Source organism: Triturus cristatus, chromosome 2_2 (genome assembly GCF_964204655.1).
Source record: "Triturus cristatus chromosome 2_2, aTriCri1.1, whole genome shotgun sequence".
NCBI lineage: Eukaryota > Metazoa > Chordata > Amphibia > Caudata > Salamandridae > Triturus > Triturus cristatus.
Genome location: NC_140582.1, coordinates 1,208,472,656 through 1,208,544,744, shown reverse-complemented (window position 1 = coordinate 1,208,544,744; position 72,089 = coordinate 1,208,472,656). Strand labels below are relative to the sequence as shown.

The 72,089-nt window shown below is 47.3% G+C and overlaps 1 pseudogene across 1 annotated transcript; it reads right to left on the bottom strand.

The window, feature by feature from the left end:
• Positions 1-37,736: 37,736 nt before the first annotated feature.
• LOC146863407 (N-acetyltransferase 8F1-like) lies at positions 37,737-62,911 on the bottom strand (annotated as a pseudogene). Its single transcript, XR_014978254.1, has 2 exons — positions 62,866-62,911; positions 37,737-38,491 (listed from the first exon to the last, which is right to left on the bottom strand). The product of XR_014978254.1 is annotated as an N-acetyltransferase 8F1-like (transcript).
• Between the last annotated feature and the right edge of the window lie 9,178 nt (positions 62,912-72,089).

Genomic DNA, 72,089 nt, shown 5'->3' with positions numbered 1-72,089 from the left:
GGGTCAAGTGGTGTCGGAAATGCTTGTTGATTTCAATGGCGTGATGCGAAGAAGTGCTGCTGCCGGGAAGATGAGAAGTGTCCGGTGTGATCCAAGCCTGGATCAGAGCTCAGAAGAACCTGAAAGCAGAGGGGATAGAGTCTGGGTCACTTGCCAATGACCAGGGGCTCGGTAGACAAATGCCCACCGATGTCGGGTGCTTCAGGTGCGAAGAGGTGAAGCTTGACTCTGCAGCCACGGGGACCAGGAGACATCAAAAACAACCAAAGTCCACAGGCAAGCTGTCTCACGAAGGATGTCGAGTGCTGGGGGGGTCAGTGTACAGATTGGAGACCAACAAGCCTTGGCAACTGCAACCCATGCGGTAAGAGAAAATATGCTTTGGTGTGGACCAGCAAGGTCCTGTGGACTCCCCAAGCAATGGAGAGTCATGGCATATCTGGAGCAACCTGGAAAGTCCACTGAAAGTTAAAGTACCCTTCTCAGGGACCCACAAGTTGACGGACCAGGGATTGCAAAGGGGCCTCAAGAGAAATCACAAAATACCAGCACACGGAGCACTCGTGGAGTATAGGCCAGTAATCTTTGATGGAATCACTGCTCGGGGTCTGGACTATAGGTAGCCCAAAGCACTGCCTCAGGGATCACCAAAAAGCATATGCTGCGGCAAATGTGTACGGTGTCCAGGGGTTCGGGTTGCACGGTCCCCATGAGGGCTGCGGGTCTCAGGTTTGCCTAGAGCACTGGTTGCCTTGGGGAAGCTTTGGAACCCACCTCCTGTATTGCAAAATCTTAGGAGTCCTTCAGGAGCTGCGTAGATGCAAACCGGTCAGATGCGTCATTGGTGCCTGCCTTGCAGGGGAGTAACTCCTTTACTCCAAGGGAGATTGTTCGGTCATCCAACGTATTGTAGATAGTTGAAATACTTGGTTTCTGTAGCAGAGTTTCATCCAGGTAAATCTAAATTCCTGTAGCCAGGGGTTCCTACTTTATTCCCAAGGAAGGGGTAGGACAAACTCTGGGGACCCACCTATGGGAGGGTCAGGACAGAGGGGTGGCTACACCCATGTCCTTTGTCCAGTTTTGCGCCAGAGGAGGGGCTGAGATCCCCTGCAACTGGTTTGAGCTAGACTATGCACAGGGACACCAAATGTGCCCCCAGTGCAGTCATTAAAGGACTCTGAGTGCATAAACCCAGTCCCAATACACTAAAGCCTGTCTGGGAGGTGGTCACACCTCCCTATGACAGTTAACCTATTGTCCAGCCATCCCCTGCCCGAGTTTCGTCCAGCAGCAGGAGGGCAGACTCGTGTCTGTGGCTGGCAACATCCATTTTGTGATGCCAGGGTCTGTAAAGCTGGTACCGGGTGCACCGGTGCTGTCATATTTCTCCCTCTAGTAGGGTGGCATCATACCTCCCACACCAGTTACTGGTGTGGAGGTATGATTCAAGGTGTTTGACACCAAACACGACATGTTTCCATGCAGCCGTTTTAAATTTAGCATTTACCGCGAGGTTATAATGCACTTAAGAGTATATGGTTGGCTGCATCACAAACAACCCTGGAATATAGGTTCCGAAAGCTGCAGAGGTGCTCTGCTCATGCATGGGCACCCTCTCACATAAAACCCAGCACCCTGCCTTCAGGATTGATAAGGCCTGCAATAGGGGTGACTGATAGGTTTATATGTGCAGTGATTAGGATAGATATAGTGAACCTATATCTAAGTAGGGGGTGCATACACAACCTTACACAGGCTGCTGTAGCTGACCTGTTGTGTCATTTTGAATGATCTCCCAGGGGTGGCATAATACATGCTGCCGCCCCTGAGAGGCATCTGGGGTACCTATGCCCTAGGTACATAGTATACCATATACTAGGGACTTATAAGGGTACCCCAGAATCCAACCTGAATTGTACCTAAAGTACATGCAATCAATTTAGAGAGAAAGCAGCTAGGCTGGGTTCCTGGATAGCAGGATCCCAGCCAGACTAAGTCGAAAACAGTGAAACATCAGCAAAAAGTGGGGGTAACTATAAGAAGCCGATCCTACTCTCCTACAGTTGTGTCCTGGGTGGAGAGGATTTTCCAGGTGATCAGTGTGTGGTTCGTGTCAGTTACGGTGGTGGCATATCTGTCGGTGAAGTCTGTCAGCGGCGATGTCCTTTGTAATATTAGTTACCTCCTTCAACCTAGATAAGTAGTTCTTATTTGCTGTATGTTTGTCAGGCGAGGGGTTTAGGGAGAGAAATTGGCCTACCCACAAAATAGTAAGCCTATTGCTATTAACAAACTTCACTGTTATGGTTACTACAGTCAAAAAGGGACACAAAACAGTAGTAAGTTTCTCCAGTTTAGAGCTGGAGTAAGTCCAGCACCACACATGGCTAACAATTGATACTGCAACCCCCTACCATATAAAATAATGGAGTTAAGGGCTTAAAATAGAACCCCATAGAAATTATGGTAATTAAATGTTATTATTTAAAAAAGTTACAAAATTAACTTAAATTAAGGAAAAGGATAATTTATAAAAAATAGTATATATTTGTATTTAATTATAAAAATTGTTAACAACTTTCTGCATTTAAAAATTAATGTATCATTACATTAGTTAAAATATGATTGAATTACTTTTAATAAATACTATGCATGTATTTTAATAAGTATTACTGCATAATAAAAAATAATTTTTTACTTTAGATGGGAATGTATTTTTTTATATAAAATTCATTTAAACAATAACCAATCTCTGCCGGGCTGACGATATAAGACAGGGACGACACACCAAAACTCTTTTCCTGCCTTGATTATGTCAGTAAACATTTTTTGAGGAGAAACTATTTGAGGAGGAGGAGGAGAGATGGGGGTTAGAGGCAAGGGACCCACATCTTTGGGATGTTTAGGGAAGTTGTTGTTGCCAAATATCGCTCCTCACCGTATGTTATGCTGGATATGGTTGCTGACCGTGAACAGAAACTTGATTCACCTACAACCCACTCCCAAGCTGTCCCAGTCTATGTCTAAATACTAGCTGCACTCCATTTCATGGCCACTGGTTATCTCCGGAGGGTCTCTTCCAAGAACGTTGAGATCGCACAGGCAAGTCAGTCTTGATGCTTTCATTAGGTATTAAGATAAATCAACGAAGAGTTCAATAGTTGTTTGCCATGCCACAGTCCTTGTTGGAAAGGCCAAGGGGACAAGAGAGTTTTATGCCTTTGCCTAATTCCCATGTGTGGAAAATGCCATTGACTGCACTCAAGTGATAATTCAGCCACCTCACCACAACTTTTACACAAAAGACACAGTTGGAACTCGATCAACATCTGAGCTGTCGGCAATGCCAGAGGCTGCCTCACAGATGTTTACGCTGCGTTTCCTGGAAGCACATACAACAGCTGCATTCTCCAATAGTCGCCTCTTTCACATACATTGGTTGCTGAGGATTTAGGTGAAATGCAGATTATGGGTAAGTAACAACCCCTGACACTGGGCCTACAAGTGTATTTTGGGGTGGCACATCAAACATAATAATCACTACAACACAGTACACACACATGACCCTGATCTGCACTGCATGTAGGTAAGCAGGATGTGTTAAAATTAGAAAATACATCCCTTAGTTAATAAAAGTGTGATTCTTTTTTTCCTGGTTATACCAGGTATGCTCTCATCTCCTTACACCCTACAGATGTCCAAATGCAAGTTCTCTGCAGAGGTACAATAGGGCACACATAATTATATGAGCCATTATTCAAAACAAATGTTGGGATTCTCAAGTCTCGACTCAGATGCCTTGGCCGTACTAGGTGGTGCTGGTGTCTGTCCCAGAAGTTGTGTGGAAGATTTATATAGTATATTGTATGTTACACAACATCACCAAATGACGGGGCTCACATATAGCTGTCAAACTTGATCTGCAACCACATCCAGGTACCCCATGTGGGATACAGAACAGAGGTCAGGATATGCTGGTATGGCTTATTTTATTTACTGCGGGCCTTATTTATGAGCCCTTTACACCGCCGTTGTGTCACTTTTAGTGACGCTGCAGCAGTGTAAAATAAGCACCACACTGCACCCTATTTGCAAAGTGCGCATCTAAGCAGATGCGTCACTTTGTAAACCCCAGCACTACATTATACCTGTGACAGGTATAATGTATGAAGGGTGAGCTTTCCTCCGCAAAAAAGCCTCGTAGTAGTGGCACAGTGAAATCTATGAGATTTCACTATCCCACTTCTAGGACGCCACTGTGTCAAATTCTTACATCTGCTCCAAGCAAGCATAAAGAGTGATGCAGGCCCTTTCACATGGGCTTGCCCCATGTGAAAGGACACATTTCTGGAGTTGCGTCTGTTTTCATTTACACTCCAACAACGCGCCAGGAGCGCTGTACAGTAAATACGGCGCATCCATGGTGTTGCAAGGATGGCGCTATGAAAAGCGTTGCATCGCTGGTTTCCCCCAGCGATTGGACACTTTTCATAAATGAGGCCCTGAATTTATGTGAATGGACAGTCTCTTACCATTGTTAATTGTGGAAAGATAATATTCTGTTTATGTATACCATCCTGAAAGAGCTCAGTATATTTTGAGTAGTCAACATAGTCAACTAACATGCTATGTTCCAGTTTAAAAAAGGTGAACTATTCAAGTACTCAGGCAATTTTTTACTTAACACTCAACCACAATATTTCATGTACTACACTCATGTTTGAGTTCATAGATTATTACAAAATAACTTTACACACATATTGTGGGTATACAAAACATCCCTGGTTGTATTTTGTTACTGTTTTAACTCTGGATCTCGTGTAGGATGTCTCTCTTCTGCAGTCAGAGCCTCTGAACCAAGTGTGGAGGTTTTCCTCCACTTGCACAGCAGAGACCCTGCACTTGAGGAAGAGACAACGCGCTTGTGCAGGAGATCTCGTCTACTACATACAGGGAATGACTTACAAAAAGAGGAAATCAGCCATTTTGTTTTTATTCTCAGCCATATTCACATGTACCATCCTCTTGGTCCTTTGCCCAATCTTGCCCTCACCATGGCTGACAGGCTTGATGAACAAGCCTTCACTTTTTCCAAAAGGAAATTGCTGAAGATCTTGGAGGTGGTCATGGAAAAGTACCCTCCACTTTCTGGAGGCCCAGAGACACAGCTGAGCAATGCAGTGTATCCCGAAGGTGTCCCGGAGCCGAAGAAGGTAACTTAGGAGTCTGTCTAAGTTATTTAAACAAATGAATTTTTAGAGCCTTCCAAAATGAATTGGCTCCATCTGTAACTCAATAGGCAGTTTATTCCCAACCTGTGCAGTAACCACTGAGAAGGTGCGGCATTCTAAATTTAACCTTCTGCAATTTAGACATAACAAGAGTGATAGAGCCTGAGATCAGGGTTCTAGTGGGGTGATGCATTTGGAAGTGGCGTCATGACAGAGAACAAAGGTCTTACATTCAAAGCTTTCCTGAACAAGAACAAAAAGTTTCTTAAGGTGCATGAAACTTTTATCTAGTTTACCAAGACTGAACATCTATCTAGCAGCTGCATTCTGAATTAATTGCAGTTTTTGAATCATATACTTTGGAAGACTGACATACAAAGCATCACAATAGTGCAGTCTGCTCAGGATCAGGGCTTGAAACAGAGGTCACCCCGCCTGGCGCGGAATAAAAGATAGAGGGGGCAGATTTACAAGCCCCTTGCAACACTTTTGCGCCGCCGTTGCGTCACTGTTTGTGAGGCAGCGGCGGCTTAAACAATGCTGAACGTTGCGGCTCATTTACAATGTGATGCATCAATCAATCAATCAATCAATCAATCAGGGGTTTGTAAAGTGCGCTACTCACCCGTGAGGGTCTCAATGAAGGCACTGGGGGGGGGGAGGGGGCGACTCCGGATCAGTCGAAGAGCCAGATCTTGAGGTCCTTCCTGAACCTGTGCATGGTTTGTAAAGCACGCTACTCACCTGTGAGGGTCTCAATGAAGGTGCTGGGGGGCGAGGGGGCGACTCCGGATCAGTCGAAGAGCCAGATCTTGAGGTCCTTCCTGAACCTGTGCAGGGTCGGGAGCGTCTAATATTAACAGGGAGCTCGTTCCAGGTTTTGGCCGCGATGTAGGAAAAAGCTCATCTAGGGAGATGCGTCACGTTGTAAAGTCCTGCACCACAATATACCTGCGTCAGGTATAATGTATGCTGGGTGGACGTTCCCACTCAAAACAGCCTTGTAGAAGTGACACAGTGAGTAGATTTCACTGCGCCACATCTAGGACGCCAATGCGTCAAAACCTTACGTCTGCTTGGAGCAGGTGTAAGGAGTGACGCAGCACAATAAGTATAGGCCTCCCCATGCATTGCTGGAGTTGTGTCGGGCTTGCAACACAGCTCCAGCAATGCGTGACTTTTGTGCCAACAGATGCGTCTGAATTTCAGACGCATCTGTCAATCCTTGCACCATGGTGCACCGTATTGTAAATATGACGCATCCATGGTGGAGCAAGGGTTTCGCACGCAGGCGCAGGGAAACTGGCGCATCTGCGCTCTAATGCAGAGATGCATTAGTTTCTTGTAAATCTGCCCCAGAATCTTTTTAGCATCGTTAAAAAGCAGGAAGTGCTGATTCTTTTCACCTGAGATTGAAAAGACAGTTTGGAATGAAATACAGCCCCTGGGCTGCGAGCAGCGGTCATCTGCTCGAGGCTGAGGCCACCAATCCAGAGACTATCAGGAACCATTACTAAACAGAAATATTTCTGTTTTATCCGAATTCAGGGGCAGATTTATAAGCCCATTTCGACACTATTGTGCCGCCATTGCATCACCTTTTGTGACGCAGCAGCGGTGTAAACAATGTGCCATGTTGCGGCCCATTTACAACGCAACGCATCACGTTGTAAAGCCCTGCGCCAAATTATACCTGCATCAGCTGGGCGTCCCCACGCAGGAAAGCCTCGTAGAAGTGACGCTGTGAAATCTACAAGATTTCACTGCGCCACTTCTAGGACGCCACTGCGTTAAAACTGTGCACAAGCTTCCTCAATAAAACATTAGTATTTACATAACTTTCCAAATCTTGGTAAAAAATGGTAAGAGTGATATGGAATAATAATTAGCAGGAGTGTCAGCGTCAAGTCCATCTTTCTTTAAAAGCGGGGGGAGTAGTACAGGTTTACAAAATGTCAGAATCTCCCCGTTGGCTAGTGATTTAAAAATCTTAGGAGGACAAGGGTCAAGAGATGATCCAGACTTAATTGTTGTCATTTTAACAAGGAAAACTTCCTCCATTCAAGGTATATAATTGAACCAGGACTTAAGTGGGAGAGAGCTACATTTACGTAAGTTTTTTCTATAGAAGTCACTGACGTAAAGGATGATAAAATTACTGCTATTTTATCATAGAAAAAGTCAGAAAGCTCTGAGCAAACGTTTTTGGTGGGTATGGATTTAAAATGTGAGATTTATAATTAATCAGGGAGTTATAAACTTGAAGGAGTTCTTTTGAAAAATTGCTAGTCAGAGTAATTTTAGCTTGGCAATTATTGCATCTGGGATTAGGTACAACCAATGTAGAGGCTTTAAGCCCAAGCTTCAGCTTCGACATGTGTGCTCCTCCAAGATCTTTCAAATTTTTTACATTTCCTTTTTGGCCAGAATGAATTCATGGGAATACTAGGGCGCTGAATGTAGTTTTTGATACGTAGCCCCTCATTTAGAGGGTAAAACCTCATCTAGGGAATTAGATATCCAACTGCTAAAATTGTTAAGAACTTGCTCATTATCATAATTATTCAATTAGATGGCAGATATTGTGGCTTCCAAATAAAATTTCACTTGTGATCAGACCAGGAGATTTCCATAATTGAATGTATTTCTATCTGATTAGCAAACATATACTCTAGTATACGCCCGGCCTGATAGGTGGAAGACTTTAGGTGCTGATGAAGATCATAGGCCGAGCCAATGTTTGATAGGTCTAGAGTATTATTATCAGTAATGTTATCAAACTATGGGGCAGATTTACAAGCCCCTTGCGACTCATTTATGCTGCCGTTCCGTCACTTTTGTGACGCAGCGGCGGCGCAAATCCTGCGCCATGGTGCGGGGTACTTACAACGTGACGTATCTGGGAGATGCGTCACATTGTAAAGCCCTGCGCCACATGTAGGCGTTCCTGCGCAGGGGGGCGTACAAGATTTCACTCAGTCACTTTTAGACCCATGCTGCGTCAAAACCCTGCGCCTGCCTGAAGCAGGCATAAGGTTTGACGCAACATTAACAAGATGGGGCCCCCCAGAGCATTGCTGGAGCTGCGTCGCGCTTGCAATGCAACTCCAGCAATGCGCCACTTTTACGGCAAAGTTGCGTCACGCATCTGTGCCGTTTTTGCCCCATGGTGCGCCGCATTGTAAGTGTGGCACATCCATGGTGGCGGAGCTGTGGCGCACAATAACTGACGCATCCCTGCTGATATGCAGGGATGCGCCAGTTATTGTAAATATGCCCCTAAATATATAAGTCGCTCAAAATAACTAGGAAATCAGATTCCAGATATGCTGCAGAGATAGAGATAACCTTATGAAATGAATCGTAAATGGTTTTTGCAGGGCCGGAGGGCTGTATATCAGCATAACTTTGCCACGTGCTGGAGTGCAGTCGGTGTCCACACCCATCGGGTGAAGCTGTGTCTCAAGCTATGGGAGGAGCTTTGTCGCTAGGCCCATAATATGGCCCAGGAGATTATGGGCTTCTCCTCCTAGCCTTATACACAGCACTCCAGCATGACACCACTGTACCGGAGGGTCCTGAAAGATGTCTGGCTGATCCTCCATGCTCAGCTGGAAGAGTTTGAGCAGCAGAGAGAGGGTAAGTAAAAATATACCATTATTTGGTACTTATGTGTACATGCATTTTGAGAGAGCTGTCCTGTCCTCCTCACTGTGAGTTTTGTCACAACCTTACATGTTGTCTTTAACATGTCTTGTATGCAAATATTGAAAGATCAGCGTTATTAATGTGCACGTTTATTGTTGGTTTTCTTTGGCTGGAATACTAATTGGTTTTTGACATTATGGAAATGCTTACAAGAAATTCCGAACTTATGGAAATTGAGAAATGTAAGCACACATATACTTTATATGTACCTCATTTCTTTTTTGCAGTTTTTAGTTTATGTAATGCCTACATTGTGTACCTTTACCTTACTTCATAATCAACATATGTTTGTTAAGTTTTACCCTCAAAGCTCACACAATTAATGAAGAATGTGTTGAACCTTTGATGCCCTCCAATATGAACCACTTCACCCTCATTAAAAATGATCTGTAGCCACAGGAAAACTGTCTCCTCTCAGACAACAAATGTGTGGAACCTGTTGCAAATCTACATTTACATCAGGTTTTAATATGTTTTCAACAAACCTGAACTATTGTCAACCCTTTACCTCCTTTGAAACTCTGATTCCACATCTATATTCTGATTTTTCCATGTTAAGGAACTCAATTTAAAAGCATTTGATTATGAAATCTATCCCATGGGGACCAACTAGAGACATCCATGGTCGACTGATATTTTCCTAGCCCCCCCGTACCCCTCCCTGTTACAGCTGATAGGGAAGAGGTCCTCAGACTGGAGAAAAAAACTGTGTTGATGATTCAAGGGTAGAGGGGTGTGTTCTGTCATGGGGGGTGACAATGGTTGCGCTCTCTCCAGAAAAGCAACTGGTTCTACCGAGTACATCTAACATCAGTAACCTATTATCATGGAATATTTTCGGGCTTGAAACCAAAGGTCAGGGACCCAGAATGGGCCCTGTTTATAGTATGTTTCAATTTTTGTTTATTCCAGAAGAACTTGTACATAAGGCTGTGTATTTAAGCTATGTATACCTGCTAGCCACTCTGGGTCTGGACATATCATGTGAGCAAGACTAGCAATGCTCACTAGTATAAGATTCCTTATTACAAACTTTCCTGGTATTTTCAGCATCTTTTTTAGGAGTAAGGATGGTCACCTAACCCATATGTATAACATCTACAACAAAGGGGTCAGGGGCGCCTATGAAAACTACCATCATGAAACAGTTTGGTTTAGGAATACGAGACACATGATTCCCTGATAATGGCAGGAGTTTTGAACACAACAATTGAGCCACTGGACGGTGATGATGAATCCACCACTGAAGCTGAGCTTGAGGAATGGGGTTTCCCTGCTCTAACTGCCTCCCCTGGAGAAGTGACAAATAGTTGCTGCTCACCAACTGATGTCCTCAGCATTGCACCTTAGTTTGAGGGCTTGTAACAGACCTGACTCCCAAAGCCTCCACGCATACAATCGTCTAGGCCATTCCAGCAGAATATATTACGTTTTTATTTCTATGCCCCTATCGAGGTGTGTTGAAGACATGAGGGTGGTCCCTAGGCATGATAGCGATCACAATGCTCTACACTGCACTCTGGGGGATTTTATAGATCAATTGGAAGATACCCCAAAATCCCTAACTAGGGACCTAAGGTCAGCTAACAACAGACATTCCCTGAACTGGGCTAGAATCTTGAGTAAGATTGAGACCATGGATTTCATAAAAGAGGCATTAACTGTAGGGTTAGAGGGATAGAAGGACTGGAGACAGTCAAGGCTAGACATCTTGCCTTTCCTGACATACTTAATGATCTTACATCCAAGGTGGGCAATCGTTTTCTCCAAAGTGATAGTAAGGCCTACGCCCACCCTAAACAGAGTATTGGTTGGTTTAACAAAGACAGTAGGGCAGCAAAAATTAACTTGCTCCATGCACTGAAAGTTAGCAGGGGTGATTTCATAAGGACCAAGAGGGACATTACAAAGAAAAACAGGTGCTAGCTCGGGCCTGGGATAATGACCTCTGGGATCAAATATCTGAAGCCAGAAAGCTCAAGGATACCAAGACATTTTGGGGAGTAGTCGTCAGTGGGGGCCAGTGTAGGACATATTATTTAGACCCATTCATTATACCCCAGGCAGGGTGGAGGAACTTCCCTGACCTATATGATGTAGCAGGAGAGCGCACCACTGACCACCTTGAAGCAGGCTGCCACCCAACTGTGTTCAAACAGGTCATAGAGCTAGAAGCTACTAGGAATGCTATTATCTTTATATTGCCAGGTAAAGCTCGAGGACCGGGCGGGATTCCAGGACACTCTATAAAGTAGGGCTTAGTAAACTAGTCTTTTTATTTCAATAAACTAGCAAATGCAATAGTAGGGGAGCACAAATTCCCCTAGCATGGAAAGCGGCTGAAATTGTGGCTATCCATAATTACAGACCAATCAGTCTAATTGATGTAGACCAAAAAAGAAAAGATCTTGAGTGCCCTTGAGTTCTGGATGGAAGATGCAGCTGCCTTATTTGAGCTGTAAGATGGTTTTAGAAAAGTGTAAGTACTACAGACCAGGTATTTAGATTTATGACCATAGTATGGAAAACAGTTGTCATCCAGAAGGCCCACTTGTATGTGATCTTCGTGGATCTCAAAACTCTTCGATTTAGTTCCCCACTGAGGCAGATGGGGATTCCATCTTCTTTACTTGATATCCGAATTAGCCTACACACTGATGCATATGCACAGGTGCAATAAAGCCAACAAGGTGACCTTGCAGACTACATCTGAGTTAAGAGAGGGGTGCAGCAGGAGTGTTTGTTAGCCCCCACCCTTTTCTCCCTGTACCTAAACGACGTAGTGCTTCAGATGGAACAGTGCAGGAATGATGCCCCAATGATTGCAGGACACAAAGTACCAATATTGGTTTTTGCGGACAATACCCTGCTGGTGTCCAAAATGCTAGTCACATGGGCATTGCCAAGACTAAGAAAAGGGTATTGGTGGCCTGAAATGGATGTAGGCTTTAAGATGATCGTAAGGAACTGTGTTGAATACTCACATAGCGATAAGGTGTTGAAGTGTAGGACGCAACCTATGGTGTTGGGGGAGCATGCGAGTGGTCCCTGGTCTGATATTACTCTGGACCTCATGGGTCCCGGGAAGATTACGTTTTATGATCTGTATGTGTTGGTGTGTGTAGACATGTTTTCGTGCTGGATTGAGTTCAAGATCATTAGTTCGGTGGAGTCTGATGTTAGTATTCAGTTTTTGGAAGACCTGTTTGAGATGGTTTTCCCTTGTCTTTGCTCTCTGAAAATGAGGTTCGGGTATTGTGGAGGAGTTTCTGGGAACATGAGGTATAAAACATAAGAAGGCGGCACTATATCGCACCGTAAGTAATAGTGTGGTGGAAAGGTTTATCAAGGTGTTCAAGGAGACTTTGCAGCAAGCCGTAATGTTGTAGAAAAATTGGGAAGCGGTGATAAAAAAAGGTGCATGAGTACCGCTTCACCCCCATTCCTCTACAGGTATTTCCCCTTTTCAGTTGTTCAAGGTTAGAGTGGTCAATAAAGAGATGATTTCCATGTGGGTTTCTGAGAAATGGATGGTGATGGATGATCATGTTGGAAATGCTGGGGGGAGAGAAAAGAAGAGGGAGAAGATGGCGAAGAGAAAAATGTGGTATGATGCAAGAAAGGCTATCAAGAACACTGCAGTGTACGGGGGGACTGGATATGGTGGCTAAGTGGACTAATGCGCCCACTGTAGGGGCCTGTGTTCGACCTAACAGGCATAGGTTTAAATCCTGGCAAGTCCACGCTGAGGTCGATAAAATAAGTACCATTTTGTTGGGTTACAATAAACATCTGTTATTCAGCACCAAGATACCTTTGGGTAAATTCACGCTTTATAAATACACGTTATGTTATGTAAAGATAAAAATTACCAAGAAGAGAAGTGGAACCTCCAAATTTAGTCAACCCTTCAAAGTGATCAAGTTGTTCAAGAATGCAATAAAAATGAGTGATCACAGAATTTGGAACTGAACAGGGTGTCTAAGTACTTTCCGAGTGTGGAAGATGTGCAGACCCTTGGAAAAGCACAACATTAACACAAATGTGTCAGTAGGCCTCAATGTGCAACAAGAATGCCTCACCGTTTACAAGATTATGTGAAGTAGATGTTTTGCTTTTCTTGTACTTTGTTTTGGGTATGAGTTTTGTTACTTAAGTTGACCATACTCACCTTGACTTGTATATTTCTATGAGCGTAATGTTCTTTTCTTTTGTTGCATTGGGGGAGGGAGGTGATGTGGTATTCTATATGTAAGGGGTGAAGTAGGGATATAGAATGTGGGGTGGTTTCTATGGTGTAATGTGTTGGGTTTCAAACTCAGTCAGTTGCTGGAACTTGAATGTGGATGAGGTCTCTGCTGATTCTGCATGTAATAATCTCTCTTGGACCAATTCCCATTTACCTAAGAATGCTTCAAAGCTTATTCCTAGGGCCTCTCTTAGATGACATCTACTAAAATTCTATTGGATCCCTTTCTTTCTACCTAAGGATGCCTCATAGCTGGGTCCTGGAGCCTCCCCTGGCTGACCTATACTGCGCCTCTCTTGGGTCCCTTCCCTTCTACTTAAGGATGCCTCAGAGCTGGACCCTGGGACCGCTTTTAGCTGCCCTCTACTGCACCTCTTTTGGACTCCTTTCCCTTTACCAAAGGATGCCTCAAAGCTCGGACCTGGGGCCTCCCCTGGCTGACCTCTACTGCACCTCTCTTGAATACCTTCCCTCTACCTAAGAATACCTCAAAGCTAGGTGATGGGCTCTCCTAAGCTGACCTCTACTGTACCTCTTTTGGACCCCTTCTCCTCTACCTAAGGATGTCTCAAGGCTCGGTCCCGGGATCTTTCCTCGCTGACTGCCACTGCACATCTCTTGGACCCCTTCCCCACTACCTAAGGATGCCTCAAAGCTGGGTCCTGGAATGAATCAGTCGGTCATATACTTTATTTCGGCCAACATGGCCATAAAAGTACAATTCATAACACTATACGTCATACATCACAGAATAGATAATAAAAGACCCTACATCTTGATATAGATGCATACCTGGGTGATGTTGCATTGGGCTGGCTAAGTGATGAGCAATGAGAGTTAATCTCAGTGGACATTGAGGAAGATGAGATCAGGGCGACCATAATGCAACTGCAATCTGGAAGTGCTTCGGGTCTGGATGCTCTCCCGACTCATTTTTATAAAAGCTAAGTCAGTCGCTTAGTACCTATTCTGAAGGCCCTATTTGTAGAGGTGAAAGAATCGGGCTTTCTACCACCTCAATGAGGGAGGCAATTTTCTATCTCTTCTTAAGCCTGGCAAACTGGCAGAAAATTGTGAATCTTCATCAATTGCAATGTTAAAATACTCGCAAAGATTCTAGCTAACTGACTGAGCCTGCTGAAGTATTTTCTGGTCTGACCTGACCGATCTAGGCTCATACCAGGGCGCACCACTTTGCATAATCTGCGTACACTCTTTTCCCTGCTCCAAGACATGTACCGAGACTTGACTGTGGCGGCTGTCTTTTTTGACGCCACCAAGGCGTTCGATTCCCTGGAATGGGACTATCTGCTTGGATGGGCTCCCCCACCCCTTCCTATCATGGATTGCACTATTATACTGTCAACTGGTGGCAAGGGTACAAATAAATGGAACTTGTTGTTCCCCGCGCTTCTCCATTTCGCAAGGCACTAGACAGGGGTTCTCATTGTCACCAGTCCTATTTACGTTAGCAGTGTAACCACTCGCGTCCAAACTAAGACAGCACCATCTTTGTATGCTATCCGCTACTCTACCAGCCATCTGCTGGTGTCAATATACACTGAGACATCACACTCAATGTCCGGAACCCTCAGGCCCATCTCAGTACCATTGTGCATGAATTCATTCTCTTCGGAGGGCAATCAGGCATTCATATTTATGGGGAAAAGTCTCAAATGTTTCCTCTTACCCCAGCCACCCAGAGATACAGTCCCAAATACTCATTAATGTGGTGTGAAGTGGAATCTAAATATTTAGGGGTGACCATCTCCAGAGACGGGAATGAGCTACTGCGGGAAAACTATGGCACAGCACTGGACATGGTGATGGACTCTATTACGAGCTGGATCTCCCTGCCTCTCTCGTTGTTGGGTCGCATCTTCCTTATGCAAATAATATTCTTACCAAAGCTTCTCTATTTACTTCTCAATATCCCACACTCATCGGGCCGTCATTTCTTTAAAGCCTTAAAAACACAGCTGTTCAGACTGGCATGGGGTGGGAAACAGCCCAGATTGAAACGGAAAGTACTTACACAGCGATTTGTGAGGGGAGGATTTGAGGCACCAGACATGGAACTCTATTTTCTGTGCCCAGGCCCATTTTGCTGCATATTGGTTGCAGCTGCCCCCCTTCATTGCACATTTGGCCATAGAACAAGGATGCACGGTCCCTATCCCTAAAACCGTACTCCTTGGGGCGTGGACCCATAGTGCGGATGAGGCATCCTCTAGAGTTGCATGCACTTCTGCTGCACGAAACAAATTGACTAAGCCTCTATTGCCCACTCCTCCCATTGCGCTATCATCCCTTGATCCCAGTGACATGAGACGGCATGCCTGAATATGCTTCAAAAGGTGGGAGTGTCTAACAGGGGGGGCCTATATGCCGACGGAGTATTCGTCGCCCGAGATTACCTATTTGCAGGGGAAACGCTCTCTCCCCTGGAGGGGTTTCTGTATATCAGGCTTCACCAAAATGTGAGGGTGGTCACTCCTGATTTCCCGCAAGAACCCCCTATGCTTAGGGCCTCATTTATGAGGCCCCTGCGGCACTTTTCGCCGCCGGAACGTCACTTTTTTGATGCTCCGATGGCACAGCGTGCCATGGCATATTTATAAGGCCAGAAAAAGCCACTTCCCATGGCTTTTCATGGCCTTGTAAATATGTGCCCCTTAATTGCAGAGCACTGCATGAAAGGGGTGTTCCATGGGTGTTGCTGTGGGTGTTCACACGCAACACCCATAGGATCTGAAGCATTCCTAGATTTACGAAAAATCGTAAACCTGGGAATGCATAAGAATCTAACGTCACCCCAGGGGTGGAGTTAGGGAGGTGCAACGAGGAGAAAAGTTTTCATTTTTACTCGTTTTTTCTGTTTTCTATGTGTAATGCATTCGGCAGCACACATAGAAAGAGGAAATCACCTGAACTGATTGATTTTGTGCAGGAAGGTGTCTCTTCTTACACAAAATCAACCAGCTCTGCAACGTAGGCAGCCTTGCTCCATGGTGCAAGGGTGACTGCATTGGCGTATGACAGCCCACTGTGCGCCAGCGCAGTGTAAAAGGGCAGGAATTCACTGTATCTTATAGATAAAGCACATTCCGGCCCTTTTCTTTTGACGAAGGGCAGTGCAGCAAGAGTCGTTGTGGCCCTGCCCTGCGCAAAAGCCTCATAGATGAGGCCCTTAATACTTTGCATGTCTTACTACAGACTATGACTCCTACACATTTAGTCTCCATTCTTTATCACAACGAACAGTTGGAATATACATAAATAAATGGAGGATCGCACTCCGGTTTAGACAACAAATTGGGGACACCACTCACTAATAAACAATGGCTTTATTGCTGCCAGCAGACTGGCCGGATAACGGCTAGTAGACGACAATGCATCATACACTTTAAATTTTTATACCGGTTATATTACACCCTTGCCACAATGCATAAATATAATTTGCGATCAGATGACAGGTGTGCCAAATGTGGGGTGCGGGAGCTAACTCTTCACCTGGCATGGGAGTGTGGGACAATTGGCAGCAACTGGAGGGAGGTTCCAGATGCTGTGACATGGACGATAGGCTATTCTGAAGATATTGAAGTATCGACCAGGTAGTTTATTTCACTTGGTCTATTACTGGCTAAGCGTAGAATTGAAGGCAAATGGGGAAGGGACAAGACTCCAAATTTAAAGTATGGTTGTGAGCCATTATGAAGTGTAAGGAATAGATGACCACGTACACCGAATTATTGCTCCGAGCTCTAGACCACGGGACATATAGGACCCTGTACATGCGTACCTGATTGAGAATGCTTCTGACTCAGCTACCAAACCAGACCCCCTGTTACCCCTGGTGACTGCTCCTTGAGGGAGATACCTGTCAGCCATGGAACACATGAAACAGAAGTACACCGGAGGAGTTGTCCTGCTCGCTTGGAGGACTGCTTCCCCCTGCCCATTGGCTACGCCACTTCATGTCTGGGGATAAGGTCAGGCAGTTGTTTTCATCCTTACTTTGGATACTTCACATTATGATAATGTATACCATTATGTTGAATCAAATGGGATTGGACAAGGATCTTATGATCATGGCCACACGGGTTATCAGATATGATGCAATGCATTCTTTGAAATCATGTGATTATCCAAACGGTGATTTTGCTTGAAAGTTAAACGATTAAACTAGTATTTGTATGGTGCGCACTGCAAAGAGCTAATAAAGAAAGAATTTTTGTTTTTTAAAGGATGCCTGAAAGCTGAGTCCTGGGACCTCTCCTAGCTGACCTCTACTGTGCCTCTCTTGGACCCCTTCTCCTGTACATAAGGATGCCTCGAGGCTGGTCCTGGGGTTTCTACTAGCTGACCTCCACTGCGCCTCTCTTTGACCCCTTCCCCTCTATTTAAGGGTACCTCAAAGCTTGGTCCAGGGACCTCTCCTAGTTGCCCTGTGCTACACCTTTCTTGTACCCCTAAACCTCTAACCCTAGGATGCCTCCTAGCTGGGTCCAAGATTGCCCCTCGCTGACCTCTACTGCACCTCTCTTCAACCCATTCCCCTCTACCTAAGAATGCCTCAAGTTACCTAAAAGGGTAAACCCAAATGACGTCACTGGGACCTGGGTATAGAGCAGAACAAACAAAGAATGGTCCCAGTATGCAAATTAGTGTGCATTAAAGAACCAAAACATTATAAACATTTAGACACAGAATCGTGGTATTCTTTGACGAGCAGTGTTGTTCAATCACACTGAACAGCCTGTATTATTATAACATTTGTTAACACAATTTTTAAAGCAGTGCCCCAGGGGGACGGGTGGGGGTATAGTGAATGAAGTGAGGATAAGGAAGTGAGTGGAACAAGGTATGATTCACAAAATCAATTGTTCCTCACGGAGGGGCTCATACAAGAGCCAGGTCAATCATTTTCAATCCAGACATTTTAGGTAGCCATAGTTGCAGACAAAGACACAGAGATGAATCGCTGTTGGTCAAACTGGCTAGTGTGGTAGATGTTGACGTTTCGACCCCTGGAGAGTAGTAGGTGAGTATATCCCTTACGTTGGGGTCTTCCTCAGGACAGGTGTGTGGGGGGGGAGAAGAAGGGGGTGAGTTACCATCAGTAGCCTAAACGATGGGCCTGAGTAGAAACAGGGCGCGTAGGCTCCAAGCCGGTATGAGCGAGCAAATCACTTCTGAAGGTGCTGATTTGTGAATGAGTAAAGAGGAAGGGTCCAGGCAGGCTGAGCCAGATCAGGTGAGCAGCAGTGGTAGAATGAAATCATTGAACACGGAGCATTTTTGCCCAATGGTGTGAATGCATTAATTCACTTTCCAGGCCCAGCAGATTAATCCTGACTCTGTGGTTTGAAAGTGCTGCGGCGCAGCTAAAAGTCTTGCCTTGCTGTGCTGTGGCACTTTCTTGTAAATGAGGCTCATAGTTTTTAGAAGAGTCTATGTTTTTCAAAGGAGTTACTCACTTCTATTGTAAATGTTTTTGTTCAAAAAGGAGACGAAGACAATTAAAATGTGGCGATATTCAGGAACTGTTCTTTGGACCTGTCCATGGTTGCCAGATGCAAACTCCTCACTTCTCCAGACAAAACTCAATAACTTCTTCCATGGTGTTTTAAACGTCCTCAGACCTTCGGACAAATCTTTTTGGACGCCGGTCGAGAGGTTCTGGGTGTGAAAAAGCCTCTCATAACTACAAGAAGCTTCATAGTTAAGTGTTCAGGTGCCAGTGGTTTGCTGGTGTACTTCCAGGTGGGCTCAGTGGCTTCTCTTATCAAGTTTCGCCTCCAGAGAGATGTTTTATACTCGGTGTGCTCCCTGTATCAAGGACCCTATGTCCATGTGACTCAATAGGTAAATACATTCCCAGGAGTAGCTTGCAGGTCCAGAGACTCTGAGTAAAGCTGGAGACCCCTGTCCACGGTACATTTCTAGGCAGACAGGAATTGTTCTGCAAACAGTGTGTCCTCTTTCTTTCCCTTCTTCCTCCCTTTCGAGCTCGCCAATAATTGCGGAAACCCCTTAGCAAATACAGCTACAATTTCCACATGGTCTGCGCCTACCCTTTTCTGCACAGTGACATATTTCCTGTCCTACAAATGTGCCTTACTGTAATAAATGTAATAACAACCCCTGTAGGCAACAGTTTTCTGGAATGCCATACCCCGAATTCTCCGTCTCACCCAAAACTGCTCCATTTGCCAATGTTCCTTCTGCTGCAAAGAAAGAAGCGACAAAGAAGCTATTTATGAGCTTGGAAGTTTGCTGCGCTGAAAGAAAGACCTGTGCAGGGAAAAGGTTTTCAAAGATGGTCAGCTGACCTCTCTACCCAGGGAAAGTTAGGTATGATACAAAGTAATAACCTTTTAAGCTACACGAGTCCCAATCGGATGAAAGAAGTGAGGCCACCTGCTTAGACTCCGGTTGAAGCTGGAAGGCGGGGTCTTCATACAAGACTCTGGTGCCGCTCAGGTAGGAGGTGCATTCTGTATTGCATGTTAGGCCCGCAGAATGCAGCAACAGCGGGCAGGTCTTGTCAGCAGGGGAGTAGCTTTAGGGGGGGGGGTGTTACACCCACCCCTAATAATTGTATTTTTTGATAAATAGTTGGGTACAGCTGCTTTCAGTCCGGTTTGGTGAGGTGTCTGATAGGTTTAACCAGGAATCTTTATACACACAGACTAAAAATGCACACACACATTGCGCCGGGACACTCTTTTGAGTAGCTGCGCGCTCTACCCTGTTAACATAACATAACCTAACACACACTCTCCCCCCTCTCTCTCTGGAAATAGAACAAAACAAATATTGGTTATTTCACAAAATAATGGGTTTTCTCTTTTAGTACCACTACCAATCAGCATTACTCTTCCTTTCTACTGCCTCTTTACCCCTCTTGTGCCCCCTGCTTGTTGTATAATTTTTTCCAACATTATAGGGTATATTTACTAAGTTTTTGTGCTGTGTTTGCATCGCAAAAGAGACACAAATTGACGCAAAATATGTTTCACTTGAAAGTGTTGAAAAGCAGGGCATAGAACATTACTTAGCGCCAAGTGGACATTCCATGGGTGGTGCATGGGAGTTTCCAAGCATCCATCCAAGATTTTTGCTGCAAAACCCTATTTACTAAAAAAAGTAGACAGAATTTTGCGTCACAAAAATAACACCCATTTCAAATAGACAGTATCAATGAGAAATGCTTTTATTTCTCACTTATTTCTGACTTTCCATGTGTGCTGCACTGTAGAGCACACATACAAAATGTGAAAAGTTTTAATGTTAGTTTAAACATTGTGGGTCTCATTTATGACAACTAACGCATCGCTGTGTGAAAACAACAATGCAGCGGTTTTCACTGCGCCCTGCTTGCAGCCGGATGGATGCGCCATATTTAATGTAAAGCACTCCATGTCGCAAGGAGTTACAGATACGTCAGTATTTCTGCCGTATCTGTAGGCGCAAAAGTGGCGCATCGCTGGGGTGTGTCTGAAAACAGATGCAACTCCAGCAATGTGTCCTTTCACAAGGGGAAGGCCCATGTGAAAGGACCCGCATCAGTCTTACGCCTGCTGTGAGGCAGGCGTAAGATATTGACGCAGTAGCGTCCTAGAAGTGGAGCACTGAAATCTTATAGATTTCAATGTGCCACTTCTACAAGGCTTTTTGCGGAGTAACTCCCAGCTTGCATACATTATTCCTGGAGCAGATATAATGTGGCGCAGGGGTTTACAAAGTGACGCATCTGCCTAGATACATGCCTTTGTAAATAGGGCGCAACATGGCGCATTTTGATACCGCCGGTGCGTCACAAAAAGTAATGCACCGACGGTGCAAAGGTGTCACTTGGCCTCATAAATAAGGCCCAGTATTTTGTACTGGGAGAGTATCCATCCAGCACTGGCGTAACGAAAAGTGAGGGGGCCTCCCTGCACAGTACGTAGAGGGGCCCCCTCCGGGCTCAATCAGGAGCTCTCCGGCCGTGTGGGCCCCTTGGAGCTTGGGGCCGCCCCGCACCGCGGGGGCTGCCGGGGCCTGTGTTACGCCCCTGCCATCCAGTACAAAACCTATGTTAGACTCAACACAGACACCCTTGCACTATGGTGTAAAAAGGTGTGCGTGATGCTCCACAGCAGAATTCTGCGCTTGCACTATGGAGAGGGGAAGAGACATATCTCTGTAGATATGGCGCTCTCCTGCTCTCTCCTTCTCACGCAGCGCATCATTTTTAGCTGCTGTGCTGCCTATGAATTTGGTAAATAGACCCCTATGTGCCGGACTGGCCAAGCTACACCCCTGCCTATCAAGACTCCAATCTTCTTCCAAGTGTCCCTATCTCCCAGTTACTATTGCACACCACACACAAACATTCCATTACATCGTTCACTCAGCATTCCAGACACCAGCTCAGACATACTTGGAAAGGGGACAATCAGGATACTTAAAAACACCCTTTCCTACAAATTAAACAAAGAACAGCCGTTCCCTTACACATACAGTACAGGCACAATCATTTTCAATCACTCAATCCCCAACATGTCTTGCTTACCATTGTTTTGTAATGGTACACATTCACCCAAGCACACTCTGTGAAACTCCTGAATACCCATGCAGACACACAAAGACAACAAAAACCAGTCACATAGACATGAAGCTCCTCATGTCAAACACGGAAATTAGACAACTAGGTTGTGATTACCATTGCACAGTGGTCCAAGACGTGAAAGTCTTATGACCTCCTCAGATATGAGGCCCTACCATCATGTGTGCACACTCACAATGGCGTCACACAACATTTGCGCATGCAGGACATGTATTCGCTGTCGCTCCATTATTTGACAGCCAGGACATGGAATCCAAAAGTTTCCTTCAACAAAGGGTTTTCCCATCGTTTCTGAGTCCACACATTCAAGAGACAAACAAAATGAAACTGTAAAGTTTAACTAGACACAATTTTAACTCAAAAAGCAACACAACATAAACTGCGGTTTCAAAACAGAAGTGGACTTGCATGGAAACGTGTTGGATATGGCACATATCAATAGGCAAGAATCCCCACCCAAATTCTTTCCCAACGAAATGAACCTCACAGTGGAAACAAAGCGCATGTCTTTACAGAAGCATATATTATAATATTGGCTCCAAGAGAACCACGTAATCCCACATAATAATTAACTGAATGTCAAATTCTAACTTTGCAACTGGACAAAAGTCAGGTAGGCAGGCATTTGACATCCACTGGCTTAAGGACACACTATACCCTATTACAACACAGTGTCATTTCTAAAACGAATGTCCTTGGGGACAGTCCTACTTTCTTTCTTTATTAACCGCTAGGCATTGGGTTATCTTGCTGTGTCTCTAGACCTGTCTCAAACAAATATCAGCTGACTACCCTCCTTCAGTATGTCAAAGACCACATAGAGGCCCCTCCTCTTTGATACCCAGGTCTTGGATCCAAGACACTGCTGATGCTCTCTCTAGAATGAGTAGGACCGCTAGGCCCCTAAGCACCACTTCCTCTTCTTCCAATGCCGACTGACTCACACGGAGAGGAAAATTCCTATTTACCTGGGGCTGCACATTGTCACAATACTTTGGCAAAAGATGCGCAGAGTTCCAGTAGCGGCACATTTTTACTGCTACGGAAAATCTGGCATAAAAATGATGCATGTCCACTGGTATAAAAGCAGATCATGCCCGAATCACTCTGGTGAGCTCAACGGCATCATGGACTTGCTCTTACTGCAGCTTGGAGCACCAAGAAGACCACCATCACCATCACCACCACCATCACCACCACCATCACTGTTGAGGCAACGCAGGAGAAGGGAGCGTACATACTTTCAGAGGTTTGCCCTCATTGACATCAGGGAGGAGGAGGTCATTGCTCACTACAGAATCAGGAGGGAGTCCATTGTCTGCCTCCTGCACCAGATTGCACCAAGGCTACAGCCAACATCGCAGCCATGCACCAACATCCCTCCGCAGGCCAAGCTACTGGCTGTTCTGCACATGCTGGCGTCAGGAATTTCCACATGTGTTGGGGGTAATGAACTGAACCTATGTGCAACTTGTGCCTCCAGCGGCTACATCAAACCTCTTCAACAATAGGAAGCACACACATTCCATGAACGTGCAGACAATTGTGGACCATCTGGGACTCTTCATCAATGCCCTCGCAAAGTACCCAGGCAGTGATCATGATTCCTTCATCTTCCGGCATTCCACCATCAATGAGCACTTCCAGAATGGGACAAATGGGAATGGTCTACTGGTTGGTAAGTACTTCTCAAGCACGATAGACCATATAACCTTCAATATGTTGGAATACATTGACACATTAGCCATGGTCTGAATGAGACACTGCATATGTAGTTGATGTGGGCGTCCATACTTGCATCATATTACATGGCATATGCGCAACACAATCCTACAAGTCAGATGTTTCGAGACTGCCTACGCCACTGTGGGCCACATGCAAAAGTGAACTGTGCTGCTGGAGCATCACTGGTCATGGTTTCTGGTGGAGCAGGACTCCGACTAATATCAATGAGGTAATGCAAAGTCTGTCTGCATGGACTTGCATAGCCTCATTGATATACAGTAAGGCAAGCCAGAGCAAAGTGCAGCATTGAAGCTCCCTATGTCAGTGTGTCCACAGGTACATCTTATGGTCATGAGACTTGAATTATCCCACACCTGTGAAACTGAAATATCTAGTCATATTGTAACCTTGCAAAATTATGTCTACCATTCTAAATGACATTACTTATCATATGCACACATCCCATCCAATGTGCACACCATTTTGGGATGCACAGCCCGCTATATCAGTCCTCCAAGACTCCAGACTGTGCAGAAAGGTGCAGCCTCATGCACAAAATACATCTCCCATGACAACACAGTTATCTTGGGAATAATGTGCTTGTCTTCGAGCAATGCTGCACATTTCCTGCCAGCGCAGGCAGCAAACCCTGGACACTGAATCATGTGGAAAATATGTCCTACACTTCCCCCAAGCAGTGTGGCACTGTAGTGGGATTAGTGTACCAGTTTCACTGTACATGGCAAAACTCCCACATAACTCACTTGTTTAATGTCGACATAGTAGCCACAGTGCATTGCTATGTGTACCCTATCCTGTCACACATTGATATCCACAGACTACCTTCCCTATGGCAGTACACATTCAACAACATTGACTCCAACTTTCACTGCCAAATATGTGTGACTTAAGTATACAACAACACCAGCTCCATCTACAGGTTGTAAAATCAGACATGTATCAGTTTAGAACTGGCAATAGTAGGCAATAACAGACACAATAGATGAGTGTCAGAGATTTGTTTACTCAATGGGTTATTGATACTTCTTATGGTTGAAATATCATCACCTTCACAGCATTGCTACTCCCAAGTATGACAAATAGTAAGTGAATCACAGAGGACAGCACACCTGTATGTGTAGTACAGTCAGTAATTTCCAATTTCTACTTATGTGTATGCCACACAATGTCATAGCAAGTGTCTTACAGTGGGAAAAGTATAAGAGTCATTCAGGACACATACCAGAATATACATAAATGTGGGGCCATCCCTTGCTATGACTCGTAACTAATTTTACCCCTCCTGCCTTTGCAGCTGACTAAGGATATGCTCTGCAGCCGTGGGTATGACTCAGAAACAGGTTCTAGCTTGTGGACTAAACAGGAGATAAAGAGAAAAATGAGCAAGCAAATGATTACACGTTTTTAAAAAAATGATTAATCGGTCTAAACACAAATTGAGGATTCAAGGACTTGATCGCTGTGCCTTTGGTTGGGGCGCACGTCGCCCTAAATCGTTTTGCATGTTATTTCAAGTGCCAATGGGCAAGGCACTTTCGCCCAAGGAGCACGCAATTTTGCTACATGAGGATTACTTAAGGATTACTGTTTGAACAGGTGTGCATTACCTTCCTTGTACCATGTATAAACCACAATTTTGCCCACCCTTGGTTTGCACCCACCTGGATTTTTACCGAAGAGTTAAGAAGGAATAGTGTGGAGGTCGTTTTTTCCACAGGTTCGGCGGAAGATCTTATCCATACAGTTTGTTTGAAGAAATGGGACAAACAAGTTTTACTTGATTTATGTTCACTCTATATTGCAACATGAACAGTGGATTCTGTAAAGCATTTTGATATTTCACTTTTCAGGAGTCCTTGCATAATCACATTAAAGTGTTTCTGTTTTTTAATCATTGGCAGAGACATGTTTCTGACGATCCAAGCGCTGAATTGTGGGAGGTGTGGTTCTCTGGTAGAAGGCAGGGTCATTTTGAAAAGAGCAATTAGCAGCAGGTGGCATTAATCAACTGACGGTTAACATGGGAGGGTTTTCAGCAACTCAGCGCAGTTTAAAAATGAAATGTGAACAACAACGTTACCAATTCCTTTGAAAAGAATAGATGAAGAGGGTTTATTTACAGCAGGTACGTGTTACAGTGAGGTTTAAATGCGGAAGGCTTCTTGTAAACTTTGTACCCATGGAAAACATTGGGGGTTTTGTTAAACGGTGTACAGTACTATCTGTGAATGTTTAAAAGCTGGGAAGGTAAAATGAGGATGAAATAATTTGGAAGAGGGTTGATTGTTTAATAAAAGAAGTGTTTTAAGGGGAGGTTCAGGGAGCAGAAAGCTGCGTTTTTGAATTCATAATGGAAAGGATTAATCTGTTTGGTGTTAAAGGCTGTGCAATGAAGGCTGGGGACCGTAGGGTTCAGCGCAGGGATAGGTAGATCAGTAAGCAGGTAGTGATCAGCGGGGGGTTTAGTGATGGGTTCAGTTTTATCAAATTAAGTTTTTCATAAATGATTTTGCAACTGACATGTTTAAAAAAATAACTGTGCAATTAAGATGTGATTTTATTGTTTACTTGCAGTGACCCCTGACGAAGGGCTTGAGCAGCCCGAAATGCATTGGGTATTTTATTAAAGCTGTCGTTGGATGAATTTAATGCGTCATTACGTGTTATTGTAAAGAGGTCCGGATGGGCACATCAATGGCATTAGAAATCTGGAAAATTGGCATGATACTGCGCTTGTGGACTAAACAGGAGATAAAGAGAAAAATGAGCAAGCAAATGATTACACGTTTTTAAAAAAATGATTAATCGGTCTAAACACAAATTGAGGATTCAAGGACTTGATCGCTGTGCCTTTGGTTGGGGCGCACGTCGCCCTAAATCGTTTTGCATGTTATTTCAAGTGCCAATGGGCAAGGCACTTTCGCCCAAGGAGCACGCAATTTTGCTACATGAGGATTACTTAAGGATTACTGTTTGAACAGGTGTGCATTACCTTCCTTGTACCATGTATGACTCAGAAAGAACCACATAATGTGGTACAAAAGACAATGGTCGTAGACCTTTTCTTTTGAACGATATATATCAAATCTACACTTATTGTTAGAAAACTATTTCTTGAGCATGCACAATGTTAGCTCGCAGTAATAAATGCAATAAATACACTGAAGTGCAACAACCAAGGGATATTTTACCAAGGATTTATTCCAAAACATAAGATGAACAGTAGATTATTAACTGAACCAAACAAGGAGAAAGGAAGGGGGAAGGTTGCTCCAATGGAATGTGCGGAAAAGAGAGAGTGCTCTAGGGTAGACGCAGTGAAAAGGAATTTCAGGTAGTATGATAGGGGAAACATAAAAACATTTATATGCTGGACTGATAGACAAATCTCAGTCTTCAATAGCCTGGCCACATTTAGACAATAAGGCTTCCTTTACATTCAATTTCAAATACACAAATGTATCCTTGTGTGGCACGTTAGATTTGAGACTTGTGATCCAGGCTGCTTATGTGGGTGTCGACGTTTCACCCGACTTGGGGCTCAGAGGGCGATTTGGGGCCTCGGCCTGCGGGTCTTCCTCAGGACTGTGTGGGGAAACCTGAGAAGGTGTGATGTCAGTGTTGCACACCTACGGCATTAAAAAAGGGGGGGGACGGGGGATCAGGGTTGTGCACAATGATACTGATTGAGGTTTTGGCCTTATGAGATAATTGCTTCGGGGCGCAGGGGATTCCTCACCGTCTAGTTAAACACGGTAGGCGTACTCATCTGCAATCAAAGGCGCTAATGAATAATTGTCAACTCATATGTTGGCAATTTTTGTAATGACCACAAAGGAGGTATAATCATGCCCTAAGATGCTGATGCTGTTTAAAGTCGACAGGATCATCCATCAACTCAAACATTGCTGGGCGGATGTGGTTGGCAGGGAACCGTCCCTCCTCAACTACGTTGGTATCGAAGTTGGTGGACCAGTTAGTAAGTACACATGATTTGTGTGCTTTCCTATGTGTCTCATGTATCCATTGATGAATAGTGGTAACATTAAGTATGGTTTACATGAGTTTCTACTCAAAATAGTCATGCCCCCATGCAAATGAGGGAAATGCTGTGGCAATAGCACTGGCACGATCTGTGCACCAGTGCTATCTTTGACACTGAGCAGGCCATACACTTGTTAGTGTCCCTGTAGGTGACACAAATGAGTCCCAGAGAAGCATTGAGCTGATGCACATGCCCATAGCCCATCCGGACAACTCATAGGACCCTAGGTAGTTCAGATCAGCTCAAGAGGTGCTTCTTTCACAACAGCCTTTGTCAGGTACAGTTGTGATGGACCTTTAAAGAGCATACGTTACACATAAAGGGGCTTATTTACAAGCCCCTTCCACTGCTGGGATGTCACGTCTTCCATTATCCAAAGTGATGCACTGGCGGCGCAAGGGCCTTGTAAATAAGTCCTATAGTGTCGTGCCGATGATCCACCTTGGCATACCTCCTCTAAGTAGTCATGCATTAATGGGGCCTGCCATGACTTATACAGCTGAGCTAACCTGTGAATGTAGCAAAACACATATCACCGGTCTTGAACAGCATTTCCTATGTAAAAAGTATGGCTTGCCTGACTCCATACCTCGGAATGCATAGCAAATCCCGCATGGTGGCTTAGCATGACCTCATGGAGGTGTTTTTGAGGCCAGAGCCACTGGAGGTTTCCTTACATATGAGACTCCCATTGTACATCGCTCTTGTATGAGAGGCTCAATGTATGTTAGAGGGGAGCCCACTCATATGGTACTGTATCCAAAGGCATGCCAGCCTGAATCTGACATATCTCAACATACCCCATACATGTTATTGTTAAATTTTCTAATAAAAAACATAGGGATGCATGCAATATGGCTGAACAATATTGGTTACTCTGCAGCACTGACAGGTACAGACACCCACACAAGCGAGGTATCATTTTTATTGGGAAAGCAAGGGGAACGCTTGGTGGTAGGACATTTGTGCCGTCACGGTGATCCCAGACAGAAATGTGAGGAAAATGTGATTGTTTTTAGCTAAATTTGAGGTTTGCAGGGTATTCTGGGTAGGAAAACACTAGGGGATCCACAAAAGCCACACACCCCTGGACTCCCCCAGGTGTCTAGTTTTCAGAAATGTCAGGGTTTGGTAGGTTTCTCTAGATGGCTTCCAAGCCCGGGACGATAAACGCATGTGCTCCCTTGCAAAACCATGTTGTTTTTTTGATAGATAACTTTGATGTCTCAAAACTACATTTTAGGCCCTTGTCTTTCACAGGGACATGGCCCACTCTCACAAGTGAGTTACCATTGTTGTTGGGAGACCTGGGGGAATGTGTGGTGGTAGGAAAGCTTGGTAATCCCACAACTTTCCAGATTCTAGGTAGTAAAACATTGGGGGATCCACGCAAGTCACTCCCCCAGGTCTTCCCCAGGTGCCTAGTTTTCAGAAATGTCTGGGATTGGTAGGCCTCCCTAGCTGGCCACCGAGCCCAAGATCAAAAACGCAGGTGAGTCCCTCGCAAAACAAGGTCTTTTTGTAATCGATAATTTTGAAGTCTCCACAGTACATTTATGGTAGTTTCCTGTCGCGGGCACTAGGCCTATCCGTACAACTGAGGTACTATTTTATTGGAAGACTTGGTGGACTGCTGGGTTGATTGAAGGTTGTGGCTCCCCTTAGCTTCCAGAACTTTCCAATCCCAGAAATGTGAGGAAAATGTGGATTTTTTTTTACAAAGCTTGAGGTTTGCAAAGAATTCTGTGTACCAGAGCCTGGTGAGGGCCACACAAGTAACCCCATCCTGGATTCCCCAGTGTCTCTAGTTTTCAAATATATACAGGTTTGCTAGTTTTCCTAGGTGCCGGCTGAGCTAGGGTCCAAAATCCACTGCTAGGCACATTGCAAAAAAAGGGTCAGTTTTCAGTAGAAAAATTTGATGTGTCCATGTTGCGTTTTGTGACGTTTCCTGTCGCGGGAATGAGGCCTACCCACACAAGTGAGGTACAATTTTTATCGGAAGACTTGGGGAAATGCTGGGTGGGTGGAAGTTTGTGGCTCCCAGCAGATCCCAGAATTTCCATCACAGAAATGTGAGGAAAATGTGTTTTTTTTACTACGTTTGAGGTTTACAAGGGATTCTAGGTAACAGAAACTGGTGAGAGGCACAAAAGTCACCCCATCCTGGATTCCCCTTGTTGTCTAGTTTTGGCAAATGTGCAGGTTTTCTAGGTTTCCCTAGGTCCTGGCTGCGCTAGGGCCCAAAATCTACAGCTAGGCAAATTACAAAAAAAGAGGTCAGTGCCTAGTGGGCTCTCTGCCGCCGGGGGGGCAGATCGGGGGCTATTTTTCTGAGGGAGATGGGGGCAGTGGTCTGCCCATTCTTGGCAGCCCAAACCGCTATATGTAAAAAAGCCAGCATAATCTCGGGCCCTAGTGGGCTCTCTGAAAAAAACCACCCCCTGGGGGGGCAGATCAGAGGCTATTGTCCCCATCTGTCTAGCGGGGGAGGCAGAAAGACTGTTGCAAATTTCTTGGGCCATGAGGTCATGGGCATGCCCATTCTGGGCAGCCCACACCCCTACGTATAATAAGATAAAATCCCTGGTGCCTAGTGAGCTTTCTGCCCCCCTCCCCCAGGGGGTAGATAAGGGGCTATTGCCCCCATCTGCCTCCTGAGAGGGGCAGAAAGTATGTATTAAAAAAAATGCCTGGTGCCTAGTGGGCTTTCTGCCACCCCGAGGGCAGATCAGGGGCTATTGCCCCATCTGCCACCTGGGAGGTCATAAAGTCTGTGGCATTTATTTTGGGGAGTAGGGTAATGGCACGCCAATTCTGGGCAATCCCACCCCTGAACATTGTAAAAAAATAATCTCTTGCGCCTAGTGGGCTTTCTGCCCCCTCTGGGGCAGGCAGAAAGGCTGTGGTAATTTTTTGAGGGGTGGAGGTATTGGCATTCTCATTCTGGACAGCCCCCACCCCTACTTATAAAATAATCCTTTCTGCCCCCCCAGGAGGCAGATCAAGGGCTATTGCTCCCATTTGTCTCCTGGGGGGGTGGAGGGGTGGGCAGTAAGCTTGTGGCATTTTTTTTGAGAGGGTGGGGGCATTGGCATGCCCATTCTAGGCAGCCTCCACCCTTACGTATAAAAGATTCTCCCCTTTCCAATGATACCTCTCACATGTGTGTCCGTGCTCGGGGGGCTGAGATAGCCACATGAGTACCGAAACAGTGTAACTGAAACTAAGTTTCAGTTTCATTTTCCATATAATGGCGTCAGCACCCCATGCCCATGATCGTCATTACATTGAAAATTTTTAAAAATGCCTACCGAGGGGAGAAACAGGAATTACCTCTGCAGTTTACAGCAGAGAGATTACATACTAGTGTGCACATGACGGAATGCTTACGTCATGAGCACACGTCATGAGAATGCTGTGGTCAAAACATTTGCCCAAATTGTAGGGTTTTGGAGTCCCACATTGATGGCTGCCCCATACACACTCACAATTGCAACGTTTAATTGTCAGTCCAGTGTTTTTTTTTTTTTTTTTTTTTTTTTTTGAAACCGTTTATTACATGTTAAAAAGGGTTACAAGTATGGGCCTACAACCATCCGGCCGGCCGCTAGAGTGGCAGAAGCATATGACATACCTACAGTAAGAGTCTCTTGGCGGCGCAGATCGGTAAAGCAGGAGATATCAATAGCGCAGGCCACATAACTCCAAGCCCACAATACGGTTTCCTTTTTTCAAAACAGAACAACACAAAAAACCACACCCGCAAGGCAACCCGCCATCCAAAGTGACGGCACGTGCTCCTTAAGTGGGGGATCCCAACCAGCAGCCAAACTCTGAAGAGGGGAATGGGAATAAATCAGGGACAGGGGAACCACATGCCCGCGGCTGGGGGAGGGGGTCGGCTAGGGGGACGGAGCTGGTGAGGCGGCCGGTAGCAGTGGCGGCTCACAAATACCCCCGCGATAGGCGTTCCAGGGGCCCCAGATTTTCACCCACGCCCCAGGCTTACCCCTCGCCACATACACTACCTTTTCACGAAACATACACCAATCCATATGTTCTTTCCAGGCCAACACCGCTGGGGGCCACCGGGATCCCCACAATTGAGCAATATCGCGCTTAGCTATCATGTATCCCAGAGTCACCCACCGCGTCTGCGGGACCGAATAGTCATTTGGTTCCCACACATTCAGCAAGCATCTCCTCGCTTCAGGCAACAGCGCGACACGCGTCACCACACGCAGGACCTCATGCACACCACGCCAGAATCGCTCCACCTGTGGGCATTCCCACAGAATATGCATGAAAGTTGCCAAGGCACCACAGCCACGCTTACACAATCCGTCACCAACAAAGCCCATACGTAGAAGCCTTGGCCCCGTCACGTAAACCCGGTGGAGGATCTTAAGCTGGACGAAGCGAAGGCGAGCCGGGATGGCCACCTCCTTCGGAGAGGCCACCGCGGAAATCCAGTCCTCATCGTCCAGTTCCAGCCCGTCGGCAACCCAGGCCTCGCGGAGACTAGTCAGCAGGCACGATCTGTCGTTGATCAGTTTTTTATATATAAGGGAGATCGTGCTGTCTGGGACATGGCCATCCAGCACTCTGTCCTCCAGGGGGGAAGACTCCGGAATGGACGCGACATCCGGGAAGACGGAGCCCAGCGCGTGGCGAACTTGTAAGTACCGAAAGTACTCACTGCCTTGCAGCCGAAACTCCGTCTGCAGCGTCTTGTCAGTCCAGTGTTGTTTGCTTGCTGGTATCCATTGGTAGACCCGGCAGATATGCCTAGCATTGTCCATGACTCCAAACAATGCATGTTCCTTTGGCAAGTAGTTGGTGTCTTTGACTCACAGAATGCCCAGTGGACAACTTGGTCCAGACTCCAACAGACAGATAATACATAGGTAGTACCAGCTACATTTATTTACATGCGCAAATGATGATGGAGCTCACAGGTACAGTTCATACGACAACAATCCCAAAAGATGTTTTGAGCCAGTGGATGTCCAGACGGAGAACATGGGGGTGTATTATGTCATGGCATATGTGAAGGAGAGGAGTGCTTTCAGTGAGTAGGATGGCCACAATGTCATTAGGAAGGATAGGCCACATTGACAGCCCACAAATTGTCAAGTTGAACAGGGCAAAATCAAAATGAGGACAGTGACAGCTGATTTCCCTGGCATATTCATAATCACAGTACAAAGGAGAAACTGGGTATGTGGCACTGAAGGGGGATGTTGTATGTGCGGCAGCCGAGGGAGGCACACACACATCAGAGGCAGAAGATGTGGATGCCGTAGCTGCAGCAGCATTCATCTGTGCAACACATGAGGCAACACAGCAGCTAGGAGGATCTGCTGTTTTTGCAACACAGCAGCAACATTGTGGTGATAGGCAGCCAAGTGGGAGGTCTGCTTCCGTTCCATTTACTCCAAGATGGTTCTTATGCCACCAGCAATTTGGCTACTTCGCTGGTGCTACTTTGTCAGGGCATTTATTCCTGCCTCTGCCTCGTGACACTAGCGATATCAGCCAGCGATTGTTGGAGGCTATGGATTGAAGAGTAGGTGCCTCTAATGGCAGAAGTGTTGTCCCTATTGGGACTGGGGCATTCACAGACTCCCTCTAGGGTGGCCACCACAGTCTCCATCTCTGCCCGCACCTGCTCTACAACTCCCGCTGGACTCCTACCATAGTATGTTGGAAAGTAATCTGTGGGTCCTTGGACTACAGGGTTCTGGGTGGGGTGGCAAGTGGTGCCTGTTGATAGGTGGGGGATGTGGAGACCCCACAATGCTGTTGACGTTCCCCATGTCCTGAGATGGTGTCCCAATAGAGTCCGGGAGTTCTTGAAGGGTGTCCTAGTCAATGGTTTGCAGGCTGCCATCCCCATCAATGCTGAAGTCTGAGACAGTGTGCTGGCCAGGAGGTGAGGGTTCCTCCTCTGCAATGAGATGGAGAAATGCTATTGCCGATCTCTAATGTTGGCATCAGTAATCCAGTTGATAAGGTGATACATTTCACTTTCATCTCCTTATTGATGTGTAGGACAGATTTTACGCAAGGATATGGATTGCAAATGGTACTGCAACTCCCTTTCAGTTGACTGGATCTCAACATTGTTCTCACTACCACTGTGTGCCTACTCTAAGTGGATTGGCCCTTTCATACTCATCAGATTAGGATCACTGAGGTTCAAACCATTTCATCATGACCAGACTTGGTTATTTGCAGGGTGTCATACGTTGTTATAATCAGACCCATGCACTTGTATGTGTACATGCCTCCTCTGGCTGTTCCCAATTTGGTCCTGGTAGCTGACTTACTGCCACACAGTGATTGGACCCTGCTCATACATTGACTCCCATGTACCTATGACACCTGCATTTTGCGTGACCATATCCAATGGCCTGACATGGCAAGCTATTATAGAGTGATGTGTGTCAGGCAGCACCCCACATGGTAATAGTACTGGTGACATGTACCTACTGAGGGGAATATCCTCATAGAAATAGTGCAGCGCAGCTCTGCAACTTATTTATCAGCACTATGCTGCGTCACTTAAAAAATGCATTGATGCACCATTTTCACAAGAATACCGAGCATCCCTGTGTTTCACCTTGAGCTAAAAAAGCTACCAGGTGTCAACGCAGACACGCTTAGACCATGGTGCAAAGGTGCCTGCATAGAGACACAGATTTTTTTGTACCGGCGAGAGGGGTGACCACATGTATTCCTGTTAATACAGCCCATCCTGCATTTGTTTTACATGATGCAGCTCAGCACAGCAGAATTGTTTGCATCGATATGCTGTGCCATTGCACTGTAAATGCCCTATGGTCCACTGGTGTACATCACGTGTATTCACCCCATACCCAGTCATATTTAGTAGATCAATCAATCAATCAGGGGTTTATAAAGGGCGCTACTCACCCGAGAGGGTCTCAGGGCATTGGGGGTGCAGCTCCGGATCAGTCAAAAAGCTAGGTCTTGAGATTCTTCCTGAAGGTGTGCAGAGAGGGGGAGCATCTGATGTTGACTGGGAGTTTGTTCCAGGTCTTTGCTGCGACGTAGGAGAAGGCTCTTCTGCCTGCTCTAGTTCTGCGGATGCGTGGGCTCTCTGCCAGGGAGAGGTCAGCGGAACGAAGGTTCCTTTTGGGTACGTGGAAGGAGATTCTTTCCTTGAGGTATTTCGGTCCAATGTTGTGGAGGGATTTGTAGGCGTGGGTGAGTAGCTTGAAGGTTACTCTCTTCTCAATGGGGAGCCAATGGAGGTCTCGTAGGTGCGGGGTCATGTGCTCGTGTTATGGGGTTCCGAGGAAGAGTCTGCCTGCGGTGTTCTGGATGGTTTGGATGTCGGCACAAAAACTGCCCGTGGGTGGTGTTCGGCGTTGATCTGTGGCAGTTGCTGTATCTTCCGGGGTTGAGTGTGAGGAGGGCAGCTGAGTCGTAGCGGTGGATGGTCGGAGAACAAGGCTCCCTGGCGCTGGCCACGGTCAGGTCACGGACGGGCGCAAACAGGCTAGCCTTTGGTGCGCCAGCGGCACAGCTGCACAGCGCCTGCCATTAAGTAGAGGAGGGTGGTCTGGCTCGCACTCCCTAGCAGCGGCCACCATTAAGTAGGGGAGGAGAGGGGGAAGCGCAGCTGGGAGGCAGGAGGAGAGAGGCAGGAAACTGGCAAGGGGGAAAGGGCCGTGTGGGTAACAGTGGCGGGAAGGGCACAGGGCAGAAAAACAGCACAAAAAAGACAGAGGGGGAGACAGAGAGGAATAAAATACGATCAGAAGAAAGAGAGGATGCAGAAAACGGGCATAAGGAGACAGACAACAGAATGGCACAAAGAGAGACACGGGCACAAGAGAGGCAGGAAACCAAAAAGGTGTCACAGACACCGACAACAGAGGCCAGCAGAAGAAGGCTCTCCCACTGGGCCACTAGGGGTGGAGGAGGGCCTCAACACCTATCTGAGCAGCAGCAGCGCCCAGAGCAAAAGAGCAACAGTGATGTCCATTGATAGCGGAGCTTGCGGGGGAAAGCAGGTCTCCGACCAGGAGTACAGGGGTCTTGCTCGCACTCCCATGCAGCGGCCGCCATTAAGTAGGGGAGGGAGGCTGGAAGCAGGAGGCGGGAAACCGGCAGGGCAGAGGGGCAGTGGGGGCAGCAGCTGTGGGAAGGGCACAGGGCAGAAAACAAAAAAAGACAGAGAGGAGACAGAGAGGAATAAAATACAATCAGAAGACAGAGAAGGTGCAGAAAATGGGCATAAGGAGACAGAAAACAGAGAATGGCACAAAGACAGACATGGGCACAAGTGAGGCAGGAAACCAGAAAGGTGGCACAGAGACAGACACAGACAACAGCGGCCAGCAGAAGTTCAAGGCTCTCCCACTGGGCCACCAGGAATGAGGCGCAGGCAGGAGCCTGTGCGTGGAGGAGGGCCTCAACACCTAACTGAGCAACAGCTGCGTCCAGAGCAACAGTGATGGCACTTGATAGCGGAGCTGCGGGGGGAGAGCACAGGAGGAGAGTTGAGAGGAGTTTAAGCTTCACATCCTATGTTGGCTGAAACCTGTGTGCTCTGACCCTGCATGGCAGGACAACTGCATGCAATTTTCAGGGATGCTCTGTTGTTACAATACAAAGCATACTTGTGCTTTCCTCTGTTCTGGTGCACAATCATCTGGCTAGCTCTGACGCAGGTACACTTGTACCATGGTGTAAGGGTGTCTGCTTTGGTGGACGTCTGCTGTTTGTGCGCCTACGCTGTCAGAAAGTACAGTAATGCACTGTATCTTGTAGGCACATTCCTGCCCCGTTCTTTTGACGTAGGTCAGCACAGCTAGAAGGCTTGCGCCACTGCCCTACACCAAAACATTGTCAAATGCCCATGAGCTTTCCATTGATATCATGTTTAACCATAGATGAGCCAGCATTCTATCCTTTGACCTGCAAACAGTGCCACAGAGTGCTGGTACATGGCTGCTTGCAGTGCACAAAATAACCTAGTTACCCACATTGCTCCTTGTTGCAACTTACCCCATTGCTGTTTTAGTTTGCCAAAGCCAGCACTGTCCTCTCCCTCTACTTCAACCACCAACTTTTTAGAGATGACAGTGGGCACCTGCTCCTTCCTGGGATCTAGCTGCTCCTGGGGCGCTGGACTACCACCTCCGGTTTGAAATGCTGCCTTGAGATTGGTTGCCAGTTTCTACTTTGTCCTGCGCTTGCAATCATGCCAGCAGGTTTTACAGTCACTCACTGTCCTCTTTACTTCAGCAATGCTGTTCACCTTGTCCACTATGGTCTGCCATATGGTCTTTTTCCTCCCCAGTGACATTTTGGAACTGACAGTAAGCTGGTGTTGGTGTTCCGTCGCTTGCGTGATCAAGATCTCATTCTCCTCCTCACTGAACTTGCACTTCCTCTTCCCCTGGGATTCTGGTTGGTACTGGGGTTGCTGGGGTTGTTCTCCTGGGCTGTGCTAACTCATGGCTGCTCCATTGCTTGCTTTCAGGTTAGTGTAACTTTTTTTTCATAGAGGGGCATTTTTCTAAGTTTTTTTCCCCCCGCTAGTTGTGCAATAGTAACGCTAGGACGACTAGCATCTATTTTCTAGACTAACTGGCCGAATGTCACTTTTGCAGCATTAGCATAAAATTTTGTAACAACACGGCGCACACAACAGAATCTGTCGTACTGCAGCAGTACTTTTTTTGGTGCACCGCTGCAGCAAACCAGCGGTGTGCCAACTCTTGTAAATATACCCCACTGTCTCCAATTCTGACACCCTCAAATCATTGATCTAGAGAAGCAAAGCAAGACTATTATACCCAAAAATGCATTAGGGTATCAAACAAACGTCCTTGGCTGGGCACCTTGTCTTCATTGACCAAGAAGGAGAAGGTGACCCTCGTGGACTTTGTGTGGGTCATCACCATCTACTTGTGGGAACATAACCTTGCCCTCAAACTTTGCTAATGAGCTTGGAAGGTCCTTAACTTTTAAAGAAGACACACCTGTTTCTTCACCTGTCTATTAAGTATCACTATAGATCTAAATTAAAGAGATGTTTGTAATATTATTGATTGCTTACCACAAACATCTAAGCTACAATTAGAAACAAGAGCGTATGAGCCATTTGCTTTAATTCAGTATGGTACCAACTGATAAATCCTGATATTTTAATAATGTGCATGAATTTTAAAGCTATAAGAAAGAATGCAAAAGTGGAGTAGCCTTTCGATAACAATTGGTTGAATAAAACAGTTTGTGAGTGTGAACCCCATGCTTTCATACAGCTTCTGTCCCGCATATCGAATCTTTGAGATATCCAAAACGACTGACTCATAGCCTTCCTGTCGGCCAAAGTTAATAACTGTTCTGCACAAAGCTTTGCTGATTCCTTGTCCCCGGTGTTCCTTGCTCACCGACAGCCGCAGTAGCTCCAGTTTGGACTCTCCATCACTAGCACTGTGTGGCCGGGCGGCCACCATGCCAACAACTTTCCCGTTGGACTCTGCCACCCAAAAACAGGCTCTTCTCTTCTGGATGTAAGATGTTTGTATGTCAAGCATGTCCTCTTTCAGGCTATATTGGATGTATAGTTTGCGCCCCACCACACAAATGACAGCGTTCCACACCAGGCTGCTGCTGCACACAATGTGGCTTGCAGAGCAGAAATGTATGAGTGCTGGAAGCCCATCAGGATCGCAAGATGGATCCCCAACAGGAAAAGCTTGATTCGTGGAAGAGTCAATACATACTTTCTGAAAGGGGTAATGTACTCTTCAAGTCCGCTTGCAAACAATTTCCGCACTGTCATGTGATCGGTGTCCTTGTATACCCGTATGTGGTAGTCAGCCATCTTGTAGTGGTATGATAGGCTTAATGAAAGAGAAAGAGATAGAACAAAATTAAATGAAGGTTAAAATCTAGCAGTTCTGAAGACCAAATAATAGCAATGACATCAAAAGGCTTTGAAAGATGGAAGCATACGTCAGTGGCGTTGTGAAACCCCCGTGCCTCCACCCCTGGTTTCACAGCTTAAGGGGGGAGGTGGGGTTATTGACAATTATAGTTATTTATGACCCTGGTCTGGCTGCAGCTCTGCAGACAAAAGCTATTACAAAATCAAAAGTAAAGGACAACGGTAAACAGTACAGTGATCAGGAGTTAACCACAGCAAAGAAATTAAAAGAAAAAGAGAGGGAATCAATCAATCAATCAATCATAGTATTTATAAAGCGCACTACATACCCGTGAGGGTCTCAAGGTGCTGGAGGGTGGGGGAACGCTGCTACTGTTCGAAGAAACAGGTCTTGAGAAGTCTCCTGAAGGTTAGGAGGTCTTCAGTCTGCCGCAAGCGGATGGGGGGGGGGTGTTCCATGTCTTGGCGGCGAGGTGGGAGAATGATCTGCCGCCGGCGGTCACTCTTCAGATGCGGGGGACGGTGGCGAGGGCGCGGTCCGTGGAGCGGAGCTGGCGGGTGGGGTTGTAGAGGCTGAGTCTGCTGTTGAGGTACGCTGGTCCGGTGTTGTGGAGTGCCTTGTGTGCGTGGTTGAGGAGCTTGAAGGTTATCCTCTTGTTGATGGGGACGAAGTGCAGGTCTCTCAGGTGGGGTGTGATGTGGCTGCGGTGGGGGATGTCGAGGATCAGGCGGGCGGAAGCGATCTGGATGCGTTGGAGCCGTTTCAGGAGTTTGGTCGGGGCTCCTGCGTAGAGTACGTTGCCGTAGTCCAGTCTACTGCTGACAAGGGCCTGGGTGACCGCCCTTCTCGTTTCGGTGGGGATCCACTTGAAGATCCTGCGAAGCATGCAGAGGGTGGTGAAGCAGGAAGAGGAGACGGCGTTGACCTGCTTCGTCATGGAGAGGGTGGAGTCGAGGATGACCCCTAGGTTGCGTGCGTGGTCGGTGGGTGTAGGGGGTGCTCCTAGTGCAGTCGGCCACTAGGAGCCGCCCCAGGCCGAGGGGGTGGGTCCGAGGATGAGGACATCCGTCTTGTCCGAGTTCAGCTTCAGTCGGCTGTTTCTCATCCAGTCGGCGATGGCCTGCATTCCTTCGTGAAGGTTAGTTTTGGTGGTGTGGGGGTCTTTGGTGAGGGAGAGGATCAGCTGGGTGAAATGAAAGAAAGAGTGGAAGAGAATTCTGGAAGGAAGAGCAAAAGTAACAATATATAAAAGAAAGGAAGGAACTCTGGATGAACTTATGAATGCAAGGAGAAAAGGACTGATGGATGGAAGGGGAACACAAGATTTACATGGGTGGGTGAAAGAAAGTGTCTGTGATGATGAAAAGCTGGATGGATGAATAGTAGGCTGCATGGAAGGATAAATTGGTGTATTGATAAAAGGAGGGTGAATTGGTGGATGGATGAAAATGAATGGATGGATGAATGGTTAAATGTATGGAGGAAGTGTGAGTAGAAGGATGAATTTGAGACTGTAATGATGAGAGGGTAGATGGATGGAATGGTGAAAGGATGGATATATGGATGGAAACATAAACATATGGCTAGATGGATGGATGCATGACAGGCTTAAAGGATGGAGAAATAGATGGACAGGAAGGCTGGATGGATTAAGGGACCTAATCTAGAGTGGGTAGAGTTTACTCGCTTTGCTCACCTGATGACACTCGAGGGATGGATCAAAGTGGGGGGTATTTACATTTTCTGGCTACTCCCTGGGTATATGTATTAAAGTGCATTTGTGTAGTATTTTTCAGGTACATTGCAGGATGGGCAGTAGGGGAAGACAGACTTGTATCTTAATTTTGAAAAAGTTGGATCTTACACTAATAAATAAACAGCCCTCCACTTGAAAATAAAATAAAGTTTCACTAACTTTCCAATCTGTACACAGTGTCTTTAAGTGTGACCACACTATCCTAATCGTTAATGTAAATGTGTTGAGGCAGAGTCTCATGCCCTGTTTAAAATGCATAACACAACAAAAAGCTAGGGATACTTTCCAAATAAATAGATACATTTATAAATGGTATAGAGATTCCCAGCCTTGACTCAACCTGTTGTATGGATGATAAAGGCTGACGATGGGAAGATTCATGTAATGACACAAACAAGGGGAGGAGAATCAGCTTTGTCGGTTGTTTCATGCAAGAAATTTAGGGGCTTATTACAAGCCCCATGTGTCTCTGGTACGTCACTTTTTCCCAATTTAAAAGTGACGCACTGGCGGCGCAAGGGGCTTGTGAATAAGCCCCTTAATTTGGCTTCAAATCCTTTGTAGAAGATGTTCAGGCGGAGGCCTTGCTGTGTACGTTTAGAATTAGTAAAATGCTGTTAAGATGCCGCTTAATTAATTCTCTGTTACAAGACTGAAATAAATGCACATGGAAATAAAAATGTGGGGGCATATGTACAAGCCCCTTGCGCCACAGTTGCATCAATTGTTGTAACGCAGCGGTGGAGCAAACCACCAAATCATGTTTATGAGACCGCATCATGCCACTTTGCGTGCCTTTGAGTGGCCTCATAGAGGTGGAGTAAGACAAGGCAGGGCAAATCACATGTTGCTTTACTCTGCGCTAGGGAGGCGTTCCATGGGCGTTGCAGTGGGTGTTCCCACATAACTCCCATGGATTTTGAAGAATCCCCAGATTTGAGAGACCATGTAAACCTGGGGATACGCTAAAACATTATGCATCCCCAGGGGAGGGGCAGCAAGGATAAATAACTTTATTTCTCCTATTTTTTTCCTCTTTCTGTGTTGAATATTTTTTAGGAGAACGATGTCCTTTCCTGCACGAAAACAATCCTGCCCGCAATGCCTGAGTTGGCGCTAGGCTGCTGAAATGGCGCCAGCGCAGGGGGAATGGACAGAAATGCACTGTATGCCATAGATGCGGCTCATTCCTGTCATTTCACTTTGACTCAGGGCAGCGCAGTAAGGTGACTTGGTGCCCTGCCCTGCAGTAAATCACCATAAATATGCCCCATGGTGCCACATCCTATTTTCCTGTCTCACTTGCGGACCAAAAAGATGAACAAAAGCATCATATGATTTACATTTGAGATTCGCAGTAAAAACAATTGCGATGAAGAAATGCTTGCAACATTAACAACATGAAATGCCAATGTGTTAAAGTAAATGTGCCCCAAGTATGAAATCAGCATAAAATGTGGACAGGTTATCATAGCTGCCAAGTGGCCTTATCGTCATGTATGATACATGGTCAGAGTTGTGTCTTCCAACAATATTTTGATTTTTGTGACTTGAAGTTTCACTGTTTCGATAGAATGGAATTAAAAACCCTAGACAGAACTGGAGTTCCCTTGACACTTGAGGAGAAACCTTTGCAAATAGGAAATCGTGAGAGGATGCTAGATCCTTCTGAGTATTAGGGGTGGGGGTAATCACGCGGAATTCTGTGAGACTATGCAGAATTATGCAAGTTGAGTGATTCTGTCCAACAGGGTATAAATGCCCACTCTTAATTATGCAAGCAGGAATAACACATTATTATCAGTATTTCCACATCAAAGGGTAATGCGGAATTACCAACAATATTCGGATTACTGCACGAGGGCAGCGGTCTTTCATTCTCAGGCATAGATCCCACCTTTTCCCATTCGTCACACATAGAGGTGGATGCAAACGTGTGTTTCGGTGCCTTGCCCTCTGTAACGTTAAGTGTTATAATGCTCATCTTGCATTACGTATATTGTGCTGAGATCCCTGGTCATTCAAACCTCCCCGCTGCGACACCCCACGCCCTGGCTGCACGTCACTGACCCCTTCAGCAGTGGAGCTGCTCTATATGTTCCACCAGCGATACTGACCCAAAAGACAAGCAAGGTTTTTGTTACCTTGAGAAGTTGATCTTAATATCCGAGTCAAGCGCAAAGGGAGACTATGTGCTTATAGTAAAGACAGTTATCTGCTGCATGGCAATAAAAATAGCCCTGTCTTCATGCCCTTAACATTAATGCCAAAAACATAGGTTTATGAACAATGAATGTTAAAAATGTTAAGGCAATGCATGCCAGTGATTTAGTTCCTCTCTTATCTCATGTTTAACAAAATTAGCTATCTTATAATGTTTTGTTCCTGTATTTTTCCTGTGCATACTTTGAGTCCTGCAAGGTGTTTATGAGGGGCTTTGATTGAGAAATCTGAGGCTGAAGTCAAGGCAAACTGTCTGTCAGGGGGTTGGACTTTCTGATGAGCACGCAGAACAATGGCCGTTTATTCCAGTTGTAACTGAAATTCTGTGGAAATGCGTATGAAGGTGTAAAATATTTACGAAGCAAAAGCAAAGAAACTGCTTAAATGTGTGTTAGTGCAGTGTATGTTTGGAAGTGGTGAAGTGAGAGAGATGCGAGAAAGTGATTTCGGAGAAGAGTGGAAAGAGGGTGCCGGAGAGGAAAGATGTGCAGATGGAAAAGATATGCAGCGAAAAAGAGCCTACATTTCTAACCTAAAGCGCACATAATTGAAGGACAAAACCCATTCCACCGCCACAAAAAGTGAATTTCCCCTGGCAATAGGGGCTTGTACATATGCCCCAAAGAGTAATATTAGATTGCTGCCTGCAAGAGAATGGCACAGCCGCAGAAAAGAGGAGAGTGTCCTGTAACCTGACTGAGGGTCAGTGTTAATGAAGAAAAGCAGGGGACCAACGATGGAGTTCCAGGTGACTCCAGGAGATCAGAAGAGGCTCAATAAGCCTGAAAGATGCACTAAGGCTGATTAGATAAGTAAGAAGGCAACCAAAGATGCAAAGAACCAGGAGGTCTGAAAGAGGCAACCGTGCTAAAGGTAATTGAACGGTCCACCCTGTTGAAAGTAGCTGACAGATCAGATGTGATCCGTTTAACATTGCGGGAAGAATGAAAGTGATTAGTAACAGTGTGCAGAGCAGATTCAGTCAAGTGAGGAGAAGAGAAACCTAAATGAATAGCAGGAATGAGTGTACCGGTGCCTCAACGATTCCTGGCAAGCCATAACAGAATTTGCTCTCAAGGACTTTGAAGAGATACAAGAATTGGGAAATTTAGTGGCGGCCGCAGGATCCAGTAAACTTTTCTCAAGTAAAGAAAGTATAAAGCTGGGGGATTAAATGCCCCAGCGAAGACACCACCGAAAAGAGAATGGTGAAAGATGACGGTGTGGCAGGTGGTAGGTAATTGAAGATTTTAGATCAGATGTTGGCTTCAGTATTGTAATGTAATGTAGCACTTATTTAGTATTTTATGCCTGACTTTACAGTGCCTAAGTGCATTTTCTGAAGGTTTGCATGCAACCCACTGTGGCAGTGCATGCTGGTTGTCATACCCTGTGGGGAAAAAAAATTGGGGTCATGGGTGAGTGACCAGAGAAGAATCTTGTCTTAAGGCAGAGTGCCTGGCAGTGTGAGGGGAGAGGACGTTTGAGAGATATGTGTGCAGATTCTAATGGTAATTAGCTGGCAGTTTTAATTTACTCTTTTTTATTTCTTTATTTACTCTTTTAAAACATGTTATGTTTCATGGTTTATATTATGGGAGAGGCGTGGAAAAGAGCCATGACTCTCGTGGGATGGTTTGTGTTATAGGTAGACTAGTGGGGGGAGGGGGTATTAAACACCTATAAGGCACATATTCGTCATAATCCTACCCAGAGGGGCCCTTGGGTGGTATGTGTGTGTAGAGCAAACAAATGGTGGAATCAGAAAAGGCTAGGTAATCCATGTGGCAACAAGCACAAGGCAGAGATGCTGTTGAATGAATAAAAAAACACATGAGGCCAGAGTCTGTATTGTGCATGGAGCCCCGGGGGCGTAAGGGATGTGTGCACCTAGGTTGCCACCCCCCCACCCGGGGCACTATGGTATTACAGAAGGGGCTGCAGATGCATGTGTTTCTAGTTTTTTATTACGGATAGCTCTGGCACATATTTAGCACCATCGCAATCTAGAGAAGCTGTCACTCATTTACATCTGGGTAAGGCCCCATGCAAATGAGAGAATCAGTTTGCCTCTGTTGTCGCCTGCACTGTGAAATATGGAGATGCTTGTAAGTAGCTGCTCTTTCTTTCACTGAATGTCCTGCCACAAGGGCAGCCGTGAGGGTTTGTGGCTGCTCTTGAGGGGTGAGCGGGCAGTGCATTCATGATAACAGGGCTCACTGTTCTGATCCGCACCAGGCACACCTTTTGAAAAGTGCGCTTGGTGCAGACCACAAGTGCATCCGTTCTACAACCCAGACCTAATTGCACATAAGTTTGGAGTTGCATTTTTCTATTTTAAGGAAGGTAGGGGCATATCAACAACAACCGGCGATAATTATCTCTAAGCGCACTTAGCGCTAGGATAATTATCGCCGGCTAGTGTGAATTTTTATCGCTGAGATAGCGTGCTATTAGCAACGCTTATCTCAATAGCGATAAAAATCCTCACGCTAACAGGCTAACGTGAGATTATCGCTGGAAACCCAGCGATAATCTCACGTTACCTTGTTGATAGGGACAGGCAAACTTAGCCATGATATCCTCCTTCCATAGGATATCATGGCTAAGTCAGAAAAATCCCAGACGTAAAAAAGCAGCGTTAACCGCGGTTAGCGCTGCTTTTTTTGCCTCTAACAGGGTTAGCGACATTCTTGATAATAGGAGAAATGTCGCTTAGCGACATTTCTTCAATTATTTTACTCTGGAACGCCCCCTTTGCATCTCATTAGAGATGCAAGGGGAAGCGTAGAGTAAAAGGGTGCTAACATGCAAATTTGCGTGTTAGCACCCTGTTGTTGATAGGGCACTAGTTTTATCTCTCCTTTTTTGGCTTTTAAAGCCAAAAAAGCAGAGATAAAGCCCTTGTTGATATGCCCCGTAATTAGCTCAGCATCAAAATATTTCAAAAGAAGAGACATCAGAAAACGGAATGTGCCACTCGGTCATGAAAAAGGCAGCACACAAAAAATGTATACTGAGGGTGAAATAATGCTGCACAATCTGAAGCAGGACACAAGGTACAAGTCGAGAGTGGCAAAATAGACAGAGTTGATGGTGGGTGAGGGCTTAGTTGTATTTAAAACATGATTTAATTGTAGGATCATTAGCAGAAAGTATGAAGTGATGAGAAAGTGGGGAGGATGTGTAAACATGAAAAGTAATATTTTTCAGTTGAATCACTTGAGAAAAACTACGGGGTATATTCAAAAGAACGTGTGATAACTACCGCTTGAGTAGCATAACGCAACTCTCAACATCGCAGCCCATCATGGGAAAATAACCCTGTGTCAACGTGGAATTCAAAACAAGGCGGTACCACGCGATAGTCTGCCTAAACCGCGGACAATGTCCGCGATACAACCACGTCGATGGAGATAAAACACAAACCACAAAACAAAAAAAACAGCGATGGGCCAAAGCGCGATGAGGAAATCAGCGATAAGCAGCGCAAGGCCTGCAACACACACCTGGCAGGCAGGAAAAATCACCATAAAAGTAGACAAAACACACAAACCGACCAATACCCAAGCACCATGGAGGCAGCCAGATCAGGCACAGAGGACGAGTGCAACCCCACAAGCACCCCCGGACGACCAGCCTGGGACCTCGGGGACAGGGAAGAGCAAGGACAAGAAGAAGAGGAAGACGAAGTTCAGTCTGCAGGCGAACAGGATCATAGTCATGAAGGTGATGGAACACCATCAACAACTGTTCGTCACCTCCAACGTGTCATTGGGCACCAAAAGTGGAATATGGCGGGACATCGTGGACGAGGAGCACAACAGGACAATGGACGAGGTCAAGAGGCGATGGAATGACATCAAGAGAAAGACCAAGGAGAAACTCGCAGCCAACCAGAAGGCAGCAATGCAGACTGGAGGTGGGGACCCAGCGCCACAGCTCATGCTGGATGACATGGAGGAGCTGGTGTCGACAGTCATCAGTGTGGATACTGTGGCCGGAGGAGTTGGGGGACCGGACACTGGTCAAAAGGACACAACACAACCGCAAGAGGGTGAGTGACCACCAGGTACTGGGGGGATGGGTGGAGATAGCCACGATGGCACACATGCACAATCAAGCAGAGCACAATGCACACCCTCAATGACTCTGGGTCATCACCCAGATCTATAGACTGTCACAATGTACAATGCATGCTGTCTGAATGTCAACATGTACCATGCGTCTACATACATCTGGACACATTGCAGTACACCATATATCCTTCACATTGCAGGGCCACCGCCAACACCCCCTGAAGAGCAGTCCCACCCACTCTTCACTGATGACGAGGAGAACAACCCCAGCATCGATGCACAAGCCCTCCTAGACATCATTGACATCATCCGCGACTCATCTCCAGGATCAGGGCTGACCAGCTGCATCGAGGAGACCCCACCCACCATCCAAACCACCAAGCAGGAGGCACCCATGGCCCCAGCAGTCTCCCAAGACCACCAGGAACAACACACGGCCTTCCAACGCCATGTGCTGTAGGCCCAGAGGGAGACGGCTGAGCAGGTGCGGGTGGGGTTCGACCTCATGGCCACCAAATTGGACTCCATCCATGGGTGTCTAGGCCTGCTCCATGGCCTCCAACGAGCCCTGACTGACATCACTGGAGTCTTGATGTGGAAAGAAGAACACCTGTCTGCTCAGAGGGGCACCAGCGATACCAGCCGTGAGCTGGCACACATGCGGAGGCTCATGGAGGACATAGTGTGGAATGGAGGCGGAAAGGATGGCAGCCACCACTGTACATCAGCGAAATGTAGCTGGGATCTACCATGCCCTGCAGATCATCATCATGGCATTGCTGCCACAAGGCGTGGTGCAGATGAATGCTGCTGCCCCCACACCATTCACATCTCCGCCCCCTGGTGTGCCATTGCCTCACAGTGCTGCAGACATATCCACTCCGGCACCTGATGTGTCAGTGGCACACAGTGCCTCAGCCGGTACTGCAACACTCACAGGTGGGGCAGAGCACACATCCGGGGACGAGGACGTGGATGGGTTTATGATCAGTAGGCACTAGCATTCATTCCCCTTGGTGCCGCACATGACCTCATGACCTTCCACTGAACCCCGATACACTCCGATGCACTCACCTTGGACAGCGACATGGACTGCCATATCCTGTTTGATGACCAATGACACGGCGACCAGGCTGCGGACTGTACCCTTCCTCTTCCGCAGTACTTGTCATCCCTGGATGAACTCTGGCTGGCCCTCCACGTGCCCATATTGTGTAGTGTGCTCGGCATTGCCCTGTACCGCTCCAGCTGCAGAACTGCATCCAGTGACGCACTGCTGTGTCATGTCTTTCATCATTCATGTATGAATGTGTGGATGAATGTAGGAACAGTGATTTCCCTTGCGTCAATGATGCTCATCCTGTGGGATGCCAGTCAGAGGGTGCTACATTGTATATTGTGTCCCGGGTGCCGTGGACACTACAACAGGGACACACGCATCAGTCACTTCCATGTCCGGACATAACTGAACCACGCCCAGAGCCCACGAGTCATTGTTGCAAGCCCTGCGCTGGTCCGGCATACAGCAGGCCAGACCACTCTGCTTATGCTCCGAGGGGGGACCTCATTGCTACCTGTCAAAGGCTTACTCGCTGGTGGTGTGCAGGTCACTGGTCTAGTTGTCAGCATGTCACAGCCACTCCCCGAGGGCAGGTTTGCACGCACACAACACCCATCTGGCACAGGCATAACAGGCCATGTGACTCCGCCAACATAAGGTGCCGACGACGTCACATTCTTCTGCCAGTGGTGAATGGATGACGGACGCTGCACGGTTCTCAATCATAAAAGGCCCATGAGTTGTTGCGCACATTGTTGGTGGCACCCGAGGCCTTGCGGCCGTCACGGGCCTACCACTATGTGGCGCTGACTGGGGTTGCACAGGGTTAGTGGCACCCGGAGCATTGCGGCTGGCACAGGCACCCCGCCAAGGGACGGTGACTTTGGGTGCACTGAGTTAGTGGCACCTTCAGCTGCTGAGTGGGTGTGCAGCCTGCGATGAAGCCCCATGCGAGCGGTCCGGATAGCTCAGGTTTTGTTTGTCCTGCTGGACCGCAGTGTAGGCCAGCGCCAGTGGGCAGCACAGGCCTACCACCATGTGGCGTCACTTTCGGGATCCCAGAGTTAGTGGCACCCATTGGGGTGAGCGGGTGTGCAGCCTGCGATGATGCCGGTTGCACTGGTATGTCCTCTGCCATGGAGTAATCAAGACCCAGCACCAAACTCGAGACCTGGTGGCCTGCAGAGTGGGGCTGCATGGTTTGGAGGGTGCCATGTCCGGGGGCCCCAGGCTTGTGGCTTGAAGTGGCATGTGGTGGGACCTCCTGTCTACACGCCAATGGCGGAAGGTGAGTAGTGAGTCCTTTGTGTGCATGGACGGGCATGCTCCGATGGGCGGCGGGAGGGGTTGGGGTGCCTCTGCCTGGGTGTGCATGGGCGGGCATGCTCCAGTGGGCGGCGGGAGGGGCTGGGGTGCCTCTGCCTGGGTGTGCATGGGCGGGCAGGCGATGCTGTCTTGTGCAAGTGAGTGTACTGTGCCAATCATGTATCTGGACTCTGTTTCAGATGACGGGTCTGTTTCAGATGTGTGACCTGGTGTACTGCTATGCATACTGGCAAGTGGTTGGAGACAAACCAGTGGCAGCAGGTGAGCAGTGTGGCCTGGGTGCACAGGGGCGGCACTCTCTCTCTCTCCCCCTCACTCCTTATCTCTCTCTCTCCCTCTCTTCCTCTCCTTCACTCTCTCTCTGTCCTTTGATGTGCGCAGGACTCACCTTCCTATCATGATTTTTGTCTTGCAGGCTGTGACCTACGGATTATCCCGATGGGAGCCGCCATGTGACTTCATTTCATTTCAGTGTTCATGTTAATAAAGTTTCATTTGTTGCTTCGAAAGTGAATGTGTGATGCTCATTTTTGTGATGATTGTGGGCTGTGCTCCCTTTTGTGGTGCAGGCTGTGGACTGACTTTGCACCAGGTCAGAGCAGGTGTTATTTTCCAGCTGCTAATGCGCCTTATAGCCTGTTTTGTGTTCTTATCGCAGTTCTGGCTGGTCGTTGAGAATGTTGTGGAGTGGTGTTGTCACGGATTTTGGCACAGGAATGCCTACTCTGCATCTCATTAGCGATAGCTGCGGGGGTCACCTGTGGCGATGTTCGTTGCAGCTGCTATCGCGGGTAAACTGGTGCTGTGGGCTGTTAACACCAGCTTGTGATTGGGGCGATAAGTTTATCGCAACTTTGGCTGCGATAATGTGCCGTTAACTCGGTGATAGATCCTTGTGAATATCCTCCTCCATGCATTAAACCAACAAACCATCCCAAAAGGCATAACTAACATTCAACTATGACAATTGTACCTACCAGTTCTCGCACTGTTTTTAATAAGACACTATAGGGGTTTGCACAGGCATCGGAATTACGAGTTGAATGGTATTTACCACATCTGGTAATTACCGGGTGCATTAAATATTTCACCTGTTGTTCAATTTAGTCAGGCTAAACGTGTTGGAACTTAACAGGGAAAAAGTGTACAGTCTCTACTGTACATTGCGGATTTTGGTGCATAATCACCTTTTTCTGAATGTTATTCTCCAGAAATCTGTATTAGGTGCTATTTATTGCACCTCTTACATAACATACCTTAATGCATTATTGTTAGAAATGGAGGTCTTTAGGGACCCTTCTTCCTAGTCAGGATAAGGGTGTTACACTCCTAAAATAACCCTTGCTCACCCCCTTGGTAGCTTGGCACAAGCAGTCAGGTTTATCTTAGAGGCAGTGTGTAAAGCATTTGCACATAACCAACAGTAATATAGTGTAAGCACCACAAAAAGGACACCACACCAGTTTATAAAACTATCCAATATTTGTATATACTTTAGACAAGACCAAAAACTACAAAAATCCACAATACAGTACTCAAAAATCTTCAATTATCAAAATATGGGGCAATCGCGACGTTGTGAGCAAACAAATCCAAACAGTTCTGGCTGACCGTGGCGTCGCGGGCCAGCTACGGTGTCGGGAAGACCCACAAACAGTACCTTTTAGAAATGCAGGGCATCGGCGACCTCTCGTAGAGCTTCCGAAAGCACGGTGTCTGCAGGTGTCGGTTCCGGTGGTCGGTGCAGGAGTCGTCGGGTCCCTCGAAGTCATGCATGTTGCAGATCGAACTCCTCTCTGTTGAAGTCAGGAGCGCTGGCGTTGGCAGGCGTCAGGTGCTGCGGTGTGAAGTGCAGCAGTGCGGCGTGCGGTGCCCTCAGGTCGCGGTGCGAGCAGCGGCACAGTGGCCGCGTCAGATGGCGTCGTCCGTGGGACCAGGGTCGCGAATGCAGTTCTCGCCGCGGTGCTGTCAGGTTGCGGTGCAAGCAGCGGCGTACTCGTTGCTGAAGCGCTGTCGTAGGCTGATGAATTGGAATCAGTGGCACTGGCGTCACTAGGCCAAGGCTGCGGTACGGGGTGAGGGTGGTGTGTTGTGTAACTTTACGAGCAGTGCCCTCGAACCATGGTGCAAGCAGCGACGTCAGTTTTGCCATAGAGCGGTGTCATCTGGGAAACCAAGGAGTTGCCGTGAAGCGAGGCGGTGCGGAGTGCGGTACCCATAGGTCACGGTGCAAGCAGGGGCTTGGGGGCGGCGTCAGCAGGTGTCGTCGGTGAGACCAGGGTCACGGTGCGGCATTGCGGCGGTGCCCTCTGTGGTGCCGACAGGACACGGAGGCCGCAGCGGCGTCGTAGACGGCATTGGGTTGCTTTTTCTTCTGTTGCAGCACAAAACACACAGTCCCCAGTGCTGAGGGCAGAAGAACTTAAAGTCTTTGCTGTTACTGAGACTTCTTTAACAGGGGGCAAGCTCTACCTCAAGCCCTTGGAGAATTCACAAAAGTAGATCGCAGAAAGTCCAGTCCAGTCCTTTCACTGCCCAAGGAAGAAGCAGCCACTGCAGGCCAACACAGCAAAACACACAGCACAGTGGTAGTTCCTCCTTTCAGCTTCTCCAGCTCTTCTTCTTGGCAGACTTCTTGATCCAAAAGAGTTCTAAAACTCAGGGGTCTGGGCTGCAATATTTACACTACAATTTCCTTTGATCTCTGATTGCAGAGAATGCCTGTGTCTGGCCAAAACCAGCTCTGCCCTCTCTGGTGTGACTTCCGGGCAGGAGGTGGAGACGGCATTGTCAGAGGCAGACTAGGCCCATTTGGGTGCAAGGAAATCTCCTCCCCTACTCTAAATGCAGCCCAGGTCTATTCAGCCCTTTCCTGACCCACCTAGACTATCCAGAGCCACTGCTGCTCCCCAGCCCTCGTCGTCCAAAACCCAGACAGTCAATCCACAAACCCAGCAGAGGCACCCTGGATGGTTAGGCAAGAAAATACCTACTTTCTAAAAGTAGTATTTTCAAACACAGAATGTAAAAATCACCTTTACTAAAAGATTCATCTTTAGATTCTAAGTCCAGGCATACTAAATGTGGTTTTCCTACCTAGTTCACAGGGCCAGTTATGTTTATAAGATGTTATAAACAACCTCCCCATTCTGCCCTATGGGGAACAGGTAGCCTTGCAATAGTGAAAAACGAAATGGACTGTAATTCACTATCAGGACATGCCACACACACACCAGGGCATGTCCTACCTTTCACATACACTACACCCTGATCACAGGGGTACCTTGGGCCTACCTTAGGGGTGACTGACATGTAAGAAAAGGAAAGGTTAGGGCCTGGCAAGTGTGTGTACTTGCTAAGTCGTCATGGCAGTCCCAGACAGCACACAGGCTCTGCAATGGCAGGCCCGAGTTACATTTACAGGCTGTTTGTGTGGGTGGCACAATCCAGTGCTGCAGCCCACTAACAGTGTTTGATTCACAGGCCCTGGCACAGTCAGTGCACTTTACTAGGCACTGACACATAAATCAACACATTTTACCATAGAGCACTAGCACTTTACCACTGGTCAGCAGTGGGAAAAGTGTGCAGAAACACCACACCAGCAAAAACAGAGTAAAATCCGGGAGGTCAAAAAGCAAAAACTCAGGGGAAACACGCCATAAAATACCAAGTCTAACAATTGTTATGTATCTTGTGCAATAAACAGCACTTTTGGTCCTGGACATAAATACCACTCAGGCGGAAGAAAATCTCCGCCTATGCTTTACAGCCACATTCAAATGGATGAAGACCAACCATCTGAAATGCAACACTGAAAAGACAGAAATACTACCACTGGGACAAGGGAACGCATTCTCTCCCAATCTATGGTGGCCAGCTGACACCCCTCCTCCCCCAAACACAGTAAAAGCAGCCAGAAATTTGTGAATCAAATTTGACGCCACACTCACCTTTAACCAACAATCATTAGCAGTTGCTGGAACCTGCTTCCACATCATAAAATCAATAAAAAAGTTCTTTAATCTGCTACCCCTAGCAGCTTGACAGGCTGTTGCGGTGGCTCTAATCACGTCTAGATTGGACTATTGCAATAGCCTCTATGCAGGGGCTAACAAGTCAGTTCTACACAAATTACAAATGGTCCAACATGCAGCAGCACGTTTAGTGCTAAAATGGCCCAGGAGATCATCTGCCTTGGCGGCCTTAGAAACACTACACTGGCTTCCTATACATAAAAGAGTTCTATTTAAGATTCTGATAATCACTTTCAGAATATTCCACTCCTCAGGACCTCAATATCTTAGGACCAGATGTAAGAAACTGGCTCTATATATACAGCACCAAAGTGAGGTACAGTGTGTATAGAGTCCAAGAGTCCCCAAAGGTAGGCAGAGGTTAAAGTTAGATAGAACCCTGGGGCCCGATTCACAGAACAAACTTAAGACTAAATCCTAAACTTAGTACCATTCTGGTATTCACAGAATGCACCTAGTACTTCTGGTATTCACAGAATGAATTTACTACTTTTGCTATTCACAGAATGAACTTAGTACTTTTGCTATTCACAGAATGGATTTACGACTCCTAAACTTACGTCCGCACTCGGGCCGGAAATTCCGGCCCGGAGGCGGAGCTTCCGTCCCGGAGGCGGGGCTTCCGGGCCAGAGGCGGAGCTTCCGGCCCGGGGGTTGGAGCTTCCGGCCCGGAGGTGGAGATTTCGGCCATAGCTAAATCGGCCGGAATCCCCACCTCCGGGCCGGAAGCTCCGCCTCCGGGCCGGAATTTCCGGCCCGAGTGCGGACGTAAGTTTAGGAGTCGTAAATCCATTCTGGAATGAATAGGCTTTTTCAATAAATTGCAGGTAAGTTACTTTTCGGATTACTTTTTCTAACACAGGGCTGGATCCTAGATTGAGCACTAGGACATTTCCTGAAAACAGTTGAGAAAATGTGTTTTAGTTACATGTATGATTTTTTTTTTTTTTTTTTTAAACCGTTTATTACAGAATCCAAAAAATATACAAAGATGGGCCTACAACCTTTAGGCCGGCCGCTAGCAAACAGAAGGAGCATGTAATACAGACAATAGAACGCACGCTGCGGCACAAGGGAATTCACAGGAGTTGAAAGAAGCGTTGGCAGCCACACCTTCCGGACCCCACATGACGGTTTCATTTTTATATAAATAACAACAAAAAAGACAAGTCCACAAGGCAACCCACAGTCGAAAACAACAGCATGTGCTCCCCTAGGGGGGGGACCCCACTGATTCATAGGAATATTGAGGGGGGGAATAGGTCAGGACGGGGACTAAGTAAACTCATTTCCCAGAACCGGGAAGACAAACAGGCTAAGGAGACGGAGCCGGTGACGGATCCGGCAGTAGCGGCGGGGTACAGATTCCCCCACGGTAAGCGTTCCAGGGGCCCCATACTTTCACCCACGTCCCAGGCTTACCTCTCGCAACATACACCACCTTTTCCCGAAACATACACCAATCCATGTTGTCCTTCCACGCCGAGACAGTCGGCGACCTCTGGGAACCCCACAGTTGCGCAATATCACGTTTGGCCACCATATATCCCAGAGTCGCCCACCACGTCTGCGGCACTGAGTAATCGGTTGGCTCCCATACATTCAAAAGACATCTCCTCGCCTCAGGCAACAGCGGCACATGCGTAACTACCTGCAGAACCTCATGCACACCACGCCAGAATCGCACCACCTCTGGGCATTCCCACAGAATATGGAGAAAGGTCCCCAAAGAACCACACCCACGCTTACACAACCCGTCCACAGCATAGCCCATACGCATCAGACTCGGCCCCGTAACATAAACCCTGTGGAGTATCTTGAGCTGGACGAAGCGAAGGCGAGCCGGTATGGCCACCTCTTTCGGGGAGGCCACTGCAGACACCCAGTCCTCGTCATCCAGCTCCAATCCATCAGCCCCCCACGCCTCACGAAGGCCGGTCAGCAGTCCCGAACGGTCATTGATGAGCTTTTTGTAAATCAATGAAATCGTGCCGTCCGGGACATGCCCATCTAGCACTCTATCCTCCAGAGGGGAGCACTCCGGGATGGAGGCAATGTCCGGAAATACGGAGCACAACGCATGACGGATCTGCATATAACGAAAGTACTCCCTGTCCTGCAGCTGGAATTCTGTCCGCAGCACATCGAACGTTTTAAATCCCCCCCTCGTCCAGAGATCGCCCACCCTGCTGATGCCTATCATGTCCCACTTCTCAAAGCCCTTCGAGGTCCACAGGGAGCCCAGCCTCTCAGATGCGTATAGTGGCGTCGCCCGGGTCAAGCGGTCCTTCCACCCCATCGCCACGTTAGCCGTGTGCCACACCCGTACCATAACCCCCGTGGGGCCCGTCAGCCGCGCGTCATGCGAGCTAGAATAAAGCGCCCGATTATAGTCACCGCCCGGCAGTAACATTTTATCCATCTCAAAGGCCGGGTTTAGGGCGGGCCCGTAAAGGCCGTGATTGATCGCAGCCAGCTGGGAGGCCCAGTAATATCGCTTGATATCTGGGAGGGCAACCCCCCCGTCGTACCACGGGAGCGTCAGCTTCGCCAGGGCGATACGCGGACGACCCTCCCAAAACAGTCGGCGCTGCAAGCTCTCCACCTCGCGGAAGTAGCGCGCCGGGACAACGTCCATTGTATTCTGCAAAGCATACAGGAAACGTGGCAGCGACATCATCTTAAACAATGCCGCCCGGCCGAGCGGCGAGAGCGGCAAGCGCTTCCAACACGCGACATCCTCCTTCAGGCGCTGGAGGGGGGGAAGCAAGTTCTGGCTATATCGGGCCTCCGCATCCAGGGTAATGAAGATACCCAGGTACCTAAAACCCCGCGGGGCGATCTGAATAGGACAACCCCGCGGAAGGATAGGATCCTCCCCAGAGAGGACATATACACACGATTTAGCCCAGTTGATGACCAGGCCGGAGTTGAGGCCAAAGGAGTGCAATACATCAACCAGTACTATCAGTGATTTACGTGGGGAAGCCAGGTACAGAAGAATATCAGCAGCGTAAAGAGATACGCGGTCCTCATACTCGGGGGTCCAGAGGAGGCCACGAATAGAAGGTTCCCACCGCAGCCACTCCGCCAGGGGCTCCAGGGCAAGCGCGAAGAGGAGCGGTGATAATGGGCAGCCCTGCCGCGTGCCCCTGCCGAGCTCAAACGGAGCCGACACTCTACCATTCACAACCACCTGCGCTAGCGGTCCTGAGTACAACAATTTCACCCAACCAATGAATCCCGGGCCAAACCCAAACTTCGCCAGTGTTGCCCAAATATATGGCCACTCAAGTGTGTCAAACGCCATAGTGGCGTCCAGGGATGCCAAAATGGCCGGTTCCCGTATAAACGGGACACGCGCGAGCACCCCATGCAAGCACCGCAGGTTAAGCGCAGTGTTGCGATGGGGGATAAAGCCGGACTGATCCTGGTGAATCAAATCGCACACCACGCCAACCAGCCGATTGGCCAACACCTTGGCGAGAATTTTGGGCTCCGCATTCAGCAGCGAAATAGGCCGGTAGGACGTGACCCGGTCCCGCGGCCTCCCCTCCTTGTGAATGACCACGATAGTAGCCAGACGCTGGTCTAGCGGGAGGGAACCCGCCGAACGGGCCGCGAGGAACATCGCACGGAGATGCGGCGCCAGCGTATCCGGTCGCAGCTTGTACAATTCAATTGGAAGACCATTGGGACCCATGGCCTTGCCGGAAGCGACCGAGCGTATGGCGAGAGCAATTTCTTCAGAGGTTGGGGCGGCGTCCAACGACACTCTATCCTCCTCCGAAAGGGAAGGCAGCGCTATATCCCTGAGCAGGGCATGGGAATCCTCTTCCGAGCGGGAGGACACCAGGGAATAGACCCCACGGAGATATTCTGCAAAGCAATCAACTATTTCTTCCGGTTCCGTGACACACACACCATCCAGTTTCTCAATCAACGGGACAACTCGACTCGCCCTCTCCTTTTTATCCAGCCACGCAATCAATTTCCCAGCCTTATCACCCACATCATACAGTCTCCCCTGTTGCTCTCTACTGAGGCCCCTGGCCGCCTCCGTTACGAGGGCCTTATAGGCCGCCTGCTTGAGTCGGAGGACATGTAATTTGTCATCCGTCACCCCACATTCGAGGTCACCCTCCAACTCAGTTATTTCAGTTTCAACACGGATCACCTCCTCCCGCTCGCGCCTCCGGGAATGGGAAATAAGGGACAGGGCATCCCCCCGAATCACCGTCTTAAATGCCTCCCATAGCGAGACCGCAGATGACACCGACCCCACATTCTCATCAAAATATCGCTTAAGGGACATAACCAACTCTGCGCGAATGGTGGGGTCACGCAGGTACCAGGGATTAATCGGGGCCACCCTACCCTCTCCCCTCGGGAGAATATCGAAGTGCAATAAGAGCGGGGAATGGTCTGAAATACCCCGCGCCAAATGGCACACCTCCCCGATCCTCCCCGCATGCGCCGCCGGCACCAGGACATAGTCTAGTCTTGATAGACTGCCGTGGGCCCCGGAATGAAAAGTGTACTGTTTCTGCGTAGGATGTTTCAAACGCCAACAATCCACCAGCCCCAGGGCATCTAATAGGCCAGACAACCACGCTTGGGCACGGGGGAGATCCCTAGGGGGGTGACGGTCCTCAATTCCGGAAACCACAGCGTTAAAATCCCCCCCAACCACCAGGATCCCCTCCGGAAGGCCAAGGAGGAGGCGCCCCAGATCCGCAAAGGTGGTCGTCTGCAACCCTGGCGGGACATAGACAGAAACAAAAATAATCACTCTGCCCTCCATTCTACCCACCAGAACCGTGTAACGTCCCCTGTCATCATGGAGTAACTCATCAACTTCCAACGGGAGCGAGGTCTTGGCCATGATGCCCACACCCCTTGAACCCGACGTGAAGCCCGAATGGGCCAGAAGGCGGTAGCCCCGCCTGTTCATAGCACGAAAGGAGTTGCCAATGAGGTGCGTCTTCTGCAGAAAAACTATGTCAGGTGATATTCGTTTCAGGAACTGCAGGACCACACCTCGTTTTATCCTGTCCCCCAGTCCATTAACGTTCCAGGACAAAAGACTCAGTCCCCTACCCCCCATCATAAACGAAAGCAATCACTCGTCCCCCCGAGGGCACTTTGGGAATAGCACAACAATACTTTTGCCTTGTGGTACAAGTGAACAACACCCCACCCCAACCCAACCGCCCCAACAAAACTCCCCCCTCCCTGCACCCCTGCATGAGCCCAAACAGCCCCCCCAACTTGCAGTGTGCCTGTCGCCCCTATATAGATGAAACTAGGTAAACCCCCTAGAGGAGGAAAGAGTACCCCTTCGAGACCCCGCACCACCTACAAAAGAGGGAGAACGAATACAAAAAACGAGAGACCCTAAGCTTGGCAGAAAGCGGCAGCATCTGCGTCCAGAGTGAGTCCCAGTATCAGCACCTCAGTCCCGGTCCAGTGGGCCTTCTCCTCCCGCAGCCCCCCCCCCCCGCCATCCCGATCCCGACCCCCAGACAAAGTGTCCAGCCAGTCCCCGGCCGCTTCAGGACGGTCAAAAAAGTGAGTGCGACCATCCACCTCCACCCGCAGCCTGGCCGGGAAGAGCATGGTGTATTTTAAGTTCATGTCCCGAAGCCGCCGCTTGACGCCCAAGAAGCTCAGTCTCTGCTTCTGGACCGCTTGGGTGAAGTCAGGATAAAAGTTCACCTCCATGTTCTCCAACTTAATCGGCCCTTGCAGTCTGGAGGCTTGCAGAATTGCATCCCTGTCCCGAAAATTAAAGATACGGGCAATAAGAGGCCGCGGAGGGCCTCCGACCTTCGGCCGTCCCCCGGGAACTCTATGAGCCCTCTCCACAGCAAAAAATTTACTCAGTCCCCAAGGCTGGAGATGGGTAGTGATCAGGTCCTCCACAAAAAGATCCGCCGCCGACTCCTCCCGTCCCTCAGGTACTCCGATGATGCGGATATTATTCCTCCGGGCCCGGCTTTCGGAATCCTCCAGGCGCCGATCCATGAGCGCACTCGCCTGACGAAGCCGGTGTACCTCCGTCTGAAGGGCCGCCACCTCAGTCGTGAGGCCCGACGCGGTGTGGGCCAAAGAATCGACCCGATCGTTGGTCTTCGAGAGATCAGCTCTCACCAGGTTGACATCAACAAGAACCGCGTCGATTTTATACGCTAACGTGTCAAACCGCTGGCCCACCGTGGCCTTCATCTCAGCAATGGCGCCCATGACGTCTTGCAGAGTCAGATCTGTGGGCAAGTCCGGGGCATCCGGGGGGCACTCAGAGGACTTGTGCGGTCCACCGGGAGATCCCTTCGGGAGGGTGTAGCGGTCCATGATGTTGGCCTGATGTGCGGCGCCACGCCGGGTCGACTTGGCCTTCAACCGATCTCCATCTTGTTTAGTGGCCATCGTCGCGGGTCTCACACCCTCACCAGCCACGCAGTAGAAAGCGAGCAATCAAGGCCACGAGCTCCGGGGGGCCACCCCAGGACTGCGGAGCGGGCCACAGCAGGCAGGCAGGCAGGGTCTCCCAGCGAGGCCACCCCAACACCAAGAGCGCCGCGATCCCACTTACGAAGACAGCAAGGGGGCGCGAAAGTGAAACTGAAAGTGCGGGGTACGCGACTCGCCAGGCCCAGCCCGCCGTTGTTGTTCACTTTGTCACCGGGTCGCCCCCAAACGCGAATCCGGGGTCAGGAGAGAGGTAGGCCGCAAACTTCAATCGGTGCTCACTCCGGCACCCGAGGTCCGATTCGAAAACGGGAAACGGGTACCACCTCGGCTCAGGCTCACCGACACAGTTCCCTCAACCGATGCAGGTTGAAGTCAGGATAGACGTAGGAGGTTGCGGAGGTCCTCGGGAGCCTCGCACCTACGCGGCCATCTTAGTTGCGCGCTAGGCTCCTCCTCCACATGTATGATTTTTAAAGAATATTCTGGTATTTCAAAAGTTAACACTTAGAAACTTTTTCACAGAGAACCACCAATGTTATCCTACGGAAGGAAATTCAATTCACAGGTTAGTTACTTTTACGTTACTTTTCCTACTCAGTGCTGGATACCTAGATTCAGCACTGGGACATTTCCTGAAAACAATTGAGAAAATGCGTTTTGGTTATTTGTGCGATTTTTAGAGAATATTCTTAGCTTTCAAAAGTCGACACTTGGAAACTTTTTGGGAGAAAAAGTGTCAATGTTATCCTAAGAGGAAAAGCAGGTTATCGGTTTCGAGGTAAGTACTCGGTCTTTGAAGTTAAGGTTCTGAGTTTAGACTCAGGGGTCTCCCAGGGTAAGTGATGCACTGTTGTTGTACCCTCAGCGGCACTAGGGCAGCCGGGTGCAGAGTGTTGAGGCCCAATGTTATCCAATGGAGGATAGGGGGACTCCGGTTGGTGGCTGCTGACAAGCAGGCCACGGGGTTGTGGGAGCAAAGCTCCTAGGGTTTAGCTCAGGGCAAGTTGCGGACCAAAGTAGCACCAAAGGTGCACCCTCAGCGGCACTAGGGCGGCCGGGTGCAGGGTGCTGTTTCAATGGAGATTCTCCCGAACAAAGAAACACTACAGGCTCGGGGACGAGGATCTTCCAGGAGCGACCACCACTTCGAGGGGTAAGTTGGGATGTTGAGGGCTGGTTAAGCACCTTTGGTTTGGGCACACAAGGCCGTGGGGCATCGGGTGCAGGGGTGTCTTGGGACGTCGCATTTTCTTACCCGCTCTGGTCGCGGTAGGCGGGGGTCCTCTGGATTGAGGCTGCAGGAGTCGTCATGAGGCCTGAGGCAGGTCAGGGGTCGCCGGATCGTGGGTCAGGATCGCGGTGGGGACCTACTCATGTTGTTTTTCCACTCAAGCTCGGGCTGGGTTCGGCGGGTGCAGAGTGGGCTGGATTCCCGGTTCCTGGCTGGCACCAGGAGCTGCAGTTTAAACATATCCAGTGTTCACGGGAGAAACAGTCTGGAAAGTGAAGGCAGGCAGGTCCTCCGGGATTTGTGAGGTTGCTGGCTGCTGGACACGCCGGGATTTTGCAGGAGCAGGTTCGAGGGGAGACAGGCCTGTAGGGCTGGGGCCAAGTCAGTGGGCGTCGTCCTCTTGTTAGCTCTGCAGAGCTCTTCGTAATTCTTCTTATCTTCTTTTTTTGTTGTTGCTGGATTTGACGAAGGAAGGTTCCGGGTTCCCCATAAATACTAAATTTAGGGGCGTTATAGGTAGGTAAAGGGCAGGGACCAATGATTCCCTTCCCTGGGGTGGGTACACCCCCTATTCTGCGACTCTCCAGTGGGAGAGGGGCAGGAGCCTGTCCCTGGTTGGCTGAGTCGCCCCATCCTCAAGATGGCGGGGACTCGAGGTTGTGCTCCACCTCGCCCCCCCACCTGAGGGGTGAAGTTGGAAGAGGTGGGCACACCTCTTTTCCTCACTTGTTTTTTCTGCCCCCAAAGTGGGAAGTAGAACCAGTGAGGACCAGTTGCTTAAAGCAGCAAATGTCTGGAGAGGCTCACAAAGGCGGCATGCCTTTGAAGCGAGAGGGAGGCTTGGCACCTCGTCCCAGGATGTGCATTGTTTCAGGCCCCTGAGAGCAGCAAGCTCTCAACCCAGGAGTCCAGAAACATGTCTGGTGGTGGCAGCCTACGCAGCCACTCAGTCAGGCCACTAGGAGTTGGTCGAGTTTCAGAGGGCATTTCTAAGATGCCCTCTGTTGTGCATTTTACATTAAATCCCACACTGGAATCAGTGTGGGTTTAATTCGCTGAGAAGTTTGATACCAAACTTCCCAGTCTTCAACGTAGCCATTATGGTACTGTGGAGTTTGTAATGACAAACTCCCAGCACCATCTACTCTTAATAGCAGCACTGCACTTACAGTGCCCATAAATGGACTTGGGCACTGTAGGGGTACAGGGCTCCTGCAGCTGTCCCCTCACCACTGGCATAGGGCACCCAGCTAGAGGGGTGACTGATGTATGCCAGGGCAGTGGGATGTCTGCCATGTCGACTCTTCACTTTGTTTGGCACCAAGACACGCAGCCTGCAAAGGCAGTGTGTGAGTGTCAGGGTACAGGGCCTCTAAGGGTGGCACAATAAGTGCTGCAGCCCTTAGGGGTCTTCCCTGGTCACAGTTCCCTGGGTACCTGTGGTACTATTTGCCAGGGGCTGACTTGTGACCAGAGATGCCAATTGGGCTAGTTTTGGGGAAAGAACACAGGCCCTGGGACCCTCATTGGCAGGGACCCAGGGCACACCAAGAAAAAGTGCATCAGTAGTCTGGCAAAAGGTGGGGAGGTTACTGCAACAGAAACCCACTTTCCTACACCAGATTCATGCGCTATATCCCTACCCGGAATCTCAGATCCTCCAACGCTAATTTGTTAAAACCCCCTGCATTCAGATATGCGTCGAATAGGAGGGAAATCGCTTGCAGTGCTTGGCTCCAAAGCGTGGAACCAACTTCCCAACAATCTCCGTCACATCCAACCTGAAACGCTTTTTAGGAAGGCCCTGAAAACTTGGATTTTCTCAGCCTCAGACACACTGTGCAAAACAGTTATTTAACATCTTTCTCGCCCTCAGCTATTCTTAGTTCCTATCTAGTAACCCTATCAGCGCCAGGATGCTCTCCGGAGTGACGGTCGCGCTTTACAAATGTCTCATTACATTACATTACTTGAAATCTGAAACTCGAAATTAGGGTGTTAGCAAAGTACCTCCTGTGATGTTAAAGGGGTTTACAAATTAATTAAACAGGTTTAATACTATTCCGCAGCATCGGTTAACATTAGACAAAAGTCTATGGAGGCCGGTAGGAGTGGGTCAGTGTCAGCAGTATCGGTAACTCACCGTGCTCTCTCCTGACAGTGTTGAGTCCCTGGGATGCAGTCCCTCTGGGAAGTTTCATATGGTTTATTTTAAAAAGTGCAGATCGTATATCAGTTATTAATAAATGACCTGGGTTTCTGGATCACAGAATGAGACCAAAGGTCTTTGGGTGTAGTGATTGCTGACACAGAAGATTTGGAAACTTATCAACACCGGCTCTAGTGTGTTGTGATCAGTGCCACCGCACCAGGTGCTGTGTAAGGGTGGGGGCACTGAATATTATTCTTTTGAAAGCACCTGCTGCTGCTTCCTCGCCTCCAGCAATTTTCTGGCAACAATAAAAATGTCAAGATAATTAATGTACCTGCTGGAGAGAGAGATCAGTTTTGACTAGTGGAAGCTTTGACTCATGTAAGGTAGTACAGAGGGTTCATATGCCTGCTGCTAAGAACGTACCCATGCAAATCACAAAGGGCATATAATTGTTTTTTTAATTGTTGCCTTTTTATATAGCGCGAATTCAGCCCAAAGGTATCGGAGCGCTTTACATGAGCACCAGTTGCGTTACAGATGAACACATTTATTTCTAGGCACGGGTATATTAAGTGGTTACCCCAAAATCACAGTATGTTTGAGGCTCCCACCAGACACATAGAAGTTAAAATCCTAAGGTAGAGCAGTGAGCAATTAACTGCGATCGAACAGCTGCATGAAAACTGCAAGGTACACTTTAGACCTTTATGATTTTTCCCTAGTCGTTCATTAACCCCTACATCGGTGTTGAATTCTGAGTCTGTGCTTCTCCAGACCAAGCTCTCTTAAACTATACTGCCTTACCAGTATGGATCACATGTGACTCCTACACTTCCTCTGTCCAATGTTACCTTTCCAAAAGACGTATTCACACATGTATGATTCATTGATGTAGTTCCACTCATGAGGTTTAATAAAATGTTTCCTTGATATTTCAGCTTCCGTGCCAATCTATACTTATTGGTTTGAGGACTAGTGCGCATAGAAGGGCGAACCCCTAGCACCGGTAGGCCTTGCTGAGGTCTACTTCTACAAGTGGCGCCCAACGTTGGGCTCATCGGCAACTCGGATGCCTGACGGAGTGGTCTTGACGGAGGATTGGAATCTCGCTACGGATGATCACTGCCTGAGGGGACCCGTGTCTTGGCAGCCAAGCTGCCTTTCCACTTTTCCCGATTTGACCCTCCAGGTGGTGCCGGTCCTCGACTGAGATTCCTTCTGGTGTTCGCCGTGCAGAGACCATTTGGTCGATTCAGAACTTGGTAGTGGGAGACTGGAGATTTGTGGTTAGTAAGGACGTCGACATTTGTTTGCTTGTTTGGTCAAAAACATGATTTACGTGATTTGTCTGGGTATATATCAATTGCAATTTATATAGGCAGGTAGTGAGAAAACTGAAAACTTGAACGGCCCACTTTGAGCTAAGTGCCACTTTATGTATAATATTGTATATGCTACAATATTCTTGGCATGCCTCTTTCAAGCGCACATCGTAGAATGTGCTGCTTTCTTGGAGGTACCAATGTGAATCTTGAACAAACTCAGCTGGCTCCTGACGAGGGGACACCAAATAGGGATATGTACATTAAACATGGTATTTCTTCCATAATGTACAGTACACTATGGAATAAATATACTAGCAAGGATCCTGAGCTGCGCTGGCCTAAAAATGGGTCATTCGATATTAGAAAATTCAGTATGTGGAACAATGTATGTTTAAGCGCAAAAGTAGACAAGATATGTTTGACTGTGTACGAATGTGGGAGAAAGAAGCGCGTGAACTTGTGAGACGAGAGCAAGCTTTAGCAGAAAAAGAACAGCGCAAAAAAATCTATGCGAAAGCGCTGGAAATGAAACTTAAAGATGTGAAGGAAACAAAAGGGAGGGAGGCTAGGGAGCACCGCTTACAGGTAAATGGCCACTATCCTGTCCGGAGTCCTATTTACCCTCTACTTAATAAACCACAGGACGATTCTCTTCTCTTAGATCGTTCTCCACCTCCTTATACTTTTCCCTCTGTCCCCGAGGTTCATTCTGATGATGACATCTCTCTCTCAGATCAGGATAAATCAGGATCAGGCACTGAACGACAGACTCGCTCTTTTCTGACGGCTGACCGTGCGGCCACTCTTAGATCTTTTGCTCGGAAAGCGGCCCGTGGTGATATTTCTGCTCCAGATCTTCTAGCGGAGATTCAGCAATGGCCGGAGAAAGAGCAGTTATATTTTGCAGAGACGTTTACTGGAGAAGTAATTGAACGGTTTAGAAAACATTCCACTGAACTAGAGCCTGTTGATATAAAAAATGAGCGTAAACAGTTGAGTGACGGTCTTTTCTCCCTTCCCAGGTGGCTGACTTAATTAGACGCGTGGTTAAACTACGGGCCGATGCATTCCATTTGTGAGAGGAGTAAAAGGCAGCTGCTGCAGCTGAACAAACAAATCGGAGCTCCGTGTCGCAGGATGACGATCCGGGGACAGATAAGGCTATTGTGGTTCATGGGAAACCAATGCATGAAGCCGCGCCTTTGTATGTCCCTCCTAAGGGTTCGACAAGCTCTTCCTGACAGGTCGCAGGGTGATGGCCACGGGTTGCGACCTGGAGATTACGTTATGGTGAAAGTTTTTCAGAGGTCGAACAGCCTAGAGCCCAGGTGGAAGGTCCCCGAGCAGGTGCTCCTCGCCATGAGAACTGCAGTCCGAGTGACCAATCAGAAGAACTGGGTCCACTCCACGAACTGCAAAAGAGTGCCGTCTGCCCTGGTGGAACCTGCTGTGTTCGCTGACCATCGACAGCTCCAGGACGCAGAGAGAGGCCAAGCTACATCACCTGAGGAAGTCTTCCCGGACCACACAATTCCTGGTACATCTTGATATCAGCTGCGACCCCGGAGAGAAACTGCATTGTCGAAAGAGACTGGTTGAGCTACCGTCCTGGGTTAGTGAGAGACTGAAATGGTGAGGGGGGGATCTTTTTGCTTAGTGATACCCATCTCAGCCCTCAGTGAAGAAACCAACGGCTGCCCAGGACTTTAGAGCTCCATCTGCTTTGTTGTTTCAGCATCAAGAGACTATGCCTATGGAGAAGACATCGACTGCTGTGAGAATTTGTGGTAAGAAGATTATGTGTATTGTTGGGTTTACTGTCACTGTGATCACTATGGCAGTGATAACTTGGGTTGTAGAGGAAGTGGCTCCTGATCGACAAATTCTGACTGCCACTACTCCAGCACCTATTGAGCACCACTACTTTACTCTTCCATATCATGAGCAGAAGCATCGACAATCCTATATGAATAACACGTTCATTCAGATGTTACACCACACACATAATGCTATGAACATTACCGACTGTTGGGTGTGTGGGATGATACCTGCTCATCAGAAAAAGGGAGGAACACCTTTTATTCCTCTGCCATTCTCACATTATGGTTCTTGTAGGGCCTGGTTTGCACTACTCTGGGCTACCCATGTTGCTAATATTACTGATTATGGTGTGGGAACATTGAACTATCAGCTGAATAAAGTGTGTTATCCTGATGATGATGAAGGAGATCCACAGGCTAAAGGAACTATATGGGAGATGCACGAATATCGCAGAGGAAATTCTTCTACACATTATGTTTTTCCGAATACTCAAACTCCTAAGGGTAATGGACCATTTGTTATAGCTGTCACTAGGGCTCGTGCAGATTTGTGTGTGAACAGTGTTGGTAGAATTCCTGTAGGGAAAAGTGATTTTGGTTTTAAATATTACTGGAGTTAATAACAGCAGCTTTACATTATCGCATAGTACATACTTTATCTGCGGGAACAAGGGATACTACAATTTACCTGTTGGCTGGTCTGGAACGTGCTTCGTGTCTTTTTTAGTACCACCTGTGTTTCTGGCACCTGCGTCATTTCACAAGGACTATAAACTATTCAATGACATCTCTAAAAACAGATTTAAGAGGACTACAAATCATGATGAGGTGGATCAGACTGATACTACGCTGCAGCAATATGTTGATTTCAATTTCGTCCTGTTTTTCTTTGTTGGTGCTGCCATAAACAGCAGAAATATCAGGCATTTGACACGTGTAGTAGAGGCTGTGACCATTATGAATTTAAACACCTAGGCAGTCTAAATACAAAACACTATAATATTCAATGAAAAGACATTAATATTGTTGAAGGAGACACAACATTCATGATATTAAAAAAATATATATGAAATTTATTATATCCAAATTGCACAATGATGAAAGTAAATTGATAACGAAAGAATATGCAATTAAGAATATGATTCAGAAAAATGTCACTAAAATAGACAGTGCATTACACAGCATGAAACAAATCACATATGTAATCCATCAAATAACAAAGTGCAAATACAAGAAAATATACACAGGAGTGGCTAGGTAGAGGCTGTGACCAACCAGACAGCTATGGCACTTGGGAACATCACTGAAGAATTACAGATTGCAAGGATTGTGGCCTTCCAAAACCGTATGGTCTTGGACGTTGTTCTGGCTGATCGAGGTGGTGCACGTCGCATCATCGGAAGCAGTTGTTGTGTATTAATCCCTGATCATGCCCCTTCAGTTTTTGATGCGATCTCTAAATTTCATAAAATTGCTGCTGAGATTCACCCTGATACTGGAACATGGACTTTGGCCAACTGGCTATGGACGTTGTTTACTACCTGGGGCTGGAAACTGTTGATGATATTATGTACATTGTTTGCAATTCTGATGACCTGCTGCCTATGTATACAATGTGGACCGATGCTATGCTCCCTCTGTATCACTGCTTGTACACCTGCCAGACGTGATGTTAAACAAATGAATGCCCAACGTGTATTAGATAAAGAAGTTAACGAAATGATGCAAATAGATCTACATGATGTATACTTGTACTCTTCTAGATTATAGATGTCTTCAGCTAATGCTTAAAGGGTCAACTGAGGGAATTTGGCAGAGATCGGTGTTAGCATGAGCTGAAGCCATTTTGTTTTTGGCAACCATCTTGACTGACCATGTGCTCGCCATGTGCTCCTTCCATCTTCGCTGTTGCCTACCCTTGTGTTTTGCTAGAGAACTGTCTATACTTAGCTCCGGCAACACTGCACACGCTCAGAAGAAGTCTGTAGCTGCCTAAGCACCTGCCCTAGTCTGTAACTGTTTGGCTGTTTTAACTGATGTCAGCAACTCATTACTCCTCCTACTCTGTTGACTGAGCATTTTCTGTATGTCCATAAAAGTGAAGAGCTATTCTCATGTGTACTTGTACCGCCTCCTTTTGAGCCCCTGTGTGGGTATAAAAGACCCTCAGTTCTTCTACTCCTTGTGATACATCATACACTGCCTGAGATGTAGATGTAGTTCCACTCATGAGGTTTAATAAACTGTTTTCTCAATATTCCAGTTTCCGTGCCAATCTCTACTTATTGGTCTGAGGACTAGTGCGCATAGAAGGGCGAACCCCTAACACCGGTAGGCCTTGCTGAGGTCTACTTCTACAGTACTGTTCAGGAATGTACCAAATTTCTGGACACCAGCATGGTGGCCCGATTCACTAGGTCCTCTTCCGACTCCCACTAGGAAGGTAAAAAATGTATGAGTCTATATAGACAACAAACTTAGTTTTAAGGATCCAGTGAACGCAGTGTTCTCAGCTACATCTTACATTCTGAGATCCTGCAAAAAAAATCCTGCCCACAGCCAGCCAAAAAACAGTCATTACTGCCTTAGCCATGTCCAGACTGGACTATTGTAACACCTTATATCTAAATATCCAGGAGGGGCTCATGAAAAAAATTCAACTCCTGCAGAATAGCATACCAAATATGCTTCAATCTCGGTTGAGATTAAAAGGCTCCACTGGTTGCCCATCAAAAAGCGGGTTTTGTTTAAAGCTCTGTGTGTGGTTTACAAATCCCTTCAAGGAAATTGACCCCTTCACCTAAAATTATGTTTCCTCTGGTATACACCTAGAAGATCACTGCGCTCCTCAGAAGCAAAACTAGTCTCAGTACCCTTTGTGAAAAAAGCTAACTGGGGTGGCAGAAGTTTTGTGGTCGGTGCAGCCAAAGCATGGAATGACCTCCCTTTGTATCTAAGGTGTTTGCCAAATCTTTTGGACTTCAGGAAGGCCTTGAAAACATGTATTTTTACTGCCTAGTGACTTTTTACTTCTCCTCCCGTTCATGCCACTGTAGGACATCAATTATAGCGCCAGAACACCTTTGGGTAGCAGTTTGCGCTCTATAAATGTCAATAACATTAACATTAACAGCTGTCCTGTAGAAATGCTGACTTTACATTTGTGAATACACTTAGTAGGCTCTCCTTTTGATATTGTGTATCCTCTCATGAGGACTTGACCTCATACTTGTGTTCTTACTGTTCAATAAATCAATTAATCAATCAATCAATTAATCAGAGGAATTGCAAGCGCAGTACTCACCTGTGAGGGTCTCCAGGTGCTGGGGGGGTCCGCCGGTCTGTTTTAGCCAAAGAGCCACGTCTTGAGTGTCTTCCCGAAGGTGTTCAGGGAGGGGGCGCATTTGATGTCTGCCAGTAGCTTGTTCCAGGTCTTGGCTGCAATGTGAGAGAAGGATCTTCCTCCTGCCCTGGCTCTGTGGATGCGTGGGGTTTCGGCCAGCGCGAGGTTGGAAGATCAGAGGTTTCTTTTGGGCACGTGGAAGTTGATTCTGTCTTTGAGTTATTTGGGTCCGTTGTTGTGTAGGCATTTTTAGGTGTGGGTGAGGAGTTGAAGGTGACTCTTTTCTCCACGGGGAGCCAGTGGAGTCTTCGTAGGTGTTGGCTGATGTGTTCTTGCCAGGGGATGCCGAGGATGAGTCTGGCTGCGGTGTTCTGTATGGTCTGGAGTTTGCAGAGTAGGGACTTGTTGATGCCGGCGTAGAGTGTATTTCCATAATTTAGTCTCCTGGTGATGAGTGCATGTGTGACTGTCTTCCTTGACTCAGGGGGGATCCATTTGAAGGTCTTGTGAAGTATGCAGAGGGTGTTGAAGCAGGTGGATGTGACGGCTTTGACCTGTCGGTTCATGGTGAGTGAAGAGTCAAATATGATGCCCAGGTTCTTGGCGTGGTCTGAGGGGGTAGATGGGCTTACAAGGATGGTCCGCCACCAGGTGTTGTCCCATGCTGAAGGGGTGGTTCCAAGGACGAGGACTTCTGTCTTTTCGGCGTTGAGTTTCAGACAGCTGTTAGTCATCCAGTCCGCGACGTCTTGCATTCCTTTCTGGAAGTTGAGAGTGGCGGTGGTGGGGTTTCGGGTGAGGAAGAGGATGAGCTGGGTGTCATCGGCATGGGATACGATGTTGAGACCTTATTGTCAGACGATGGCTGTGAAGGAGGCCATGTAGATGTTGAAGAGGGTCGGGCTCAGTGATGACTGTTCACGTTATTTATACTTAGAGAGAACTCTTTTTCTAGTTGCCTGTCTCTTTGTGAGTTAACTGTTCTGTTTACTTGTGCAATGAAACTTTGGTCGCATCATTTGCTTTCTGTCGCTTTATCTCCCCTTGCCACCCCCTCCCACAACACTACTTTGGTTGCTTCATGTTCCTTAATCTTTCCAGGCCTCCCCCTCCACCCATTTATTTGGTTACTTTACAGATAATTTGTAATGCTGTGCCCTCGTTTAATATCACTTTGCTGTCTACCCCCACCCCTGCACAACACTGCTTGTTCGCCCCGAGATCGCTGCATTGAATTCTTTTTATTTAGATAATGTGCACCTAGCCATGGGATCGGGGACATTAAACACATGTTGTTGAGCCGACAGCAGACTCGAACATGGATCCCCAGCTCACTAGTCAGCAGCTCTCACCCCTGGGCCTTATCCTTTGCATAGCCATGTTGCAGGGTGCAGTACCATCTGTGGCCAAAAGAGTGTGAGGGTACAGTACTACCTGTAGTACTGCGCCTTGACAACCCTGCTTGTTTTTTTGCAGTTGTAGCGCAAACCTGACCAGAAGGTATTGGAGTGCTTTACGCGAGCACCATTTCTCCAGTTCCAAAGGAGCAGCTAGCCGCGCTAACAATGTCCAACTAGGACATCTGACTGCATTAGGTTTGTTCCTCGATTCTGTTGCTGAAAATGATGACTTCAACAAACGGCTCTTACCTTCTCTTTCCTCTCCTTTCCTTGATTTGTTCCCCTGTGAAATGGATCCAAAAAAGAAAGAAACACATTGGCCGTAAATGTAGTCTTTTTTGGGCATTTTCCTATTCCAAAGTGCAGCCTCAGGACAGAGGGAAACAAGCATTTGCAATTCAATTGGTTTCGCATTTGTGAAAGCTAGAGCTCTTGGTGTTAGAAATAACAATGTTTTTTACTTTTGTTTTTTATATGTAGTGGAATGATGATATCTGCATAGCGCTATTACCATTCATATGACTTTACAGCACTGGAGAACCAGAAAATGGGAAGTAGATTATGAGGGAGGACAGACAAGAGTAATATGCTGTGAAAAAAAATAACAATGGAATTATATGCTCTGGAAGCCACAAGATTTTAAACAGGACTATGTATTTCACAAACATGAAACATAATCCACAATCTACTGCATAATCTCAGATTACAACAACAAACACCTTGTAGATCAAACAAAAGCAAATGAAAAGCCTGACACGTGGTGCTGGGCACTGGCATGTTCTTTCCAAAGTTTAATCTGTCACCGTACAGTTGCTAATTGTACTAAACTGGTACTAATGAGGTAAATTATTTCTAGTCAGTAATTATTGTCACAGACAGTGGGCCCGATTCACAGAACTAACTTAAGACAAAATCCTAAACTTACTACCATTTTGGTATTCACAGAAGGCACTTACTCATTTTGGTATTCACAGAAGGCACTTACTCATTTCGGTATTCACAGAAGTTAGGAGTCCTAACTTTAGGACTCCTAAATGCCTTCTGTGAATACCGAAAGTCTTAAAATTAGGATTTTTCTCAGTTTGGGAGTAGTAAAGTTAGGAGTCCTAACTTTACTACTACTAAACTGAGAAAAATCCTAATTTTAAGACTTTCGGTATTCACAGAAGGCATTTAGGAGTCCTAAAGTTAGGAGTCCTAACTTTACTACTACTAAATTGAGAAAAATCCAAATTTTAATACTTTCAGTATTCACAGAAGGTATTTAGGAGTCCTAAAATAAGGAATCCTAAATTTGCTACTCCTAAACTGAGAAAAATCCTAA